Source organism: Bombina bombina, chromosome 3, assembly GCF_027579735.1.
Source record: "Bombina bombina isolate aBomBom1 chromosome 3, aBomBom1.pri, whole genome shotgun sequence".
Classification (NCBI taxonomy): domain Eukaryota; kingdom Metazoa; phylum Chordata; class Amphibia; order Anura; family Bombinatoridae; genus Bombina; species Bombina bombina.
In genome coordinates this window covers 274,776,508-274,837,455 of record NC_069501.1, presented here as the reverse complement: position 1 = coordinate 274,837,455, position 60,948 = coordinate 274,776,508, and the positions used below count along the sequence as shown (strand labels likewise).

Sequence of the window (60,948 nt, the reverse complement as noted above, 5' to 3'; positions counted from 1 at the left end):
CAAGTGAACAGTATTTGTGTCTTATAAAAATATATTCTTTTAAAACATGCATAATAGTGAAACATATTCTAATGGTTTATCCAAACCATAAATATGAAGTGCTAATTTTACATTTTTTGAAAATTACTTTTTATATACATACTTTATATATATATATATATATATATATATATATATATATATATATATATATATATATATATATATATATATATATACATATATATATATATATATATACTTTTTATATGTGCAAAATCCATAATACAAAAACATTTATAAAATAAAATTCAGAGTAAATCAATAAAAGTGCAATATTTAGAAATAACAATAAAGTATATACAACATTTTGTCAAATAATAATAAAAAATGTTTTATATAAAAGCTGCTATTCTAATATCTTTATTTAGACCCCATTGACCGTAAGTCCTTAGGATATGAATCCAACAAAGTTCTCTCTTGTCCAATTCTACTTCTATTTTCCCACCTCTTCAATGTGTGCAGACTAGTTCTATCCTAATCCATATAACATTTTGGACATCAATTTTTTGACATGTGTTACAGTGTAATGGGACTCCATGATCTTCATGTTTTTTTTATCTATTTTGTTGAGATGTTCCAAGATTCTTGTTTTGGCAAACCTAGTTGTTTGACCTTAATATTGGATGTTACAATTACACTGTAATAGATAAATAACATTTTTGGTTTTGCAGCTTATAAAATTCTTTATCTCAAATGTCTTTCCCGTTACTGAAGATGTAAAGGTCTTATGTACCCTTTTGGTATAGTTGCAACCTTTGCAATGACCACAAGTATAAAAACCCTTAAGATTTAAAATTAGCATAGGGATTGGAGAGTTCATACCTCTAATTAGAGATGGTGCTAACTTTTGTTTGAGAATGATTCCTCTCCTGAACGTTATTGATGGTTTATTTGGTATAATTCTATCTAAAACCTCGTCACTTTTTAAAACATGCCAGTGTTTTTGAATATTGTTTTTAATTTGATTATGACCAGAGTTGAAAGTAGTGATAAATCTTGGAAAAGATTGATTTTGTCTAGATTCTCGCTTTTGAATATGTAATAATAGACTTCTATCTTTGGTTTTGATCTCTTTTTTGAGTATAGTTGACTGTTCCTCATAATCTTCTAACCTATATCAATTGTGCCTAATGCATTGAAATTGTCCTTTTGGTACAGCTTTAAAGGGACAGTAAACACCAGAATTTTTGTTGTTTCCCAATTCCCCAATTTTGCATAACCAACACAGTTATAATAATATACTTTTTACCTCTGTGATTACCTTGTATCTATGCCTCTGCAAACTGCCCCCTTATTTCAGTTCTTTTGACAGACATTTTTAGCCAATCAGTGCTTACTCCTAGGAGCTTCACGTGCCTGAGCTCAATGTAATCTATATGAAACACATGAACTAAAGTGGTGAAAAACTGTCAAAATGCTTTCAGATTAGAGGCAGTCTTCAAGGTCTAAGAAAATAGCACATGAACCTCCTAGATTTAGCTTTCAACTAAGAATACCAAGAGGACAAAGCAAAATTGGTAATAAAAGTAAATTGGAAAGTTGTTTAAAATTACATGTCCTATTTAAATCATTAAATATTTTTTTTTTCTTTACTGTCCCTTTAAGCCATGAAGGGTGATGTTGACTATCTTGTCTGATTTAGGTGATAACATCACATTTTAAAAAAAAGGTTTTAGTGTGTATAGTACCATCTGTAACAAAGATTGATAGATCGAGGAAGGTCACTTCAGTTTCATGTATATCAGGTGTTAAAATTATATTAATTTCATTTTTATTTAAATGTAGAATGTAGTGTTGTAGAGTCCAGGCCTCCCTTCAAGGCCTCCCTTCACAGAACATCATCTATGTATCTCCGCCAAGTCACCAGGCTCGTTCTGAGTGGGTCATATGACCATACATGGACCATACATGGAGATGCTCAAAATAATTCATGTAAATATTAGTATAACTCAGAGCGAACCTGATGCCCATGGCGGCTCCACATATTTAACGGTATTTCTCATTGTTAAACCAAAAAAAGTTACGTGTTAAAATAAATTAAATTGATTGGATGATAAATTCAAGTAAAGGGATGGCTAGGTCAGGATCTTGTTCGAGTTTCCACCTGACTGCCAATAGACCCTTTTTATGATCAATGATATAACGTCCATTGTTGCCCAACAAAAATTCTCTTCCCATTTAATGTTGTTAATTGTGTTTATTACATGTGCAGAATCCTTCAAATATGATTTGGGTTTTTGTGCATAAGGCTGTAGGAAGAAATCAATAAAAGCAGACAAATTTGATGTAAGGGAATCAATCCCACAAATAATAGGACACCCTGGGGGCTTAATGGGATTTTTATGTAATTTAGGTAAAAAATAAAAAATAGGAGTTTTGGAATCTGTTTTATAAAGAAATTGATATTCTTGTTGGGAAATAATGTCGCGTTCTAAAGCTTCCAACAGCATCTCATGTGGTTCTTGACAAAAACAGTTTTTTGGATTATTTTTTAAAATTTGATATGTATTTTCATCTGACAATATCCTATTTGCTTCTAGTAAATAATATTCTCTGTCCATGATGTGTTAAACACAGTAGATCACATAACTGTATGACCAGAAGGTGTAACCGTAGAGCTATAAGTGTAGACCAGTAGAGCACATGACTGTGTGACTAGGTGTAGCCATAGATTTGTAAGTGTTGACCAGTAGATTACTTGACTGTGTGACCAGGTGTAACTGTAGATCTGTAAAGGTTGAACCAGTAGCTCACATGACTATGTGACTAGGTGTAACCATAGATTTGTTAGTGCTGACCACTAGATCACATCACTGTGTGACCAGAAGCTGTAACTGTAGATCTGTAAGTGTGGACCAGTAGATCACATGACTGTGTGACCAGAAGGTGTAACCGTAGATCTATAAGTGCTGACCAGTTGATCACATGACTGTGTGACCAGTAGATTACTTGACTGTGTGACCAGGTGTAACTGTAGATCTGTTTTGGAGTAGGGAAAGAATCAGCGCTAATTATAACCTAAAGCCAAATACATGTAGGGATCCTCTCAAAAAATCCCTCGGGTGTACAACTAGAAAGAAGAAAAAGTATTGGCGCTAACAGCTAGATTAAAGATCTATATTAAAAAGGAAAATTCCATAAATATATGAGCAAATGGGGTGTTTAATAAGACTAGAGTTTTTTTATATACTTATGACATATTACTATATAATGATAAACACTCTGGTTCAATTATAAAAGATATTTAATAGTGTATAAATTACAGAGAACAGTTAAAAATACCTCTAAATATGTCTAAAATATCAATCTAAGAACAGGTAAATCACAAGTTAATCACAAAAACTGAGTAGGGAAGGGGTAAGCAGGGCATTGAACCTAACTCTAAGGACGAGCTCAAAAAAGCAGATTACAATAGAGAGGTACAGTGGCCTGCAGAACAAATCCCTAGTCAAATATCTAAATACATAAGCAGAAACAGAATGTATCTGTAGCAAATCTAAGAGGACACGTAAATATAGCACTTAAAATGTAACAACCCTTAAAATCTGGACGTCCAGTATAAATAATGTAAGAAAGTATTGATAAAATAATTCAAAAAGTAAAAAAATGTCCCGTTGGAACAAGCAATCAGAAGTGTGGATCTATTTTGCTTTCATGACACGTTTGGTATTATATACCACCAATGTAGCAAATGAATCTCTTAAATTAATGCTCTCAAATGTAGTTGATCTTGCTCATAGAGTATTGGATCAAACCTCACACATTTGAGAGTGGTACCTTAATTATAGCTGCTAGAAACGAAAAGGCAGCTGGCTGTTGTTTAGAGCTAGTGGGTCCTCACGGTGTCTGTTCTATTTTGAATCTGTGTCAGATTACCGCCTTCTCCAAATCACTCCAAGCGGTGTACTCACAGATACAACTGAGCCTGTGCTGGCGTCTGCGATCTGAAGGCTCCTCCTTTCTCCACACGTAAGGTAGCGTGGAGCTGTGTCAGCCGTTTTCCGATGATTAGCGCACTCTCCGCTTTCAGTGAAAGCTGGACTGATGAGTCAGTTCAATAACAAAGGCTATAAGTTTAACCTTCTTGGCTTACAGCTGATAGTGAATTTTTGTTCCTTGGAGGTTCAATGCACTCCTCTTATTGCATCCAATGGAGTGTGTTAAGAGGTGCCTGAAAGGTGGGTGCAGGTGGGTGCAGGTGAACAAACTTCAACGCGTTTCTCCCCTTCCTGGAGCTTTTTCAAGAAGTGTTCATCTGTCATCTGAATCCCCTTAATATACACCTCATAGGTGTTTCATTGGTCAAAAGGTCTTGGGGGTGTGTAGCTTAATTCATTATAGATCCTTAAGGTGGTATTTGTTAATTCAATGCATTGCTGGTGTATTACACAGATACTTAACATATTTAACAGCATTTACTATTTGTACATGAAATCTCATAAACACTTTGGTTTATTTATAGGTCATAAATGGTTATAATCAGTAATTCTAAAACAGTACTATTAGATTTAAAGACGCAGTTCTTTAGGATTACACAAAAAATATATAGTAACATTTTAGTCATACATAAAGGGGCTTATATCCAATTCTGAATTTAGACCTAGGGGGTGTAGGGTTTTCATATTATATATTAGTTCAGCCTCTTTTTTGAGGAGTTTAGTCTCATAATTCCCCCCTCTCCAATCACGTTTTACTTTCATAATTCCCTAGAACGTAAAATCTTTAAGTCTGTTATTGTGGACATTCCTAAAATGACTATACAAATATGTGTCCATCTTTCCCTTTTCTATTATGCACAGGTGTTCCCTTATTCTTTCCCTTAATGTTCTTGAGGTCTCACCTAGGTACTGTTTTTTACAGCTACACTGTATTAAATAGATGACTCCTTTATCAGTGCAGCAAATTGTATCCATAATGGGAAATACTTTGCCCGTCTGGGTGGAAGAGTATTGTTTTATTTTATTGCTGTAATTGCAAGACCTGCAACAATGAAAGGGAAAAAAACCTTTAAGTGTATTACCTAACAGGTCCTGTTCTTTTAGGGGGGTTTTGTTTTAAACTCACTTGGCGCTAATATTGTTTTCAAATTTCTGGATTTCCTATAGATGAATTTTGGATTAAGGGTGATTTTATCTCCTATAATTGGATCCTCTCTCACATGATGCCAATGTTTCTTGATTATTTTTTCTATGCTTTTGTGTTCTCCATTAAAGTTTGTGATGAATGGGACTGATATTTCATTTATTGACTGTGTTTCAATGGTAGTTTTGTCTTTATATTTGAGTAATGTTGCTCTATCTATGTGTTTAACTTCTTCATAGTTCACCTCTATGAGTTTATCTTCGTAGCCTTTTTCTCCAAATTTTTTGCTTAGAATTTTTGCCTGTTCTTCATAATCTAATAGGTTTGAACAGTTTTTTCTTATTCGTAAGAACTGTGCTCTAGGGATATTAGTTTTCCATTTAGGCAAGTGGCAGCTATCCGCGTGTATAAAAATGTTAGCATCTACCTTTTTGAAAAATGTTTTTGTTGTAAATGTATCTGTTTCTAGTTATATGTCAAGGTCAAGAAATTAGATCTTTTCTTTATTTCAAATGTGAAGTGCAATCCTCTATTATTTGTGTTCATGGCTGTAAAGAATTCGGTTAGTGTAGTGTCATTCCCTTTCCATATGATCAAGATATCATCTATATACCTTTTGTAGGACACCAAGTTTTTCGCCAAGCTATTTGAACCCAGAAAATCGGACTCCCAATCTTCCATAAATAGGTTCGCATAGCTTGACGCAAACCTGGTGCCCATTGCAGTTCCTTTTATTTGTACGTACATTTTTTGATTGAAGGAGAATGTATTATTCACTAAAATGAATCTAATACTCTCTATAATGAATTCTCTTTGTTCTTTATCAATTGTTTCATCTTTAGAGAGAAAATTTGAAACCGCTTTAATGCCTAAATCGTGTGCAATATTGGTGTACAATGATGTTACATCACACGTGGACAGTAGTATAGCTCCCTCTATTTTGAGATTATCTAATAATTGTAGTACTTGAGTTGAATCTTTTAGAAAGGACGGTAATTGTTTGACGTATTTCTGGAGAAATCTGTCTATGTATTGTGATAGATTTGATGTTAATGATTGTATGCCTGAGATTATTGGGCGACCGGCGGGGTTTTTTAGATCTTTATGGATTTTGGGCAGGAAATAGAATATTGGTATTTTAGGAAATTCTGGGTATATATAGTTATATTCTTTCGTGTTTAGAATGCCTTTTTCTTTTGCTATGTCCAAATGCATTTTTAAAAGAATTTGATCTACCCTAGTGGGATCTCTGTAACTGTAGATCTGTGCTGACCAGTAGAACACATGACTGTGTGATTAGGTGTAACCATAGATTTGTTAGTGCTGACCAGTAGATCACATGACTGTGTGACCAGTAGGTGTAACCATAGATCTGTATTTGTTAACCATTAGATCACATAACTGTGTGACCAGAATATGTAACTGTAGATCTGAAAGTGTTTACCAGTGGATCACATGACTATGTGACCAAGTGTAACCGTAGATCTGTAAGTGTGGAACAGTAGAAAACATGACTGTGTGACTAGGTGTAGCTATAGATCTAGAGTAGAAAAAGGAGTCCAAATCCGTATGGTGAATAAAATCAGAAATACTTTATTGTAAACATCCAGGTTAAAAACACGTTAGAAAAGAACTAACAGGTTTTACGCGTTTCGGCCGGAGCCGTATTCATAAACCTGTAAGTAACATCGCTACTCAAGTTTAAAAAGCGTGCTCTAAGAAGTCATTGGCTAGTGTAGACACACCTACCAATGTACTCTGTATTTTGGTACTCTCGAGGAGGTGTTGCCAGTGTTCAAAAGAGGTTTTGATAACTAACAGCTCTTTCTCACCAATAGAATAGTTCAATTCTGGAGGTGTCATCAATTTAGAGTAGTAGGCAATTGGATGCAAAGGATCACTGAGAGATTTTCGTTGGGAAAGTATGGCCCCTATGGCATAATCGGATGCATCTACCTCAAGCACGTATTGTAATTCAGGATTTGGAAATTGGAGTATGGTTGCCACTGTGAATGATGTCTTCTGGAGTCCATCTGAAAGGTGAATTTGATCCAGTGAGGCTACTAAGAGGCTTGGCTATGTGAGAGAATCCCTTTATGAATTTACGGTAAAAGTTGGCGAATCCTAAAAATAACTGTACTTCTTTTTTACTTCTTGGTGTTGGCCATTTTTGGATGGCTTCTATCTTATTGTCTTCCATCTTGATACCGGTAGGGCTTATGTGATAACCCAAGAAAGATATCTCTGTGACATGAAACAAGCACTTTTCAGGTTTCGCATATAAATGATGCATCCCAAGACGACCTAATACACATCAGACATGTTTTCGGTGTTCTCCGAGGTTATTAGAATAAATGAGGATGTCATCTAAATAAACCACCATGCACACGTCCAATAGGTCTCTGAAGATGTCATTAATGAAGTATTGGAACATGGCAGGGGCATTGCAGAGACCGAAAGGTCACCAGGTACTCAAATAAGCCATATCTTGTTTGAAAGGCTGTAAGCCACTCATCAGCCTCTCTAATTCTGACTAAATTGTAGGCTCCTCTTAGGTCTAGTTTAGTATATACTTGTGCTTGACTGAGTCGCTCTACCAGTTCGGGAATGAGAGGGAGAGGGTAGCGTTTTTACGGTCTTTTTGTTCAGTTCCCGATAGTCGATAATGGGTCGAAGTGAGTCATCTTTATTCTTCACAAAAAAATGCCTGCTCCTGCAGGGGAGGTAGATGGCCTGATAAATCCCTTCTTTAGATTATCTTCGATGTAAGTTTTTAGGTGTTCCAATTCTAGCTGTGACAAAGAATAGATGTGCCCATAAGGGACAGTGGAACCGGGTAGTAGCTGGATGGGGCAATCGTAGATGCGGTGGGGGGGGTAGGGCTTCTGCTTCATTTTTATTGAAGACGTCTAAGAAGTCATTGTATTCGGTTGGTAATGTAAATTCAGTGGTTTGGAGAATCTGTTGTTGGGGGTAGCAGGTATGCTGGCAGAATGAGGAATGAAAGTCCAACTGAAGCTTCTCCCAGTCTATGGTGGGTTGGTGTAGCTGAAGCCAGGATAAACCTAGATCGACAGGAAAAAGTGGTGAAGGGATTATATCAAAAGTAGATACTCAACATAACCTGTAGTAGTGGTAACTTTAATAGGGATGGTTTGATGAGTAACTGGGCCAGTCTTGATGGATGAACCATCAATAACACGAATTGAGACAGGTTGTGCTTTTAACATGAAAGGTATTTTATTTTTTCTTGCAGTTATAGCATCAAGGAAATTAGAATAAGTTCCGGAGTCGATGATAGCTTCAGTTTGCAGCACTCGGAGATCCCACTGTAGGGAGAGAGACAAAGTACAGTAAGCTGCATTAGTGATCTTACTAGTAAGACATTCAGATGAAATATGGAACTTACTCTTCTTTTGGCGTAGAAGCAATGGACAGTCTTTCACTGTATGACTGGGTGATGCGCAGTACATGCACAGGTTCTTTAGTTTTCTTCTGATCCTTTCTTTGGGCTGTAGAGGTCCCCTCATGAACCCTACCTCCATATGTACGTGTGTATCCTTAGTTGTGGAACCTGTGCTGTGTGTTGGGTATCTATAAGGTGGTTCTGGTTGTTGACGCTCTGCACGTCTCTCTCTGAGATGCCTGTCAACCTGAATTGATAAGTTGATCAAACTATCTAAAGTCCTTGGGAGGTCAGTTCTAGCCAACTCGTCCTTGAGAGCATCAGACAGGCCAAGCCTGTATTGGTTGGGAAGAGCAATCTCACTCCACTCAGAATCTTTTATATAAAGCTTAAATTCAGCGAGATATTCTTCCACGGGACGTCTGCCTTGTTTAAGAGAATGCATCTTGGCCTCTGCAGTTTCTGAGAGTCCTCATATAAATGTGCTCATTTGCGCGAAGAAATCGGCAACAGAACCGAGTATGGGATCATCGTTCTCTAGGAATATATCCACCCAAGACCTAGGTTCCCCTTTTAGGAAGGATATCACAGTCATAACCTTAATCATCTCATTATGGTATGTTTTGGGTCTCATTAGGAATAGCAGGTTACATGCATTTCTGAATTGCCTAAAAGCAGACCTTTCTCCTGTGAATCTTTCTGGAAGGCAGACTTGGGTTTTTTGGATATTATCCTTAACCATTGCCCTTAAGGAGTCATTCTGTATTTGTAGTTCCAATAGTCCTTGTGTAAGTTGGTCAACATGCTGGGATAAACTGTACACTACATTAGGGATATCTGCTGAATCCATTACTAGGCCAATTAATATGTCAGGCAGCGTATAGTATCAAGATCAGATCGTTGCTGGATCGCAACTGCAGATAGCTAATAGAAGTTTTAAGAACAATATATATTGGATATGTCCTGTTATTTTGCTACAGGAGTGGAGAAATTCATAGACAGTATGATTTTTTTAAGATACAAATAGATAATGTGTTGCAAGTTGCCTTGGTTTTGTTGTCTTAATTGCCTGTAGCAAGTTACGATATTGGTTCTAGCACACACTTTAGTTTGTGGCCTGCAGTGAAACTTGTAGACACTGTGTAACTAGGTAGGAGGTACACGCTGGTTGTGATGTGTCTGAGAAGGCGTTAGCAGCTACAAGGAGAATGTGTCAATCACTGTGACGAGGCTGCGTGGGCGGATTGCCAGGAGTTTTTCTCACTGCGGCGTAAGTGTGAATGTCTTTCAAAGCAGAGGAGGAGGAGCCTGACGGAATAGAGAGAACGGAGATAAATACAAAGTGCTTGCTAGACAGACTTACGAGGTTCAGTCCTTTTGTGCCACTTAGTAAATGGTCTTGAGATATGCCTAGGAGAACTTAGGGAGAGATAAAGAGGCAGATCAGAGTTTCCACGGAGAGAGACGCTGCAGCAACTGCAGGGATGTAACCTCTGATTATCTTTGCCAGCCAACGTAATAAGCTGAAGTTAGACCTTTGAGCACAAAGCAATAAATCCAATGAGCCAGTGGTTAGTTAGAGGATGAAGAAATCTTATGTTCACACAGATTTCTAAGAGCCGTAACTGTAGGGACAGCTTGTTCAGAGAGCAGCTACGCTACACACTAACCATTAATTGTCAGATAGCGTTAGGAACTATGGGTATTTATGAGGTGTGAGTTAAAGGTATATGCACCTGGTGAAAATAACATGACACTGTGTGACCAGGAGGTGTAACAGTAGATCTGTAAGTGCAGACCGGCTGAACACATGACTGTGTGACTAGAAGGTGTAACAGTAGATCTGTAAGTGCAGACCAGTAAATCAAATGACTGTGTAACCAGAAGCTGTAACTGTAGATCTGTAAGTGTTGACCAGTAGATTTCTTGACTGTGTGGCCAGGTGTAACTGTAGATCTGTAAGTGCTGACCAGTAGATCATATGACTGGATTATTGACTAGGTGTAACCATAGATTTGTTATTGCTGACCAGTAGATCACATGACTGTGTGACCAGAAGCTGTAACTGTAGATCTGTAAATGTGGACCAGTCGATCACATGACTGTGTGACCAGAAGGTGTAACCATAGATCTGTAAGTGCTGAACAGTTGATTTACATGACTGTGTGACCAGAAGGTGTAACTGTAGATCTGCAAGTGCGGACCAGTAGATCACATGACTGTGTGACTAGGTGTAATTATAGATTTGTAAGTGCGGACCAGTAGATCACATGACTGTGTGACTAGGTGCAATTATAGATCTGGCCACAGAGTCATGTGATCTACTTGTCAGAACTTACAGATCTATGGTTACACATTCTGGTCCCACAGTCATGTGATCTACTGGTCAATACTTACAGATCTACGGTTACATCTTCTAGTCACACAGTCATCCAATCTATTACAGATCTATGGTTACACCTTCTGGTCACACAGTTATGTGATCTTTCAGTCAGCACTTACATATATATGATTACACCTTCTGTTCAAGCACTGATTTGATCTACTGGTTAGCACTTACAGATCTATAGTTACACCTTATGGTCATCTACTTGTCAGAACTTACACAAGGTGTAACCATAGATCTGAAAGTGCCTTTACCCAGAGGTGAATGGGGACTGTGTTTTTACTCTAAATATATATGTATATGCTTATATACATATATATGTATCTGTTAGTATGTGTATATACACAAACAAATAAACACATAAATATATATGTATATATTTCATATACATATATTTTATTATTGCTGCCCAACGCTGCGCAAATTGCCCCTTGCGCTATGCTAGGCGGTTTGCTGTGTCTGACAGCATAAGAACAAGAATCCCATTGGAGCCTATGGAAGCAAAAGGCTTTCAGGCAATGCAAACACTGATGTGGAGAAACAACTTCAAGAATTACACTCAAAATAAAGTTTATTAAGAGGAGCTACATGGAAGATGATATACACAGTGTGCCAGATTAGCATGGGGGAAGTAATCAGTAAAAACTGGTTCTTATTAAATAAAGATCCAGCATTACCTTTCTTTGAACTAACAACACCTAGTATAGTTAAGGTTAAAGCTTAAACCTCTGGGATTTACTGGTAAACACTGATTATTCTCCTATGCGTAAAATGCGTAAAATACCTAAACAAAAGGTTGGTTACTATTGTTGTGGGCATTGGTGCAATCTGTAATACAGTTATAACTGGTTCACAATTCCATCATCCACATATAAGCCAAGCATGCATTTTAAGGAAAGTTTGGCAAGTTATGAAAGTGTTATTAGGGTGGCAGTAAGAGGAGGACACAGTGAACAAAATATGACCAGGCATTTTGCTGAGATTGGACATAGTGTGAAAGCCATGCTTATAGATAGTACTACCGTAATCCAGGCGGCGGGGGGAGGGGGTTGTTTAACGACTCAAAAAGTAAATTTATGCTTACCTGATAAATTAATTTATTTTATGGTATGAAGAGTCCACGGATTCATCCTTTACTTGTGGGATATTATCCAACTGCTAACAGGAAGTGGCAAAGAGCACCACAGCAGAGCTGTCTATATAACTCCTCCCTTAGTTCCACCAGCCAGTCATTCAACGAAAGGTACAGGAAGAAAAAGGAGAAACTACAAGGTGCAGAGGTGACTGAAGTTTAAAATAAAAAAATATAATCTGTCTTAAAATGACAGGGCGGGCCGTGGACTCGTCGTACCATAGAAGAAATTAATTTATCAGGTAAGCATAAATTTACTTTTTTCTATAAGGTACGACGAGTCCATGGATTCATCCTTTACTTGTGGGATACAATACCAAAGCTACAGGACACGGATGAATGGGAGGGACAAGACAGATGGTTAAACAGAAGGCACCGCTGCTTGAAGAACTTTTCTCCCAAAAATAGCCTCCGAAGAAGCAAAAGTATCAAATTTGGAAAATTTGGAAAAGGTATGAAGTGAAGACCAAGTCGCAGCCTTACAAATCTGTTCAACAGAAGCATAATTTTTAAAAGCCCATGTGGAAGCCAGTAGAGTGAGCTGTAATCCTTTCAGGAGGCTGCTGTCCAGCAGTCTCGTATGCCAAACGGATGATGCTTTTCAGCCAAAAAGAAAGAGAGGTAGCCATAGCTTTTTGACCTCTACGTTTTCCAGAATAAACAACAAACAAAGAAGATGTTTGACAATAATCTTTGGTTGCTTGCAAGTAAAATTTCAAAGCACGAACCACGTCCAAGTTGTGCAACAGACGCTCCTTCTTAGAGGAAGGATTAGGACACAGAGAAGGAACAACAATTTCCTGATTGATATTCCTATTAGTAACAACCTTAGGAAGGAATCCAGGTTTGGTACACAAAACCACCTTATCAGCATGGAAAACAAGGGCCTAGATTTGGAGTTCGGCGTTAGCCGTGAAAACCAGCGTTAGAGGCTCCTAACGCGGGTTTCTTACGCACTCCGGTATTTCGAGTTTATTTACCGCCACTCAAAATACACCTAACGCTCACATTTCTACCGCCACCTCAGACCCAGTAGTAAACATATACCGACAAAAAAAACATCCACGAATCCCAAAAAAAATATTACACAAAGTACACTTACACTCATACAAACACTACACTATATTTATTTTTCATATTTAATATTTTTTCAGCAAAATACAAAGTATTAAAGTTGCGAGATCTCGGGTGTTTGAAAAAAATCCACACAAATCCATTTTCCCATTGACTTACATGGACATACGGGAAAAGACCCTCATATACCTACATCTAACTAATAACATTATCACAAACATACACTCATCGATGCATACAAACAATATACACCACATGACATACACAAAATATTTATTTATTACAAAAAGAACACGATTTAGTTACTTTTTCACACAAGCTCATGACGTCACTCACTTTACGAGGAAAACCAGTCTTAGAAAAAAAAATTAGAAATCTTTAGAGCCTCCATTGACTTCTATTGGGAAGACGTGCTCGTGCACGCGAAACCCTCATTTCCCTAACGCACGCAAATAGCGTAGACTGAAAAACTCCAAATACCAGCGCTAGAAAATACATGATTTCATGCGTTAGACCCAGCTATGATAAATAGATTAAGAAATGACTATTTCCCTATGGTGGACTTATGGTTTTTAATTATTGAATATTCACAACACCATAAAATTGTTTCACACTTTTAGATTACATCAACTACAAATCCACATCACTAGTAACACATTATTATTTCAATAAAATTACATTTAAAATTAAAATAAAATTCACTAAACATTTCTGGATTCACAAACAGTACACAATGGGAAACACCTCTCATTTACCTTTATTATTGCATTTCAGTTATTCAACTCATATGCTTGCAGCAACTGCATATTTACATAGGCTTAACACATAATCACTCATGGATGCACATATATTACTTTTAACATTCACTCATACATGTGCATTCAAATGATGGGGGACAAACACATTACATTCTCTACAGGAATCACAAAACACAACATATGGATTTGACTGTACTTTTAACATCATGATTCCATCACAATAAACCATTAGGAATTACCTACAACAAAAACATCATTACACCAGATTACAGATGTCACTTTATGGGAAGGAACAACAATGCCAGACCGCTATATACAAGTCAGCATATGTGGGACACAATCACAATATATACGTACATGTACATAACACGTATCACCCATGACGCAACCACAAAGCACACATTTATATTTTATTCAGCACACAATAACAATGTAGCACAATACAACAACACAATGAGGATTTAAGAACTACATAGGCAGGTTAAGAATATCATGACGTCATTAGAAGATTCAACCATACACATCACAGATTCACCACTGTACCGCCCCTTTAGGAACTTTAACACTCAATACTACAATACAACATATACGTAAACCACACTTTTGAACAGCATTATTATGGAGATTTCAATGGGACAATTAAGAAATATTGTCAGATCGCAAATCAATTATATATATAATACTACAGATGGCAGCCGGAAGTTATTCAGTGTTAGTGCAATTTTTATGGGACGCATACAATATTGTCAGATCTAAAATCACTTATATATACAATACTACAGATGGCAGACGGGAAGTTCGGAATTATTATTGCGATTTGAAAGGGACGCATACAATATTGACAGCTCGGAAATCACTTATATATACAATACTACAGATGACAGCCGGAAGTTATTCAGCATTAATGCGATTTTAATGGGACGCATACAATATTGACATCTCGGCAATCACTTATATATACAATACTACAGATGACAGCCGGAAGTTATTCAGCATTAGTGCGATTTTAATGGGACGCATACAATATTGACAGCTCGGCAATCACTTATATATATAATACTACAGATGACAGCCGGAAGTTATTCAGTATTATTGAGATTTGAATGGGACGCATACAATATTGACAGCTCGGCAATCACTTATATATATAATACTACAGATGACAGCCGGAAGTTCGGAATTATTATTGCGATTTGAAAGGGACGCATACAATATTGACATCTCGGCAATCACTTATATATACAATACTACAGATGACAGCCGGAAGTTATTCAGTATTAGTGCGATTTGAAAGGGACGCATACAATATTGACTGCTCGGCAATCACTTATATATACACAATACTACAGATGACAGCCGGAAGTTATTCAGCATTAGTGCCATTTGAATGGGACGCATACAATATTGACAGCTCGGCAATCACTTATATATACACAATACTACAGATGACAGCCGGAAGTTATTCAGTATTAGTGCGATTTGAATGGGACGCATACAATATTGACAGCTCGGCAATCACTTATATATACAATACTACAGATGACAGCCGGAAGTTATTCAGTATTAGTGCCATTTGAATGGGACGCATACAATATTGACAGCTCGGCAATCACTTATATATACAATACTACAGATGGCATACGGGAAGTTCTGAATTATTATTGCGATTTTAAAGGGACGCATACAATATTGACAGCTCGGCAATCACTTATATATACAATACTACAGATGGCATACGGGAAGTTCTGAATTATTATTGCAATTTTAAAGGGACGCATACAATATTGACTGCTCGGCAATCACTTATATATACAATACTACAGATGGCAGACGGGAAGTTCTGAATTATTATTGCGATTTTAAAGGGACGCGTACAATATTGACATCTCGCTAATCACGTATATATACAATACTACAGATGGCAGACAGGAAGTTATAAATTATTATTGCGATTTTAAAGGGACGCGTACAATATTTACTGCTCGGCAATCACTTATATATACAATACTACAGATGGCAGATGTTACTTTATCGTTTACAAACAATATTGCAGCAACATTGATCGATCACATTCGATGCACATTATACACAACTATGCACTTTCATTCATGTTAGCCTGGACGTGTGCTTGTTACTATAAGATCGCGTTTAAGAAATATTGATTACGCATATGAACAAACATTACAAACATGCACTGTATGTGTGATATTTGACACTTTCACATTGAGATTCATTGTTGGAAAACAACATTTCAGCAAACAACAAAAAAACGCCCACTGTGAAAGCATTCGCGCCGCTCACATACAAACACGTGAATACAATCAGCAATCATTACAAACTCACTACCATTGGACTAATCGTACTATAAATCCCCCAAACAACATGGCCAATGCATCACTTGTGATCCACATCAGATCAAGTGCTTACCTTGTTACGCTGTTTTGAAAGATGGATGACGATGACATGGTAGACACTGCTGGTGCTGCTATTGGCGAACTAGCTGTTGGTCGAATCAGGCAGCCTCGGCGGCTCAGACCGAGACGAAGGGGTCGTCTGGTTCGAGGTCCTCCTGTCTACAGGGTGAGACCCACCTTGGAAAACATGAGCGACTTTGAGGTTTTTGATAAGTATCGGCTCGATCGCGAACAGCTCATTGGCCTTTACGAGCTTCTTAAACCTCATTTGGAGCCACGTATACAAATAAGGACTGCTGTTCCCCCCATGAGTAAGATGCTAAGCTGTCTATACGTCCTGGCCTCCGGGAGTTTTCAATCCGGAGAACTGTACATGCATGGCCTGGCTCAAGGTACATTCTCTGTGGTGTTTGATAACTTTCTGGACGCCATGGTACAGAATGATGGTGATTGGAGGTGCCTGAAGCGGGAATTCTTTGATATTGCTCAATTGCCCAATGTCTTGGGAGCCATAGATTGTACCCACATTGCGCTGCGTGCTCCAATTGATGACTTGCCCTTCAGAAATCGCAAACATTTTCATAGCCTCAACGTGCAGTATGTTTGTGACGCACGGATGAGGATTATGCATGTGTATGCGAATTTTGGAGGGGCTTGTCATGATGCCCGCATCCTCTCTCTGTCGTCCCTGTGGAGACAGTTTGAGGAAAGACAAATGCCCCCTGGTTATCTCATTGGTGAGTATTTGTGCACAACATGGTTAATTAGTTTGACAATTGCCCCTGTAGTTTGTAAATGTTAGCGTCATGTTCAGCTATAGGATGCAATTTAACCATTTGTTATTTACCGACGCTAATGTTTACTTTTATTTAAATGCAGATATGTAGCATGTCTTACCTTAAGTGCTCAGATAGAGAATGCAATGTAACCATGTAGTTAGCATTTTACACAAGGTTTGTTTTATGAGAAATACGCATATGTAGCATGTCTTAGCTGAAATGGGAAGATATTATCTCATGCAATTTAACCATGTCATTGTCTCTTTCCGCTAATGTCTAGTTTTATTTAAATGCAGATATGTAGCATGTCTTACCTTAAGTGCTCAGATAGAGAATGCAATGTAACCATGTAGTTAGCATTTTACACAAGGTTTGTTTTATGAGAAATACGCATAGGTAGCATGTCTTAGCTGAAATGGGAAGATATTATCTCATGCAATTTAACCCTGTCATTGTCTCTTTCCGCTAATGTCTAGTTTTATTTAAATGCAGATATGTAGCATGTCTTACCTTAAGTGCTCAGATAGAGAATGCAATGTAACCATGTAGTTAGCATTTTACACAAGGTTTGTTTTATGAGAAATACGCATATGTAGCATGTCTTAGCTGAAATGGGAAGATATTATCTCATGCAATTTAACCCTGTCATTGTCTCTTTCCGCTAATGTCTAGTTTTATTTAAATGCAGATATGTAGCATGTCTTACCTTAAGTGCTCAGATAGAGAATGCAATGTAACCATGTAGTTAGAATTTTGCACAAGGTTTGTTTTCTGAGAAATACGCATATGTAGCATGTCTTAGCTGAAATGGGAAGATATTATCTCATGCAATTTAACCCTGTCATTGTCTCTTTCCGCTAATGTCTAGTTTTATTTAAATGCAGATATGTAGCATGTCTTACCTTAAGTGCTCAGATAGAGAATGCAATGTAACCATGTAGTTAGAATTTTACACAAGGTTTGTTTTCTGAGAAATACGCATATGTAGCATGTCTTAGCTGAAATGGGAAGATATTAGCTAATGCAATTTAACCCTGTCATTGTCTCTTTCCGCTAATGTCTAGTTTTATTTAAATGCAGATATGTAGCATGTCTTACCTTAAGTGCTCAGATAGAGAATGCAATGTAACCATGTAGTTAGAATTTTACACAAGGTTTGTTTTCTGAGAAATACGCATATGTAGCATGTCTTAGCTGAAATGGGAAGATATTAGCTAATGCAATTTAACCCTGTCATTGTCTCTTTCCGCTAATGTCTAGTTTTATTTAAATGCAGATATGTAGCATGTCTTACCTTAAGTGCTCAGATAGAGAATGCAATGTAACCATGTAGTTAGCATTTTACACAAGGTTTGTTTTATGAAAAATACGCATATGTAGCATGTCTTAGCTGAAATGGGAAGATACAGAATAATATAGAAAGTTATTTTTTGGATGTTTCTGACAACTTTTAATATGGATTATCGTGTACAAAAAAATATTTATAAAAGAATATACTAGTTTAAGGATTCTGTTTGAATTATGTTCTGTTCAAAATTTATAGGTGATTCTGGGTACATGAGCCGGCCTTGGCTCATTACCCCCTTGCGTAGCCCGACTGATGTGTCTGAGGAGCGCTACAATAGGGCTCATAAGAGAACCAGGGCGGTGGTTGAAAGGATGTTCGGGCTCCTGAAGATGAGATTCAGGTGCCTGGACCGTTCTGGAGGAGCACTCCAGTACAACCCAAAGAAGGTGGCTAAGATCGTTGTAGCCTGTAGCGTCCTGCATAATATTGCACAGCGGGCTGGGATGCTGCAGGCCGTCCCGGTGGACAGAGACCTCCTCAGAGATGAGGAGGATGATCCTGTTCTAGAGGGGGAATTCCAGGACGAGGGACTTGATGTCAGAGCAGACGTCATCAACCGCCACTTTAGACGGTAAAGAATAGAAGTTACACTGGAGTATTTTCAATAGATGTGAACTCTAGGGAAATGACAAGTAGAGAATTGTGCAAACATGTTAGGATTGATCAAATGTTAGAATAATTGTTTAATTTATTCATATAGGTGATGCTCTGGGCATTGGGTCCTATAGCGAGTCTTTGCCACCTGGTTTTTAAAGAGGACATCAGATGGTAAGTAGAAATGTATGGACTGTTGCTGGCATGAATTGTACACAAATACATCATATGGCATACATTTTAAAAAATATAATTTTGTTTACACATTACTTAAAATGTACATAATCAGAAAGGGATACTCTAGAATGACTATGGTTCAATGTCACACAGAGGTTTGTTCTGCTCAATATGACTCATCTTCACACTTGATAGAAAATAACACAGGTTCATACACAGGCTTAGTAAGCTAGTGACATAAATTTATTATGAAATGGGGGGTGGGAGAGGGGTACAGAACTGATTCACACACTTGTATGAATTCTTTTGAAAATATTTCTTACATTAGGGAGATGACTTAATCTAAAGACTGAAAGGGAACAATTTGAAGCCTGACAGTGAAGATTGCCCAGACTGACAGTGGGGAAAAAGCCAAGATTGAAATTGAAGTATACCAATGGGATCATGTCTGGCATTATCTTTCAATTCTGCTGACCTTGAAAACCATACAAAGACATGTTCACATGGTAAGTGCAAACTATTTGATAGAATAAGGCTGTGGAGACATCCTATTGGAGACACTTAGATGATTTTCTATTTTGTAGATGGTATTTCCCAGTCCTCTATTTAATGAACTGATGAATAAGACACCTATTGAAGATCAACTGTTTACCCCTGAATTGACTTTCAAAGACCATGCATTGTCCAGGTTGGTGTACCAATGCATGCTAGTGAAGACTGTTGAATATTAGTAGCTTACATACATTAGTCATATTTAGTTCTTAATTAGATATTTAGGGATCACAATCAGACACTTAGATGATTGTACTTTTTTAGATGGTATTTCCCAGTCCTCTATTTAATGAACTGATGAATAAGACACCTATTGAAGATCAACTGTTTACCCCTGAATTGACTTTCAAAGACCATGCATTATCCAGGTTGGTGCATGCTAGTTAAGAATCACATGAAGAATGTTGATTATTGTTAGCTTACATACATTAGTCATACTTATTTCATCATTAGATATTTAGGGATCACAATCCGAAAAAAGGAATACATATTATAGTTGATATAGAGGTATTTGAATGGACATGAAATATTACATTTATGTTCAGCATACATATATTGTTGAAATGTGATATACATTATTATGTATAATTTGAATTTTGGATATTTAAATAGAATTTTGAATCAACAATATAATGGTGTATGTCTTTCATTTCTTTTAAATCAATTTAATAATTATCTTAAAAAAATGTTGATCAAAGTTAGAGCATAGACACCATATGATTTTAAATGTATTTTATTAATATTTGACAACGTGTGTATTAACTTTATTCCATTTTTATTATTTGTCATTTCAGATTGGCATCTGATGACTTCCAGGAATATTTAATTATTTTCTATTAAATTTATTTTTACATGTTAATACTAAACATTTTATTATTAAATACATTCTTTTGAACAGATTCTACTAAATATCAATATAATCTGTAAATAAATAAAACTTGGATTCCCATGACTGGTAGTTGGCTATTTGACAAGCACATGCATAAGATCAAATAATGCATTAATATTAGAAAATCAAATGCTTCCGAGAATATGAAATTAAAATATATTTTATAACATTAATTGGGGAGTGAGATTCTTCAATGCTTTTCTTTTGAAAATGTAGATATTAAAATTATTTTGGATATGTAGTCAAATGTTTTTTATTTTAACTTTTAAGAAGGTGAAGTGGTTCAATTACATGAAAGTGACAGTGTTGTTGAATGTAAAAATAATTGTATAAGATCTTGTATCTTCCTTAGGTATCTCAAAACATTATTTGAAAAATTCTTTAAATTATTACATTTATAAATGGTAGGTCATTTAACTTGATATTTTTCCAAAGCTAGTTATTGGATGCCAGGTTAATCTATGTAATTTTCTAGTGGAGTCATTTAACTATACTTAGTAATATTATGTATTTATTACAATCTTACCTCTTGGGTTAGACATCAAATATCTATATAGAATGTAAATTCCCCTTTTGTTTATTTTGTCAATGTTAAATCAAAATACAAAATGTTTGGGTCCTTAAAGGGACATTCACAAAGTATATTGTGTATAGATTTTTAAAAATATCATACAAGAATTTAAACATATTTAGAAAGTACTATAGAATTACATTCAGTCTTTAAATATACTTGTTAAAAAAAACAACAATGCACATATCTTAGTCAATTACATAAGGCATCTATATGCAAACAACAATCAGCATCAAAATAGCCTATGTAGAGATGTATTTAATCCAAGAATATATATATATAATTACAATATAATGATTGAATAACAAAACATATTAAGTTGGTCAAATATAAGAATATTATACAAAATGCATACATTACATATAGCTTAATGTCCCTCTAAGCTGAAGGCTCAAAAAGACCTCCTTTAATAAATATATTTCAGTCAGTGTGTAAAACAATCTAGAAGTTAATCTAAATTTGCTTTACTCATATGTTAGACTAATTTAGCAAAAGGAAGGTGCCTAGGTTTATGATATTTTAAGCATTATTGTGAAATGTTTCTTTAAAGGGGCATGAACTCAAAATATACTTAAAGGTAGACAGTTAAAAAAATAATGATTTATACATTCTGAATGAGTATACTATTTTAATCAACTTTAAAACTTGTCTCATATTATGAATGCTCATTGTGATGTTGCTATCATTACTTTAAAAATAAGGCAGTAAATAGCTAATTTATTTGCTTCAGTACTCTGGACAGAATTTGATTGTTTGGAATAATTGATACAACAATCGTCAAGGACAACCCAGGTTTTTATTAAACAATTGTCCGTAATATAAAATATCATTATTGATTTGCAAAGAAACATAACAAGATAACTGTTAACATTTGATAATCGGATTAAATAATAAAGTTTATTAACATTTCATGCTCAATCACCAATGCTAAATGTGTTTGGACAGTGTCCCTTTAAGAGATTTAAAGAGTGTATTTACTTATCTTCCTATCTTGACATACTTTGCTTGAAAAGCATATCGAGATCGGCTCAGTAGATGAAGATTGGTGGATGCACAGAGATGCCTTATGTGATTGTCTCAACCATGTGCATTTAAATTTCTTCTGTTGAGGATATATAAATACTAAGAGAAAATGATTTACATTTTAAAGTCTAAACAATCTTCTATCTCTACAGATCATTTGATACAATTGTTTGTTTTTAATGTCTCTTTAAAACTAAAGACGCCATTGCACAATAACATATATGAGCACTTCAGACAAATACAAGCTCGAGGTTTATTTGCTAATAACAAAGCTGTAGTTTAATATTTATAAACAGATTATCCAAGTTACTGACATTCTAACCTGAATTTTAACATTAAGAAATATTGCGTGGGAAACGCATCTTGAAACACCAGATTAGCATCTTTAAACATTAGAGTCTAATGTCACGCAATAGCACACAATCAATGTGCATTATAAAGACATTTAATAGAGCAATGTCAATACTTCACAATAAATTTATTTAAAGAACAATAAAGACATACAATATTAAATGTGTATTTGTATTAAAGAAACAGACCGTTATTAAAACCGAGAAATGTCGACAACATTTAATAATGTGACAGTATTAGATTTTAAAGAGTATTTAATCATTAATATTTAACGGATCACGGATATTAAATCTGCGTCACACATATCCGCATGACAGGCCCATGAGTTACAAATAAGTCTACATGAAAAATGAAGTAACAGCACCACCAAGCGGTATGTGTAAGGAAGTTACTAAGATATGAAACATTAAGGAACGGCCAATCAGAGTTCATCACACAAACACAACTTGAGTCAGGATGGTCTCACAGACATTATAACAATATTTCAAACTTTTATCCAATCAGATGTACAGATAAATTGTCCCATGGTGCATCTCATGTTTACTTCACCATATAAAAGTCCATTACACGTTGCCATCTTTGTCAGTTCTCTAATGCCTGCAGGCAATATATATTATTATTATACAACCCAGCAGGCATGTCAGTTCCCAGGTTCACCAAGGAGGAGAGCGCTGCACTGGTCCACGCCGTCAAGGACTTTTATCCCCAGCTGTTTGGGAACAAGAGGAGCTCGACAGATGCGCCTGTTAAGAAGGCCCTCTGGGAGTCTATCACCAATGCGGTTAGATTGGTGTGTGACGTCCAGAGGACCCAGGATCAGATCATGAGGAGATTCGGAGATATGAGGTTGCGTTTATCGAAAAAAGTCAACCTCATAAGGGACTGGGTACAAGCCCGTAAAAGAGGGGGCCAAAGAAAGGCCCCGCGGAAACTGTACCTACTCCCTTATGAGGTGACTTTATGCGAGCTACTCAATCTCCGGGTCCCCAAAAGATTTAGATCCTCGCCATCCTCGGCCTCCTCTTCTTCCCTCCCAGCTGCGGGATCTGAAAGTCCTGACACGGGGGACAGGGCAGATGCTTCTCCGTCCGGTGGCCTGGGAGGAGATAGAGAATTTGAACCAGGTAATTATCCAACTTCATATAATATATAATTTTTTTTTTTAATCAAAAAATGTGTATATAGTCAGATACTAAACCTATACAGATCTCACAACATACACTACATATGATGTTTAGATATCTGATTTTAGATTATTGACACATGAAATAGGAATGATGTTTCTTGCGCTCTACAGAATATGCGTCACAGAGCGGAAATGTAATTTCTCATCCACGTTAACATGGGTTTGCGGAAAGTGGCATTGCTTTATACATGTTGGTCAAATGACGGATGCGTAATTCCGCTTGGAATCATTGCGCAATGATCGCGAAAATGGCATTTCTCATCCACGTTAACATGGGTTTGCGGAAAGTGGCATTGCTTTATACATGTTGGTCAAATGACGGATGCGTAATTCCGCTTGGAATCATTGCGCAATGATCGCGAAAATGGCATTTCTCATCCACGTTAACATGGCTTTGCTGTAAGTGGCATTGCTTTATACATGTTGTTCAAAATTAAATGGGAATTCTTAGATTAGTGAAGAATACAGTATTCTTATTTTCAATATTATAGCTAATAAAAAACGAAGAATACAAATAAATTATAACATATGGCCATCAATTGATGATTATGAAATAACAAGCAGATATTATTAAAGATACAGTAAACAACACAACTGATTGAAAATAAGAGTCCAGGATATATTTATATCTTTATAATTAATTTAATTGAGGAAACAATTAACTCATGGGACTACCAAAGGATTAATATTTTTCAATTGATTTGTTAATAATGTAAAGTTTTTAAACATGGCATGATTAGTATTAATGATATGCAATCCTCATTTAATATATTACAGATATGGATGTGGCTGCTGGATCCTCAAGCCAGGGCTTGTCACAGTATGGTATGTCTCTTTTTAATTGACATTTGTCTTGGAAACATGGACTGAACATTACATACTAAATACACATTGTTCAATATTTATATGTAATGTCTCTTTAATAGATGAAAATTAAATAATTCTTCGGATATCCTTAAATAACATATTAGATTTGAATTGCATGCTCAATACCATTCATTACATCAACATATGGAGTAGATAATTCATTAACAACAACATTGTGGAATCAATTTAATTTTAGATTAAAGGGATACTGAGCTACAATTATTAATATTGTCATTCAGATACAGTATGCAATATTAAGAAACATAAAAATATAATACTATCATCATATGTGACATATTCTATTGCTAAATGTATTTTAAAATCAAGAAAGTACGTTTATGTGCATCTAAATTTTGGTTGACCAACCTGGGTTTTTATTGATGATTGGTGGATACCTTCAACAAACAATATTTATTGAATCCAATTTTGCTTATCTGCCTTTAAGATTAAAATCGAGCAACATTCTAATTATAATAGGAGTCAATGTTAAATCATTTTGAACAGTTTGAACATAGAAATCAATTATTTAAATTAATCATGTCAGTGTCCCTTTAAGACAAAATAGATTCATTCATCTTTACATTCTTTTTATTAAAAACTATTGATATATAATTCACATTCTCTGTTGGAGTTACTTTATAGATATCTGCATACTCTAACAGCACCATGATTACATATTTGTACTAATCAATTTTGTTTTGTATTGTGATAAATATGTGTTGTGTCCTAAACAAGATTACTGTACATTGCACAAATGGCTCGATGTGACACATGTGTTTGTTTAGATTTGTCAACAGATGCTCTTCAATATGTGGTTTGTGTGTATTCTTTTAACTTCTTAAGGACATATGACGGAATTATTCCGTCATAAAACAATTGAGCAAAGTGAAAGCTGTGTCCTTAAAGGGTTAAGAACATTGATCAATGGGTATATTTAGATATGCAATAGCAGCATCTGAGATGAATTTGATGTCTAATGTAGTCTGACATTAAACATATGTTCAATACAGAAATTTTAACAGAATCCCCTTGATTCAATCAAGCATTTTCTGGTGTAATGACTGCTCTATTCTTCACATTTTAAAGTTGATTAATGTTAAAATTCGAGACAGATGTGATTTAGTGATATCCCAAATGTGTTTAATAATATATATCTATATCATTCATAGAGAGAGTTGGTGTGGTGAGCCCACAGGAATCCAGCAGTGACATAGAGCCGCCTTTGCGGTCTCCTGGTAAGTCCATTGACTCATTTATATGTAATTGAAGGTGTATTGCTAATCAATATTATGATCATGATTCTGATGAAGCATAACATTATAAAAATTAAAATTATTTCTCTTCTGATTATATATTAATTTTCTTTTAATATTGAACGATTAATAATTTCAACTTTATTAGTCTACACATTTGTTATTCATAAGATGTATAACATATGTTTGTTTCCATGTTATTTTTTGACAACAGTCATCAAGTGATACACACATGAGAAATCTTAAATGTTCTATGTACTATGCTTTTATGATTTTAACATTAATACAAACAATACATTTAAAATCAGAATCATTGACAATAACAAATCTATTGTCATTTGTATGCTCCATCAAAATGATGTAAATCATAACTTTGTGTGTGTATATCTTTAATGCAACATTGATGTGCGTATTTGAGCAACAGTAACATATGTTATAATATCTGATCTTAACGTGTACACAACATGTTATGTTTTACAGAGATTGATGTAACATGTGGGACGGAGGAGGAAGAGGCTGCCTTGGAGTCTGATGGTATGTGAAATATATCTATCATGTTTCCAACATGTTTCTTTTTTGGAAATCATTTTATTGAAGACATTCAAAGTCTACAGCTTTTGCCCTTTAAAAAGGAATATTATTTGTCTGTTCAAATACACTACTGCCCCCTTTCTATATCAGGCAGCATGAAAATCTGCTTGGATTTTTTTTTTTTTAAATTTATAATTCATGCCCTCATTATGTCACATGCATATTCCAGGCCAAAACACAATAATAAGGTTAAAATTGTACAGACAGTCATTGATATTCATCTGAGTGCCTATATACATACCATATCCTCATTTCAGAATTGTTTACAAATTCAAACACACTTCGAAGTATATTGAAAACATAATCAATTTGAAATGCGTTGATTTGATGTCAGGATGTTTGAGATGTTAATATATTTTCTTTACATTTTCAGATGGATCCACCACTTCTGGTCATCTGGTTTCCGCCCCTGCCCAGTCACAGACCCCTCCCCATGCACACACCCCTGACCATGGCCAGACCCCTGCACAGACCCAGACCCCTTCCCATGACCAAACTCCTGACCATGCCCAGACCACTGCCAGCCCTTCCCATAGTTCATATCCTGTCCCTCCCAAAAAACGCCCATACACCCCCCTTCGCCGCTCTCCCCGTATTCTGGCCCGTACAGCTGCCCAGACCCAAACTCCCCACTCCCCAGCTGTACGGCCTACCCCGGAGCGGCAGCTCACCACTCCCCAAGCCATTAACATCCCTCCCCAAGCCACTCCCATCCCTCCCCAAGCCAATCCCATCCCTCCCCCCTGTCTCAACCTTCATTGTCCTGGGTGTCGGATTGTCCTTCCCAGGCACAGCTGTAAGTATCATTCAAAATACACGTTATAAGATACTTAAAGGTACAGTGAAGTTAAATTTTTTAAATTGTGATTCCAATCCAGCATGCAATGTTAATCAAATTTATAATTTAATACTCTTATGAATTATTCGTCATTCTCTTGATATATTTTTGGAAACAAAGTAATTCCTATAATTAGTTTAAACAATAAAATAAATCTGGCCATCATTTCTTTATTGTTGGATGAATGTATCCATTAACCAGCAGGCACAAACAAAGTTGATAAACAAATATTGGCTTCCATAAAAAGCAACATTCTTGCATTCAAAATATAGCTTGAGAATTAAAACATATAATGAATATGTGTAATTTATAAAGATTTGTCATGTCATGCTCTATCTGAATCAGTCCATTAAATATTTAGGTTCAGTGTCCCTTTAATTGGATATCACTACATATACCAATCACCACTACTTGGATCCAACAATTTATGTACAAATGTTGATACATTATCTCTTGTCTAACCCAGTGGGAATGTAATTTCTTCAGGTTGCTATGTTTACACAGCTTGTCCTCAATGCCAAAATGTTTAAGGATAGGTGTGCCTACCACAGTCTAAATTTAATTTTTAAATTGCTGATGTAAGTACAATGTAAATCCTTTAACAAGATTTGATACACTCAAGCTGTATAAGTGGATCATCTAAAACCAATTAAAGGGGACAACATGTTTGAGTAACATGTCCCTTTAATGATTTCTGTCTGTCTGAATAACCTAATTCATGTGTAAAGAATAAATGTAAACTAATTGATGTAAAGAATTATTTGTCTTTATGATGACAATGTATGTAGTAAAAAATTTTAGTCTGTTGTGTAATTATCCTTAATATTTAATTTAATTTTATTTTAGGCTGTGACTCAGCATGGCTCATGCTAGAAGGTATAGCAAGAGTAGAGCAGGCCGTGTTGAGGAACGCAGCTGTCCTGAGAGGGATGAACGACACCATGCAGGCCCAGCTCCGGGTTCAGGACTTGACTCTGCGTGCAATTATGCGATTAAGTTCAAGGCCTGAATCTGGAGCTGGACATGCACAGGACAATGAAGAGGATGACCAGTAAGTGGAGGATCTGGATATGCTCCATGGTGGCAGATAAGAATCCTCCGTCCACATGTTGAATTTGTATTTTTATTGTTGCCATTTGGCCTTTTTAAAAGTTTATTGTTGTGCCTGTTGCACTCTTTTACCTTGTCATATGTCTCCAATGGGGCTATGCTGGCCCTTGGCAACTCTCTTCATGGACTGTGATGCACTGTGTTACCTTGTCATATGTCTCCAATGGGGCTATGCTGGCCCTTGGCAACTCTCTTCACAGACTGTGATGCACTGTGTTACCTTGTCATATGTCTCCAATGGGGCTATGCTGGCCCTTGGCAACTCTCTTCATGGACTGTGATGCACTGTGTTACCTTGTCATATGTCTCCAATGGGGCTATGCTGGCCCTTGGCAACTCTCTTCATGGACTGTGATGCACTGTGTTACCTTGCCATGTGTCTCCAATGGGGCTATGCTGGCCCTTGGCAACTCTCTTCATGGACTGTGATGCACTGTGTTACCTTGTCATGTGTATCCAATGGGGCTATGCTGGCCCTTGGCAACTCTCTTCATGGACTGTGATGCACTGTGTTACCTTGTCATATGTCTCCAATGGGGCTATGCTGGCCCTTGGCAACTCTCTTCATGGACTGTGATGCACTGTGTTACCTTGTCATATGGCTCATATATTCCTTATTTTTACAAGATTATTTATAAACGTTGTTGATGTTTTCTTACATACTAATAAAAGACATGTCATTGCACGAATCTTTGTCCTCATTCTTCAGGTTATTTTTTGAAAGCTCTAGTTTATGTTGTTGATCCTTAAAGGGACCTACCAAAAATATTTTTTAGAATAAAATCATATATGTAAGACAATAGTAAATGACTTTAAGATTAACATCTCCAATGTAATCTTATTATTTGTCTTTATATTTTTTTCTCTTAGCTTTATCATTGCCTGATTATGATTAGCATAGTAATTGTTTTATATATGTATATATAGATTGTTATTTGTGTATATATGTATATTTCAATGTTCAGATCCATGTGTGTATTTAGAAACTCTGCATGAATTGATGCACCTTTACCAAATGATCTGATTATTGATACAATGATATAATCCCTGTAAAGTGTTCATTTTATTGAAATAGTATTGTCTATGTGTATGCTCTTTTTAAGAACAAAATAATGTCCCTTTAAGTGATGTTGATCACAATTGTTAATGAATGTATTTCCATTTCTAAAGCGTTTTTGTCCTTTTTACATGAACAAGGACATATAATTTTATTAATAAACAATCTTATTGTAATGTTGACAGCACCTGTATTTCATTTTCAATTCTATATTATTGTAAAAGTGTAACCAAATAAATCTCTGTGTGTAATGCAAATAATTTAGATGATGAATATTTGTTAACAAATATGTTAACAAAATACATCTCCTAACATATATGGCTATAGGTAGGCTGACAATAATTAAACTTGAATAAATGACACGTTTAATCAATCCATGTATAACTATTGTTATTCAACAACAATCCAAACATATCTTAAAACATCAATGGCATATGTATTTCTCATGTGTATCTTTTAAATGTTAAAGATATACACCATAGCTATAGTTCAAGGGACAGTCAAGTCCGAAAAGATGATTCATGATTTGTTGTCATTCCTAGATAGCAATCTACACACATACTAGTTCCTAAAATATAAATACGTTTCTTAGTGATATGCCAAGATGTCACTGAGTCCTTGTATTGTCTGCGGTTTTTCAGCGATCTCGGATGCGCCATGTTGCTTAAGACGTCACCTGCCAGGCTGTCCAATGATTCCTTGTATTGACTGACGTTCTTCCGTGATCAGGAATATGCCTTTTATTGGATTGCGTTTTGACGCGATCAAGGATGCGCCTTTTTTTTTGGGCGTTCTTACGTGATCAATAATGTGCCTTTCATTGGATGGCGTTCTTACGTGATCAAGGAAGCGCCATGTTAAGACGTCACATGTAAAGGTAAAAAAACGTCTGATTGGATTACGTAGTCCCGCAATATTTGTGCACGTTAAAAACGTTTGTGACTGCAGCCAATTTTAAAAAGCTTGCGAATATGTATTATTTGCATCATGTTACATTGTTGACCCGTAGCTGATAAAGACCACCACATTCTCTTTTGCTGGATGTCTGGTTGAATCAACGAACGAAAGCAAAATGTTTTCATGCATATGATATTTCTAGGCAAGTGCAAATCTCTATAGTCCATGTTTAATATGTTTGTCAACAATGTTCCTTTTTCTGAAAAATTAATGTTGTGTTTAATGTTGAATATATCTAATTAATAAATATGCGCTATTGTGTTTGAATAAAGTAATCAATATGCATTTATCTTTATCATATGCTAAATATATGATGCCGACTTCTTCTAAATGTAATTTCGTTGTATATTTTATTAAAGGTTCATTAGACACTCACATTATAAATCAAAAGCTTTGATTTTGTCTCTAGTTAGATAGTCCATTGTTTAACCAATACGTTTATTTTTTCTTCTGTTCTAAGAAAATGTAAGTAATTTTCTGACTCCTCGCAAAGCCTCTGAGTTTCATGTGAGTACCATCTCCAGCTTTCTCCAGTTTGTGTAAAGGGTCTTTTCATATGTTAATGATGGGGTATTGTGTTGTTTTACGGTTGTAATGGGGGTTCATCTATATTTTCAATATAGCTAACCCTATTTTATTTTCAAGTGTTTGAAGCTTTTTAATATTGATATCAGTATATGTTAATCTTGTTGTTTGTAGTAGTGTCTATTACATACAGTTCTGTTAAAAATATAGGATACTGTCCCTTGAATGCAAATGTTGTTTTTTGTATCATGTATGAGATCCACATAGTTTAATCTTCAAATATATTATTGTTAGCATATTTTCACCCCCCCCCCACTCCTAAAAGGACTTTAAACCATATTCATTGTTAAAAAAAAATGTATTTACAATAAAATATTAACACAATAATGTCTCTTAAAGAAAATAGACTTTATTTAACACGTCAATATAAATGTGATTTCAATATTTATTTTTTAACAAAGTACATGTAGATATACCAACAAGCTTCAAATATGTGTTAGCATATGTAATGTTGTTAAAGAGACAGTTTAGAAAAAAAATAATGTTTTTCATTATTCTAAAAGTCAATTATGTAATATCAAGGATATCAAATGTTTCTCAACAATTGAACATTTGTCTGGGTTTATTTAAATTTGCTATCTAAACCTATGAGGTTGGTGTGCTCATTTCTTCGATCTTGAAGAGTGCTTGTAATCATTATACAATTTGAGCACTAGAGGGCATTTGGATAGCATTTGTATATGTAAAACCTTGTGCTCATACAGCATATTATTGACCATGTATTGATCATTGATATCTAAAATGTTGTTATGTATGAACAACAAATAAGTGGTCATTTTTCATAGTCAGAGATACAAGGGTAAGCACATAAGTCACACGTATTTCTCCATGTTTTGTTGTTTCCAACTTTATAATGCATAATACAGTGTTTTCTTTGTAATCAATAATTTTCTGACTGTCCCTTTAAGCTGTGTTATTGGCATTCAAACAGTAATATGCCATCATGGATAATTGTTATGGTAATTTAGTTAGCGATTCGGGAAACAGTTTGGACATCACATCACAGAAACCAATCAATATCATGAACAAGGATAGGTATGTGATGATGTGGTTTTCACACACTTATAACCCACACTCTGCAAACAATCTGCCTCCATGGACCCGGTCCCATAGAAGTCGATTATATACAGAGTGTGGTCCACAAGTGTATGAAAACCACATCATCACATACCTATCCATTACACATTAAATTAAAAAAACCAGTAAAGATGAAAAAAAATACTTACTTCCTCTTCCTTCCCCTCTTCCCACGGGGCTGAGGCTCTGGGAGAGGCAACTGCCGACTCCGAAGAGTCCTCCTTGGAGCTGTTGTGGGAAGAGTGGAAGGAAGAGTACTGGGACGACCAAGGTGAGGAGTAGATGGCTGAGGAGGAGAAGATGGATGAGGAGGAGAAGATGGCTGAGGAGGAGTAGATGGCTGAGGAGGAGTAGATGGCTGAGGAGGAGTAGATGGCTGAGGAGGAGTAGATGGCTGAGGAGGAGTAGATGGCTGAGGAGGATGAGATGGGCCGGCAGGAGGATGAGATGGGCCGGCAGGAGGAGATGGCCCAGCAGCAAGAGGCCCAGCAACAAGAGGCCCAGCAACAAGAGGCGGACCAGGAGGTAGACCAGCATGCGCCTCCCGGAAAAAAGTGAACATTTCTTGGTGAAGCTGAAATATTCTGGTTTGTCCTTCTTCTATTCGATTCAGTATGTTGATGATTTCATTTTGTCCTTGAATAATTTGATTTTGGCCATCAAGTATTCTGTTGCGTCCTTCTATATTTTCTATCCGGGAGGTACGCATCTGGTCTATGTAGTCCAGTAGAACCCGCACCTCCGCTATTTCCTCTTGTTGTGCTTGTTGTACCCGTGCACGGCGGGGTGCCCGTGCACGGCGGAGTGCGGGTCTTTGAGGGGCCTCGGGTTCCGCGGGATCCTCCTGTGCTTCCGGGGCCTCTTCATCATCTCCCGTGCGCTGTTCGTCACGGGGGGCCTCTTCCCTCCGAAGTGGAAATTCCTCACCACCACTCTCATCCCGGGGAGATGCAGGAGGCTGTGCTGCCTCGTCCCCAGACTCTGTATATTAAAAAAAAAAGAAAAAAAGAAATGTATATATTAGCATATTTGCAAATAAAGGTTTAAATGACTTAGCTTACGATACTATTACAAATGCAGAATCATTAATCCACTTTGAAATCTAACAAACAATCAATACGATTTCCGCTTTTTATAAACCGTGTTTGTGATATCTGTGGTCAATGTGAATGTTTTTGCGTTTGTTTTCAGTCTGTTTAAATGCACACCTAACCTATAGCCTAGATACTGATGTAACCGCAAAGTAATTGAATGCGTGTAAACAACGTTATAGCATTAATCTGATCCTTAACACATGAAACCCAATGTTTTATCTTTCATGATTTAGAAGCATACATTTTGTATCAACTTTTGAATGTACTTTTCTTATCTAATTCGCTTAATTCTCTGGATATTCTTTGCTGAAAAGCATATCTAAATATGCTTATAAGATGCTGATTGTTAGCTGAATATAGCTGCCTCCTGTGATTGTTTCACCGTGTGCATGGCTATTTCTTCATTAAAATATATCTCAAGAATGATTCAAATTAGGTAATTTAAGTACATTTGAATGTTTTGTCAAATTGTATTCGCTACCTCAATCATGAAAGTAAAGGTTTGCGTATAGTGTCCATTGAAATACATTCGTATGTGAAATTATTGTTCAATGAGCTTACCGTCAGATGAGAGTGGCAGGTTCCCGGTATCGATTCCTCCGATACCGACTACTTCCACCTCGGAGATGCTGGGCCGCAACATTTCCTCCCATCGGCAGTACTCGATTTCAATGGCAGGTCCGCCACCGGTTCCTGCGGCATGTCGTGCCTCCAGACCTAACTTTTTTTTCAGTTCCAGTTTACAGTCCCGGTAGCGATGTTTGATCGAATCCATATCTCGGTTCCGGCCACCCACTGCATTGACTGCATTCCTGATCTCATTCCAGAGCCTCCTCTTGTCAGTTGGGGTGGTCTTTTGGTGCTGCAGCATCCTATGCCTGGCCATATAGGCCTCTACGAGGGCCTCCTTCTCCTCCATCGTAAACCTCGCCTCCCTAGTCGCCTTGGCCTTCCCCTGTGACGATGCCCTCTGTTTCCCGGACTGTGAAGCCCTACTCTGACCGCCACTGGGCCCAGCCACTTGTTCATCTTGAACCAAGTGGCTGGGTTCACCCACCGCTTCCACCCCCGCTTCCTGCCCCCCTTCCTGCCCTGTTCCTCTCCCCCTCCCTCTACTCCCCCCTCTACCTGTCCCCTGCCTGGCCTCCATCTCTTCCCTAAACTAAACCCCAAATAATCAAACAAAAAGTGAGTGTGATGAAATTAAAGGGGGGCAAAATAAAGAACTAAAAAGACAAAAAAGGTGCTTAAAGTGTGAGAGGGATGTAAAAAACAAAGAGGGTAAGGAGTATTTAAATAAACGAAAAGAATAAGACTAAAAGGAGGATATGTAAACTAAATGTAACTAGGGGATGGGTATGGGATGGGTATGGGGTATGGGATAAGAGTAAATGGGATGAAAGGGAATGGGACTACAAGGAATGGGGTATGGAGTGTAGTATGAGGGGGTAGGGGGTATGGAGTGTATGTAGTGTTATTGATAAGTGTATGTATGTATTGAATGTGTTTGCGTGTAAATGTGTTAAGTTTACAGAAAAATCACTCGCTCGCTAACTCACACTACTACTAATTCTCACTAACAAACACTCCCACTAACTCTCACTAACTACCAGTAACTTACGCTCCCACTAACAACTCTCACTAATAACTCCCACTAACTCACTCACGCTCCCACTAACAGACTCTCTCCCACTCCCACTAACTCCCACTAACTCACTCACTCTCTCACGCTAACACTAACTCACTCTCAAAAATTCTCAAACTCTCTATTCTTAAACCTCCAATCTCCAAAGACCCAACAGCAACACAGTCAAAGAAGCCATGCTTGTGTGGTGCTTATATACCCTGTGTAAATGTTTAATGATGTCCCAATTTCCGTTGTAAATAGTGTTCAGGTGTGCTTTATTAGCAATTAATATTATTGCAATGTGTATTAAGTGTGTGAATTTGTGCATGCTCATTTAGAGTTGGTATTTGTGGAATGTGTAGAATGCGATGATGTCATAGTGTTCGTTTTATCTTTCATTGTCCAATAGTATTCTTTTTAAATGTGAATTTGCGATGGTGTGTTCTTCGTGAAGTGTTGTATATGTATGTTTGTCCTAATATATAGTGATATTGAATGCGATTTTGTTTCGAGTGTATGTATATCTTTTTTAATCCTTGTTGTTATTTAGCGATTTTCGGTATCTTAAAGTATATGCGTATTCCCCGTATAAAATTGTATTAAAACTTCCCCCGCTTGTGAATGTGTAATGCTTGTGTGCTTTGTTGATTGATTGTTGTTGTGACATTTGCGGCGTGTTATTGTTGTGCATGATGTGGTATGCGTCATATGACCGAGCTGTGCGTATTCTCGCGAGATCGAGTGTTAGGTGAAAAAAGCTATTTTTTGCCTTTCCCATTGATCTCTATGGGAGACTGTCTAACGCGGGCAGTATTACGCGTGTGACATACACGCGTTAGGAGCATCGTTAGATGGTCTTATTTTAACTCTAAATACCGGAGTCAAACAATGCCGTGCGTTAGACATAAACACGCGTGGCGTTAACAACCCATCTACCGCCTAACTCCAAATCTAGGCCAAGATAAGGCTAATCGCATTGCAATGCAGATAGTTCAGAAACTCTTCGAGCCGAAGAGAAAGCAACTAAAAACAGAACTTTCCAAGATAGAAGCTTAATATTTATGGAATGCATAGGTTCAAATGGAACCCCTTGAAGAACATTTAGAACTAAATTCAAACTCCATGGCGGAGCAACAGGTTTAAACACAGGCTTGATTCTACACAAACAGGAGCAAGCTGGAGAAGAATCCTCCATGTAAAGGACGCTTTGACAGAGTGTATGCACTAGTCTTGCCCTAGCGTCATTGATGACTCACAGCCAATAATATTGTTCCTTTGAGAGGCGCGCCCTACCCGGGCTGCTTAAAAGGATTCCAGTGACTCATTTCCACAGATCCTCTTGAAAAAGTCAGGTGACGGACAACACACCCCCTACATCCAGTGATATAAACTGGGACTTGGTGAACTGTGCTTTTTATCTTTATTACACTGTACGTGCAATCTACACGTTTTAATTGTTGGACTCAATAAATGGTATTACACTTAGAGTGGGTTGCGCTCTGTGTTCTATTCTGTCCTTGATTCTAACTAAAGCCTAACAGAACGACTGAACGTCTGGAACATCTGCCAGACGCTTGTGCAGTAGAATTGATAAAGCAGATATCTGTTACCTTTAAGGAACTAGCTGATAGCCCCTTCTCCAATCCTTCTTGGAGAAAGGCCAAAATCCTAGGAATCCTGATCTTACTCCATGAGTAGCCTTTGGATTTGCACCAATAAAAATATTTACACCATATCGTATGATAAATTTTCCTGGTGACAGGCTTTCGAGCCTGAATCAAGGTATCTATGACCGACTCAGAGAACCCCCGCTTGGATAAGATCAAGCGTTCAATCTCCAAGCAGTCAGTCGCAGAGAAACTAGATTTGGATGCTGGAATGGACCTTGAATCAGAAGGTCCTGTCTCAGTGGCAGAGTCCATGGTGGAAGAGATGACATGTTCACCAGGTCTGCATACTAAGTCCTGCGTGGCCACGCAGGTGCTATCAAAATCACTGAAGCTCTCTCCTGCTTGATTCTGGCAATCAAACAAGGAAGGAGAGGAAATGGTGGAAACACAAAAGCCAGGTTGAATGACCAGGGTACTGCTAGAGCATCTATCAGTACTGCCTCAGGATCCCTTGACCTGGACCCGTAACAAGGAAGTTTGGCGTTCTGATGAGACGCCATCAGATCCAATTCTGGTGTGCCCCATTGCTGAATCAATTGTGCAAACACCTCCAGATGGAGTTCCCACTCCCCCGGATGAAAAGTCTGATGACTTAGAAAATCCGCTTCCCAGTTCTCCACTCCTGGGATATAGATTGCTGATAGATGGCAAGAGTGAGTCTCTGCCCATCAAATTATTTTGGTAACCTCTATCATCGCTAGAGAACTCTTTGTTCCCCCCTGATGATTGATATATGCTACAGTTGTGATATTGTCCGACTGGAATCTTATGAATCTGGCCGACACCAGCTGAGGCCACGCCTGAATCGCGTTGAATATCGCTCTCAGTTCTAGAATATATATCGGGAGGAGAGCCTCCTCCTGAGTCCACAAACCCTGTGCTTTCAGGGAATTCCAGACTGCACCCCAGCCCAATAAGCTAGCGTCCGTCGTCACTATGACCCACGCTGGCCTGCGGAAACACATTCCCTTAGACAGATGATCCTGTGACAACCACCAAAGAAGAGAGACTCTGGTCTCTTGGTCCAGATTTATCTGAGAAGATAAATCTGCATAATCCCCATTCCACTGTTTGAGCATGCATAATTGCAGTGGTCTGAGATGTAAGCGAGCAAACGGAACTATGTCCATTGCCGCTACTATTAAGCCGATTACCTCCATACACTGAGCCACTGACCACCGAGAAATGGAATGAAGAGCTCTGCAGATGGATACAATTTTTGATTTCCTGACCTCCGTCAGAAAAATCTTCATGTCCACTGAATCTATCAGAGTTCCCAGGAATGGAACTCTTGTGAGAGGGATAAATTAACTCTTTTTTACGTTCACCTTCCACCCGTGAGATCTTAGAAAATCCAACACGATGTCCGTGTGAGACTTGGCTAGTTGGTAAGTCGACGTCTGGATTAAGATATCATCCAGATAAGGTGCCACAGCTATGCCCCGCGGCCTTAGAACCGCCAGAAGGGACCCTAGCACCTTTGTGAAAATTCTGTGAGCCGTGGCTAACCCGAAGGGAAGAGCCACAAACTGGTAATGCTTGTCCAGAAAGGCGAACCTGAGGAACTGGTTATGATCTTTGTGGATAGGAATGTGTAGATACGCATCCTTTAAGTCCACAGTGGTCATATATTGACCCTCCTGGATCATCAGCGAAATAGTCCGAATGGTCTCCATCTTGAAGGATGGGACTCTGAGGAATTTGTTTAGGATCTTGAGATCCAAAATTGTTCTGAAGGTTCCCTCTTTTTTGGGAACCACAAACAGATTGGAGTAGAACCCTTGCCCCTGTTCTGTTTTCGGAACTGGGCAGATCACTCCCATGGTATATACTCTCATTGAGAAAGATGGAATCTCCCCCTTGGGTGAGAATCTTTGAAATCTAGAAGATACCCCTGGGTTATGATTTCTAAAGAACAGGAGTCCTGAACGTCTCTTGCCCAAGCCTGAGCAAAGAGAGAAAGTCTGCCCCCTACTAGATCCGGTCCCGGATCGGGGGCTACCCCTTCATGCTGTCTTGGTGGCAGCAGCGGGCTTCTTGGAATGTTTACCCTTGTTCCAAGTCTGGTTAGGTCTCCAGACTGACTTGGATTGAGCAAAATTCCCCTCTTGCTTTGCGGCAGGGAAAGAGGGACCACCTTTGAAGTTTCGAAAGGAACGAAAATTATTTTGTTTGGTGCTCATCTTATTCGTCTTATCCTGAGGAAGGGCATGGCCTTTCCCTCCAGTGATGTCTGAAATAATCTCTTTCAGTTCAGGCCCGAATAGGGTCTTACCCTTGAAAGGGATGGCTAAAAGCTTAGCTTTTGATGACACATCAGCAGACCAGGACTTAAGCCATAACGCTAAAATGGCAAAACCTGAACTCTTTGCCGCTAATTTAGCCAGTTCAAAAGCGGCATCTGTAATGAAAGAATTAGCTAGATTGAGAGCCCTAATTCTATCCAGAATATCATCTAATGGGGTCTCAACCTAAAGAGCCTCCCCCAGAGCCTCAAACCAAAAAGCAGCTGCAGTAGTTACAGGAACAATGCACGCTATAGGTTGGAAAAGAAAACCCTGATGAACAAATATTTTCTTTAGGAGACCCTCTAATTTTTTATCCATAGGATCTTTGAAAGCACAACTGTCCTCAATAGGTATAGTTGTTCTCTTAGCCAGGGTAGAAATAGCTCCCTCCACCTTAGGGACCGCCTGCCACGAGTCCCACATGGTGTCTGATATGGGAAACATTTTCTTAAAAGTAGGAGGGGGAGCGAACGGAATACCTGGTCTATCCAACTCCTTAGTAACAATGTCCGAAATCCTCTTAGGGACTGGAAAAACATCAGTGTAGGCAGAAACCTCTAGGAATCTTTCCATTTTACACAATATCTCTGGAACTACAATAGGGTCACAATCATCCAGAGTCGCTAAAACCTCCCTGAGCAATAAGCGGAGGTGTTCTAGTTTAAATTTAAAAGCCGTCATATCTGAGTCTGTCTGAGGGAACATATTTCCTGAATCAGAAATCTCTCCCTCAGCCAGCAAATCCCTCACCCCCAACTCAGAACATTGTGAGGGTACATCGGATATGGCTAATAAAGCGTCAGAGGGCTCAGCGTTTGTTCTCACACCAGACCTACTGCGCTTCCCCTGCAACCCAGGCAGCTTAGATAAAACCTCTGTGAGGGTAGTATTCATAACTGCGGCCATATCTTGCAGGGTGAAAGAATTAGACGCACTAGAAGTACTTGGCGTCGCTTGTGCGGGTGTTAATGGTTTTGACACTTGGGGAGAATTAGATGGCATAACCTGATTCCCTTCTGACTGAGAATCATCCTGCGACATACTTTTAGTAGCTAAAATATGTTCTTTGCAATTTATTGACCTTTCAGTGCATGAGGGACACATTCTAAGTGGAGGTTTCACAATGGCTTCTAAACATATTGAACATTGGCTTTCCTCAATGTCAGACATGTTGAACAGGCTAGTAATGACTACAAACAAGCATGAAAACACTTTAGTGAAAAAAATAACACTCTTAAAAAACGGTACTGCGTCTTTAAGAGATAAAAAGCATACACGTTCTGCAAAACAGCCTTAAAATGCACCAAATTTTTCAAAATTTTGCAAACAGACACAATATATGTAGTTAAGATTGCCCCACAAGGAATTATAACATTTAACCTTTTAATGTGCAAACCGGATTGAAATTAGGCCTAAATCCGGAAAAAACACCCTCAGCACCTTGCCACAGCCCTGCTGTGGCCCTACCTGACCTCAGGGATAGTAAATGTGGGGTTAAAGCTTTGATTTGACCCAAAACATCCACCAGGGCCCTCAGGAGTTAGAGCTTGCTGCTTGCTGAGAGAAAATAACTGCGCATCTGAGGGGCGAAAATAGGCCCCGTCCATCTCACTCGATGTCTCTACAGCCTCAAAGAACCGCACCAGAGCGGTTTTAACTAGCCATGTGGGTTCTGAGACCCAAAAAATAAGCCAAGTGTACCCTCAATAAAGTTGCCCAAAACGTTATTGCCCATAAAACGTTAACAGCACTCCCAGTTCATAAAAACGTTTGCCCACAAACATTTACAACTCAGTGTCAACCATTTTGTAATTAGCCCCTTATGCAAGCTTAGTAATACCCTTCTTATTAGCTATTAGGATTACTGCTTACCCTGACCCTCATGGGTATACTGTCAGCCTTTCTGAAATACACAGTCTCTCCAGAAAAATATGACTGAACATACCTCACTGCTGTATAGCATGAAAACGTTCCTCACACTGAAGTTTCTTGTACCCCTCAGCCTCTGTGGGAACAGCACTGGATCATCATCCTCCAGGCAGAAGTCTTCATCCATCTGCTGCCTGAGAGTAAATAGTACACACCGGTACCATTTAAAATAACAAACTCTTGCTTGAAGAAATTAAAAACTAATATTTTATCACCTCTTTCACTTTACCCTTCCTAGTACTTAGAGTAGGCAAAGAGAATGACTGGGGGTGAAGCTAAGGGAGGAGCTATATAGACAGCTCTGCTGTGGTGCTCTTTGCCACTTCCTGTTAGCAGGAGGATAATATCCCACAAGTAAAGGATGAATCCGTGGACTCGTCGTACCTTATAGAAGAAAGAGAGGCTATGTGGATGTATCTTCTTGATACACTATCCCCTTGTGGATTGAATACTGTATACTCTGTCAGTGCATATATTATTAAACTCACTGTCACAAATGCTCATTGCAGATTACAAGTTCAATAAAACATGCACTGTTGTGAATGAGCACAAGAAGGCATGTATGCTATAAAAACCTTTTCACAAAGATATAATCTTGTAAGTTTCCTTGCAGATTAGCAGTACATGATATTATGTAGCTATCACATCTATATACATATGCCCCATTGACTGTATAAAGCCTCTCCAATAGGGATGAATAGAGATTTATTGAATCACTACCACATATGTTAGCAAACCTCTAGAATGTCTCCATTGGCCTTTTAAGGGGGATTAACATAGGTGCAAGCACATAGACTGTTTGTAAATAGCTATAAAATAGTGTAACAGATGTATGAAAAGCCCCTATGAGGACTTATCAAGTGCCCAGAGCTGTGGAATTAGATAAGTCAAAACTGGGCTCGAAAAGTAGTAGAAAACACATTGCTTAGATGTTTTTGTGTCTATAGCGTAAATAGGGCTTTTTTTGAGCAACTGAAAAACAATTTAAGGTTGAGAAAGAACTGAAATCTCACTATTGTGATTGCTCTGAATAGAAAAGTAGCTTTTTTTGGCATGAAAAAACACTAAAAATGCAGCTCCTGATTGCAATCTAGGCCTAAATATGAGTAATATAAATAATACAAATAGTAAATGATGTTCCTTAGGTGCATTAGACAGTCACAATACACTTTGAAAAGAGAGTTTTATATGATAAATATACAAAATAATACAACTCATCCCATAACACATTACACAAGCATCAAGTTTCACTTATAAAGTATTAAATAAAAAAATTGCAAAATGTTTTTTCTATTTCCGTTAATGCTCAAGATAAACACATATATTGTTCCATTTAAGACAATCCTCTAATGTTTGATATTACTTCTGTATTATTTAACACACAAAATATTCACAGCGCAGCTAATGGATAAAGTTGTGAAAATAGGGCAGATAATAGGAGTGGATATAGAGGGTGATAATACTCAATAGATGGTAGTAAGTAAACATGCTACCCCACCTATAGACAACAATGATGATAAAAAATGAGTAATAATAACAGTTAAATAGGTAAAAGTAGCAGTAGAATACTCTATAAAAGCAAGAACAAATTAAATAAAAAATTACATATATTACACGCTAGTTACAGGTTACCAGCTCCCTTGACGACAGGTTATTTGGATCAGTTACATAAAAGCAGTCCACATTAAGCAGATCAGTCAAACAGTCAATCTATGAAATCCACCAATTCCACTTTCAGTTCTAGTGTATTAATTTGGTCTATACAGTTTTGTTTTGTTTTTCAGCTATTATGTGTATTATCTAATTATGCAATCGTTTTAGAAATATTGCCATGAAATTATGTTTAAAGCAACTCAATTCTGATGTTAAACAGTGTCATGGAACTCTGGTATGAGTAACGACTACCTAATGAATCTACCTAAGAAAGTTCTTTCCACCAAGTTATCTGTAATTGACATTTGTAAACTATTCTGTTGTAAGTCATGTATTACGATATTCTTTATTATTGTTTTTGCATAGCCTCAGGCACATTAACTTTCCATCCAGTGGGAGGAGAAACCAAGCATGCACCAGTTAAAACCTCATAACAAATTAGCACGGCTTACTATCACGCCCTTACTATCACGCACAAAAGGGGATGCAGTATTTGGTAACATTGGATTGGTTAAACCACCATCAATAAGAAATCACTAAACTGGACAATGCTGACAAAGAGTATTACGTCAGATAAACACGCTTTGGATTGGTTAATATGGGTCAATATAAGATTACGTGCATGGATCACCGTAGCAGCTGATTGTAAGCAATTGAAACATTCCTCTTGAGAAAGTTTGCTCAGGAGCAAACGAAATGCGTTGGGGTGGAGCCTGTGGCGGACTGCTGCAGTCCAGATTTAGAAAGAACTATCTTCGGCTGTGGAGAACCCTGGTAACCCGGTGTTGGAACCAGTGGATGTTGTGAACACAGACACAGACTGAGTTATTGCAGATATTATTTTAATCACTTGTGAGTGTTTTTAACCGTTTTTTAGCTCCAATAAAAAGTAATTCTACTTTGATGTGGGGTTGCGCCTTTCTTATCTTGTCTCACTGCATTACTTCTGTATTAGATTACTTTAAGTTCAATATAATTATGTGCAAATATCAAGATATTTCAATCATTTACTGATGTCGGAGTATTACATTAGATTTTATATGAAGGGAAATTAGATGATACATATTCTGAATTCTAAGGCCCCTATTTATCAAAGGTCTTGTGGACCTGATCCGACAGTGCGGATCAGGTCCGCAAGACCTCACTAAATGTGAAGAGCAATAAGCTCTCCGCATTTAACATTGCACCAGCAGCTCACAAGAGCTGCTGGTGCAACGCCGCCCCCTGCTGACTCGCGGCCGCCAGCAGGGAGGTGTCAATTAACCCGATCGTACTCGATCGAGTTGATTTCCGGCGATTCCTGTCCGCCTGCTCAGAGCTGGCGGACAGGGTTATGGAGCAGCGGTCTTTAGACTGCTGCTTCATAACTGGTGTTTCTGGTGAATCTGAAGACTCGCCAGAAACACAGGCCCACACGCTCCGTACAGAGCTTGTTAAATGAGCCCCTTAGTTTTATTACTCCAGTAGTATATATAGTATATCAAAAAACACATTTCAAACTCATGTTCTATAATTCCATTTTTATGTATTTACAATAATGTTTTTCTTACTTTGAAGAGGATACATACGCACATATAGTAATCTGAGAATAGAAGAAAAATCGGTAATAATTTAATTTTTTCTTGAAATAAGCTGTAAAATTAACAGCCATGCTGTACTCTTGTGGAATCTGTTGGCATTCTACAAATAAATGATAAAAATGACTAGAATTGTATGTGTAAATATAATGGATAAAAACTACTGGGAAATATCTTACTAGTTAGAAATACTGCTATCAGATCTTTGTTTTGTACATCTATCAGCAAGTACAGCTTAAAGGGCCACTAAATCCCAAATTTTTCTTTCATGGTTCAGTTAGAGAATACAATTTTAAACAACATTCAAATTTACTTCTATTATCTAAATTGTTTTATTTTTTAGATATCCTTTGTTGAAGAAATAGCAATGCATATGGGTGAGCCAATCAAACGAGGCATCTATGTGCACGCACCAATCAGCAGCTACTGAGCCTATCTAGATATGCTTTTCAGCAAAGAATATCAAGAGAATGAAACAAATTAAATAATAGAAGTAAATTAGAATATTGTTTAAAATTTCACACTCTTTCTAATTAATAAAAGAAAAATTGGGGTTTCATGTCCCTTTAAGGCAGTTATTATGTTTAAAACACCCAATAAATTGACTTTCCCATGCTAGAAGGACATGTAAGTAATTGTATCTAAAAGAGGGCATTTTAAAATGTATCAGAGCTTTTAAAAAAAGCAATTTTTTATCATTATGTTTGTGAAAAGTGTCACCACCAATAATGCAGTGGGAGTTTTGGTTATCAGCCAATGAGCAGTCAGTCCTTAAGGTCTCACAGACATGCACTTCCTGTTAGCTTCAAAATTGACATTCAAAACAGAAATGTATACGTTATTTTACTGTATATGCATGATGAAAATTGTTCAAATGTACTGCCCCTTTAAGCAAATGCAAAATCTTTTTTTCAATTTTATAAAACAATTGAACTGAATTGTATATCAGTGTCATCTACCCAATGTGCATGGGATACACCAGGCTAAAGTATACAAAGAGATCTGTCAGCCCTCATACTCGCAGATGCGGCCATTACTCCATTGTTCGCTTCCCTCCAGGAGGTGCCTCAGGACACCAGACGCTGAGAGCAACATTCGACCTAGTCCTTGGAGCGTTGAAGATAAAATCCTCAGGAGCTCCCTGCAATAGAAATGTGAGAATAGATCTTTTCATATACAGCTAAATACATCATGAAATGGACAATTTATTCTCATATTTTGGGCTTGTTTTCAGCATATAATGATTTCTGAATGTCTGGAGGGATTGTTGATGGGGTTTTTCCAGAAATCACAACCACAAAATGCTTCTGCCCTTGAGCACAAAATTAAAACCTCCCAAAAGCAACACAAAATCCTTATTAGCCTAGTTATCTTAATTTAAATATAAAACGGACACCATGATAGATAAACAATGGCATTGTGGGCTTATCTATTACATCTCATGTTGAATGGATAGTATATAATATTAGTAGAAATATTTTAATGGTGAAAAGGTGACGTGTTCAAGTCAGCTCCAGAGCAGCATTGCACTATGTGGTACGAGCTGGTTACATCTGGTGAGCCAATGACAAGAAACAAATGTGTGCAGCCACCAATCACCAGCTAAATCAAATGCATCACTACTGTGTGCATCATTTGCCTGTGTGTGTAGATAACATTCTAAAGTCAATATTCTAAACATATTGCAGTGTTGCCACAGTCATTGTGAAACATTGATTTTTTACAGCAGATAAGAAACAGAAGACCAGTTGAGTTTGCCATTATTTCTGCTGAAGTGTAACTTTTAGAATAAACTTGCAAGGCTTGTCGCAAATTCACATGTGAAAAACCTGCAATGGCTTAATTATTACTAGCTTTTCAAATCTAATAATAATAATAGTGACTCCCCTATAGATAAATAGATAGATGGATAGATAGATGAAAGATAAATAGATGGATGATAGATGGATAGATGATAGATTGATATATAGATTTATATAGATGATATATTATACATTTTAATTACTGTTTTGATCAGTTTTACTACTTCAAGCTGAATTTATTTAAATGAACTGAATTAGCTTAAAAAAACAAGCAATAAAAAAATACTTGCGCTACCACAGTGGTGTGTGTAGTCTTTTGTGCTGCTCTAGGCACTGGGAAATCTGCTTCCTTACTTCAGATCCCCACCCCCAATAACTGTATCTCATATTTCATTATAATTCACAAATGGAGGTCAGAATCACTAGCAAACCAGAGATAATTTATTTGTAATACAACTAATAAATAAAATATAATAATGGACCGTAACGTCAAAATTAAACTTTCATGATTCTTTAGAAAAAGCAATTTTAAACAACTTACTTCTGTTATCAAATTTGTTTTGTTCTCTTGGTATCCATTGTTGAAAAGTAAAGCTAGGTAGGAGCAGCATTACACTACTGGGAGCTAGATGAACACATACAGTGGCCCATATTTATCAAGCTCCGAATGGAGCTTGAAGGGCCGTGTTTCTGGCGAGACATCTCCGGAAATCAACCCGATCAAGTACGATCAGGTGCATTGACACCTCCCTGCTGGTGGCTGATTGGCCGCGAGGCAGCAGGGGGCGGCGTTGCACCAGTAGATCTTGTGAGCTGCTGGTACAATGTTAAATGCGGAGAGCGTATTGCTCTCCGCATTTAGCGAGGTCTTGCGGACCTGATCCGCACTGTCGGATCAGGTCCGCAAGACCTTTAATAAATAGGGGCCAGTAAGTTAATGACAAGAGGCATATATGTGCAGCCACCAATCACCAGATAGCTCCTAGTAGTGCATTGCTGATCCTGAGCCTACCTAGGTATGCTTTTAAACAATGGATAAAAGAGTACAAAGTAAATTTGATAACATAATTGTTTAAAATTGCACGCTTAAAGGGACATGAAACCCCAAAAAATGATTTCATGTTTCATATAAAAAATACAATTGTAAAAAGTTTCCAATTTACTTCTATTATCAAATTTGCTTCATTCTCTTGTTATTCTTTGTTGACGAGATATCTAGATAGGTAGCATGCACATGTATGGAGTGCTACATGACAAGAAATAGTGCTGCCATCTAGTGCTCTTGCTAATGTATAACAATGTTTCAAAACTGCTGCCATATAGTGCTGCAGGCACGTGCACAGTCTTGAATTTACCTTTCTGCCTTTTAACAAAGGATAACAAAAAAACAAAGAAAATTTGCTAAAAGAAGTAAATTGGAAAATTGTATACTCTGAATCATGAAAGAAAAATGTAGGGTTTTATGTCCCTTTAAGAGCGCCTTCTGCTGCAGGCTAGCATGAGCGAGTCTGCAGCCGATAGTCATCCGACTGCTGCTACGAGATGTCCGACCTTGTCCTTCCGGCCATTCTTTAATGGACACCTTTGTCTGAATCAATGTTTAATGTTGTCTTTACTGTCCCTTTAATGATTCACAGTTTACATCACTCATTTATTCTGACCTGATTACTTTCTTTGGGCCGAGACACTGGAAATCACAGCTCATAGAATAAAGGCCATAGAATGTAGCCTTTATGTTCAGACTCCCAAACAGATCTCGTGGATTGAGCTTGTATATATCAAACGTGATCCTTGCAATGTCACGGCTGTTTTTAGGCTTTTCCTGCTGCAGGGAGTAAGACAAGGTGCCCTGGAATACACAGACACAAAAGCATATGAACATGTAAGTCACACAGAGCAGGCTAAGACTTTTGTCTAGCAGTTTATTAAAGTGATGGTAAACTCTCCCCCTTTTAAAATAAGATCCTAAATGTTAGTGATATTTTAGATGGAGTTTCATTCATCAGTTGTAATAAAGATGCGCTATGACTTACCTTTTAATATAGATATAAAATTCAAATATCCTGCGTCTGCCGCCCACTTCAAAAGTACATTTTTCTGTGAATTATCGGTTTGAATTGTTGTCCAATCAGCGCTTTGATTGGAGAACAATTCAAACCTTTAGCTCCCAGAAAAATTGACTTTTGAAGTGGGCGGCGGAGCATGGTGAATTAGAATTTCATATCTATATTAAAAAGTAAGTTATAGGGGTCGATTTATGAAGCAGCAAATGCTGCTTCTGACCCACTCCACTTCAGTTGCGCCTGAAGCGGAAGTTAAGAAGCAGCGGTCCTAAAACCGCTGCTCCTTAACTCGTCCGCCACCTCTGAGGTGGCAGACAGCATTCAGCCCGATCGAATACGATCGGGATGATTGATACCTCCTGCTAGCGGCCGATTGGCCGCAAATCTGCAGGGGGCGGTATTGCACCAGCAGTTCACAAGAACTGCTGTTGCAATGATAAATTCCGACAGCGTATGCTCTTGGCATTTATCAATGTGCGGCGGACATGATTCGCTATACCGGATCATGTCTGTCCGCACCATAATAAATTTACCCCATAGAATAGAGCATCTTCATTACAACTGATGATTAAACTCCAGCTAAAATATCAACATTCCGGATCTGATTTTAAAAAGGGGAGAGTTTACCAGCACTTTAAGTTTATTAGCGAAAATGTCCTTTCCTTTTAAATAAAATATTAGAGATCTGGTCTAGAGGGTATATTTTGAAATCTGTAGAAAAGCAGGAACAGTTAAAGAAATAGGTAAGAAACATCAGCTGGAATTAGTTTTGAAAGGACATTAACTAAAAAGGTTTTTTTAATATCTTTTTGGGATATATTTACAATTATGCACTGCATAAAATTTTGATTAGTACAATATTTTACTGACCAGTTTGTTAATGCTAGACTGAAATAATGAGGAAGATAGAGTTTATGTGAAATACAGCATATCTAGCTCATTTGTAGAATTTTTTATGATATTTTGTAAACTAAAACATTTTAGTGTGCTATAAATATGTATTACATTTAATATTATTACTGAAAGAAAAAAAATTAAAACCACTATTATCTTTCACGTAGATTACGAGTTTTGCGTTGCGACTTTTAACGCTAAAAAATGGCAATTTCAATGTAAAAGCAGGAACGCATGATTGGGATTCATCTTGGTATAGCTATACTGCAAGCATTTTAACCTGTAGCGCAACGTCAATCCTGCACTAAAAAAAAAATAACGTTTTTGCGTGGGATTTCCATAGCGCCAGTATTACAGGTTGTGCGGTCCAGCTAAAATGCTTGCGTTACAGCCTATACCAACATGATCCATACTGCCATCTGAGAGCAGTAGTTATGGATTTTGTGTAATAAAAATGTTTCACAAAACTCATAACTAATGTGTTACAAAGTACACTAACTAACACCCATAAACTACCTATTAACCCTTAAACAGCAATCCTCCCGCATCGCAAACACTATATTAAACTTATTAACCCCTAATCAGTGACGTGCGGTGAGGTCAGAGGCTGGTGAGGCACTGGTAATGATACACCTGAGAAACATACACATATATATACATATACACACATAGACACACTAACTCTCTCTCACACACACACTCTCTCTCACTCTCTCTCTCATGATACGCCTGAGAAACACGTATATGAACCCAACAGAGGCAGCTTAAAATTACAGTTAAATTTGCAGGTTGCAGGTCTAATTTACTGCTATTATTGCATTTAATTAATTATCTTGGTATCCTTTGTTGAAGGATATGCAGCAATGCACTACTGGGTGCTAACTGAACACATTCAATGAACCAATGACAAGAGGCATATATGTGCAGCCACCGATCAGCAGCTAGCTCCAAGTAGTATATTGCTACTCATGAGCCTACCTAGGTATGCTTTTCAAATTATACCAAAATAAAAAAAACAAATTAGATAACAGAAGTGAAATGAACAGTTGTTTACTATTGTATGTTTTATCTGAAACATGAAATAAATATTTTGTGTTTAGTGCTCCTTTAACATTTTTAAACAAATTATCTTCTTTTTTACTGCAGCTATTCTCCAATAGTCAAACTCCACCCACTGTTTGCCTTATTTGGAGAAGGAGAAGCCAATCTGGGCTTTATTCCTCAGAGAACAAGGCCACCCACTGTTATAAAATTAGTATAAAGAGTTTTTCAGCTGTTATCCACTAAAGCCAATTAGGGATGATTTGTAGCAGGTTTAGCCTTGAGAAGCCAGCAAGGTGCATTCCATGTTCTGATAATTAGAAATTGCTCAACATCCAGTACTAAATTACATGAGAAAGGGGGCGAAATATGTTTAAGATATTTTGGATTATGTCATGTTTAACCTCATTCCTTTATAGAAACAAGGTTTATGGGTGTTAGTCAATTTTGTTAATATTCCATATGAAGAGTATGCACTTTAAAAACCAATAAAGCCAACTTTTAGGGCTAAATTACATGAGAAAGGGGCAAAATAAATAATGAAAATATATTACAACGTTGTTTTATTAATCATAACTGGAAAGCAATGCTTTTGTGTAGCTTTATCAATCTGTTTGGTCTGTCATGGGATTTCTAAACCTACAAATTTGGGAATGTGGGCAATATAGCAGTACTGTACAATACACATTACCAAATTTGTAGATTCAGAAATCTGACAGACTAAACAGATTGTTTACTGACATTCTTAAATCATCCTAATGTGACATTATATGAGAGGCTTGACAAAGAGGTTTAAAATATTCTACTTTTAGCCTTAGATAAAGCATGAAAATATGCAGTCACCTAACACAAATATGTATGTATATGTATAAGTATGAGGGAAAATTAAATTGAAAACACACCATTATTTTAGGTACAACAGAAGGCTGCAACTCACTGAGCCACAATATAGTACTTCCCTACCAGTCATGGGGTTAAATACAAAGAAAATGCATGGCCTGAATACACAATATAAAACAGACTGTATAATAAAATGAACATGCATACTTCTTTTTACCTGCATGTATTGCTGAGAGTGAGAGAGGAGGCGAGAAAGAGAGGGACAGAGAGACAGAAAAAAAAGAGAGAGACAGAAAAAAAAAGAGAGAGAGGGAGAGAGAGAGAGGGACAGAGAGACAGAAAAAAAAGAGAGAGAGGGACAGAGATACAGAAAAAAAGGGAGAGAGGGACAGAGAGAAAAAAGAGAGGGACATAGAGACAAAAAAAAGAAAGAGAGGGGGACAGAGAGAGAGAGAGAGAGAGAGGGGGATGAGAGAGACAAAAGAGAGGTGGAGAAAGAGAGAGAGAAAGAGAGAGAGAAAGAGAGAGAGAAAGAGAGGGATAGAGATACAGAAAAAAAGAGAGAGAGGGACAGAGAAAAAAAAGAGAGGGACATAGAGACAAAAAAAAGAAAGAGAGGGGGGCAGAGAGAGAGGGGGAGGAGAGAGACAAAAGAGGTGGAGAGAGAGAGAGAGAGAGAGAAAGACAGATAGAGAGAGAGAGAGAGAGAGAGAGAGAGAGAGAGAGGGAGGAAGAGAGAGAAAGAGGAAGAGAGGGATAGAGAGAGAGGGGGGGAGGGAGAGAGGGGGGGAGGGAGAGAGGGGGAGAGAAAGAGGGGGAGAGAAAGAGGGGGAGAGAGGGGGAGAGAAAGAGAGGGAGAGAGGGGGAGAGAAAGAGAGGGAGAGAGAAAGAGAGGAATAGAGGGAGAGAGAAAGAGAGGAATAGAGGGAGAGAGAAAGAGAGGAATAGAGGGAGAGAGAAAGAGAGGAATAGAGGGAGAGAGAAAGAGAGGAATAGAGGGAGAGAGAAAGAGAGGAATAGAGGGGGAGTAAGGGAAAGAGGGGGGGAAAGAGGGGGATAGGGATAATTAGAGAGAGGTAGCAATACAGTATTAAACTACTGCTGTAGTAAGCTTCTCTACTAAGCATATCAAACTACATGCTAAAGTGTACGTTACAGGATCATGTTAGGTTCATATATATCTGATCAATCAGAAATATCCACTGACTCACTACTTAGATTTAGCATATGCCTGTTATACTCAGTTAACCCTTTATGGACTTATGAATACCTCAACATTTAAATACATTAAACTAAGGAAGTTAAAAAAAAAAAAACGTTTGTGTACAAAAGTGCAGCAATCCTGCCTGCAGAAGCTGTATAGAACCTCTTGTATGCTATATACACAGTATTTGTGGATGTGAGGTAGATGGCAGGGATGAGTTTCTATGCAAGTTTAATTATGATGTACAAAATTGAGCTGCCAATAAATATTTCCAAGGATGAACAATTTAGCATTTATTAAACATGCACATGTGGAAAAAACAATACTCACATCTTTAACATTAAAAAACCCATTTGTTTAAAATGACAGGGACCCTTCAGTAAAATCTCCTACTCTGCAGTGATACACTCTGACATGCTGTTGAGATATCTCAGCAGCATTCCAGTGGGATTGTTTCAAGGAGGGACTAACAACTCAGGGGCTCTGACAGGGAGAGAGTGATAAACGGCAAGCAGCAGCAGTTTGCAAACACACACACCATGCTAAGGAATGGCAAGAATTTCAATAGGGATCGTTCCAAGTAGAAAGGAAGTAATTAGTGCAGGGGCTTTGCAGAGTTCTGATGCCTGCCGTTACTCACTGACTCCCTGGCAGACACCACATAATGAGAAACTGGCAGCTGCATTCCAATAGGGATCGTTCCAAAGTAGGAATAATAGTGCAGGGAGTAAGTGAGAAGCAGCAGGCAGCAGCAGTCTGCAGACACACACCACGCTAAGTAATATTGCAACATGATGAGTCACATACCCCAGCTGAGGCTCTCTGTTTAACATCCTGGAGACCCCAGGATGTTAAACAGAGAGCCTCAGTCTGACACACACCACCATTGCTGACTAATATTGAAACACGATAAGTCACATACCCCAGGATGTTAAACAGAGAGCCTTAGTACAGCCACAACCACCTTCCTCTGCTGCATGCATTATGTATGTTAGACTTCAGAATCTTCCCGCGCCTGAAAAACACGCCTCCTCCAGCTGACAGGCTCCTCAAGAAGAGTGATGTCACTGACTAAAACCTGATTGGCTCCAGAGTCCAGAAGCTGCAATGGACAGCAGCCTCTATTAGAAGTGTATGCAGCACCACTAGGTGGGGCTAGCTCTCGGCTCAAAAAATTAATTAGCAAGATATCCATGCTGCGTAATGGGAGGGCAGCTGAACAGCTCACAGCCTCTCTATTGCGCAACATGGATATGGATGGATTGCAAGCACTGTGCCGGCAACCTTGTATCATGGAGGCGGAGTTGGCAGGGGGGGGAGGGGGGGTGCTTACCTTAGGGTATGTAAAAAAAAATGTGAACTTTAAAAATATATATATTTTTTTTTTATTAAATAAAATAAAGTGTAATACACACATAGGACAGGGGAGGCGCTGCCTCCCCTGCCTCCTATGACTGCACGTCACTGCCCCTAATCTGACGCCCACCCACATTGCGAGTATTAAATAAACTTATTAACCCCTAATCTGCTGCCCACCGACATCGCCAACACTATTTAAATATATTAACCCCTAAACCGCCGCTCCCCTACATTGCCGCCACTATAATAAAGTTATTAACCCATATTCCGCTGCTCCCCGAGATCGCCGCCACTATAATAAAGTTATTAACACCTATTCCACCGCTCCCCGAGATTGCCGCCACTAAATAAAGTTATTAATTCCTAAACCTCTGGCCCCCCACATCTCCACCACTAAATAATCCTATTAACCCCTAAACGGCTGGCCTCCCACATTGCAAAATACTAAATTAAATTATTAACCCCTAAACCTAACACCCCCCTAACTTTAAATTAAAATTACAATATAACTATCTTTAAACAAATATAAACTTACCTGTGAAATAAAAATAAACCTAACATTAAACTATAAATTAACCTAACATAACTAATCAAATATAATAAAAAAAACTACCAATTAAAATATCAAATTTGAAAAAATCTAACACTATGAAAAAAATTAAAAAATCTAATTTACAACTAAAATAAAACAAATCCTACAAAAAATTGGAAAAATCTAAGTTTACCAAAAATAATAAACAATAAAATCACGAAAAATCACGAAACCGCCCCCCACTAAGATTACAAAAAACAAACCAAATTATCAAAAATAAAAACAATTACACCTAATCTAATAGCCCTATAAAAATAAAAAAGCCCCTCCCAAAATAAAAACACCCCCTAGCCTACAATAAACTACCAATAGCTCTTAAAAGGGCCTTTTGTAGGGCATTGCCCTAAAGCAGGGGTCGCCAACCTTTCGGACCTCAGGGACCACTAAACTCACATTTATTTTTAAAGGTACAAACCTCTATAATGTGTGTGTGTGTATGTATGTATATGTGTGTGTGTATATATGTATATATATATATATATATATATATATATATATATATATATATATATATACATACACACACACATATATATACATACACACATACTGTACGTAACTAGTATAACCATAGCTAAGTTTACATTATGTATATATTTACACCTTTTTAAGAATTATTTTTTGGAATTAACTAATTAAATGACAGAACTGAGAGAATACTTCCAAATGACAGATGAAGGTGAGTGCCAACTTTTGAGCTGGAAACAGAGAGGCAGAAAGTGGGGGAAAAAGAATGTTTAAAATGACCTCAAGACTTCCAAGTTACCTCCCCAGTTTGGAATTATTCAAAATTACGTATGATCATAGTCATAAATTAAATTTATATCAGAAAGCTCTCAAAATGGATGTGAGCTAACCACGACTGATATTTCTGGCAATTACTATAATACTGGTGGGATATGGCTGATCTGCTGGGTGGCAATTACTGGAATTCAGGTGGAATAAAATTATTAGAATGAAAAATAATTAATATTTAATAAAAAAAAAGAAAATGGATTGGAGGAAGACAAACAGTGATGTAAGTCAATCTGATTATGCATCTATCACTTTAAAATCCAGGCAATTGTCTATTTTAAATCTGATCAAGAGGGTATAAATTACCCGCAAAAACAAAATGGAGTCATCTCGATAAAGGCTCAATGGAGAGCCGAAACGCATAGAAGTGACTCCCTGAAGGATTCCAAACTCCCTGAAGGATTGCAAACGGATTACAAATATCTATCAATCTGGATAGATTCAGCATTTGAAACGACGGACAGAGCATTCAAATTCCCTTTGCTCGATAAATCCGGCTACCTGATAGGTTACCGAGGAGCATGTGAGTAAACCAATGGCTGTAACAATCTACTGATCCGAGAACAGCCAGAGAGAATCCTGGATAGGTATCTCATTATTCAGAGGTCTGGTAAGGCTTTTGTTTACATTCCTATGCCAGGAACCAGGATAAAAACATTTCTATATGACATTTTTTGCTTGGTGGATAATATGTATCACTAGTGTGCGCACACCACACATCAATGTAACCAACAGCTTAACAAACACCTTACCCACAGAATCTTTGAGTACTCTGGATGTGTTGAACTTAACTGGTTATTGCATATATTGATTTGACATAATCTGGATATAACATATATTGTTTGACATATATAATCTGGATATAACATATATTGTTTGACATATATAATCTGGATATAACATATATTGTGTGACATATATAATCTGGATATAACAAATATTGTTTGACATATATTGTCTGCTCCTTATAGCTAAATCAGCATTTTAAATATATATAGGTACCGCAAATATAACATGATCGTCCCTCTACTATTGTAGCGAACATATTAATTAATACATATTTATGTATCTTCTTTTAAATAGATTGTATTGTGGCCACACTTTTTAGATTGTATATATTTTAATTCAATTTTATAAATCTGAATTGTACTTCTATAAAAAGATAATACGTTTTATTACAATAAATTCATTATATTAAATATACATTATTTAATTCATTTTTTCCCTGCTTATATTTTTTATTAGCGCCACCCTCATTACCTCAGGTATTTTTTTCTTATTAACTTTTAACCGTTTTGTGGGAGAATAACGGGATACAGAGAGTTGGCTTTGGGAATACTTTTTGCTCTAGGGTCGCTCTATTTTTAGGGCATTTGTATGGGCATTGCCCTTAAAAGGGTATTTAGCTCTTTTGCATTGTCCTTAAAAGGGCATTCAGCTCTTTTTCCAAGCCCAAACCCTAATCTTAAAAAAAAAAAAAAAAAACACAAAAACAAAACAAAAAAAAACCCTAACACTAACCCCAGAAGATCTAATCACAGTTTCTGAAGTCTGGACATCCAAGCGGCTAGAAGTCTTCATCCAAGCGGCGAGGTCTTCATCCATCCCGGGGGCGTATTCTATCTTCATCCCTGCGGTGCAGAGCGGAGCCATCATGGAAGCCAATGCCATCCTGCGTGGAGCGTCCTCTTCATACGGTCGCCACCATACACTGAAGTTGAATGCAAGGAAGCCGTTTCAAAATTGCGTCCCTTGCATTCCTATTGGTTGATTTGATTCTTCAAATTCAAATCAGCCATTAGGATGAGAGCTTCTGAAATCCTATTGGCTGTTCAAAACAGCCAATAGGATGAGAGCTACTGAAATCCTATTGGCTGATTTTAACAACCAATAGGTTTTCAGTAGCTCTCATCCTATTGGCTGTTTTGAACAGCCAATAGGATTTCAGAAGCTCTCATCCTATTGGCTGATTTGAATTTTAAGAATGTGAAACATTTATAGTTTAATGTTAGGTTTATATTTATTTCACAGGTAAGTTTTTATTTATTTAAATAGTTATATTGTAATTTTAATTTAAAGTTAGGGGGGTGTTAGGTTTAGGGGTTAATAGGTTTATTTAGTGGCAGAGATGTGGGAGGCCGGAGGTTTGGGGCTTAATAATTTTATTTAGTGGCAGCAATGTCGAAGAGAGGCTGAATAGGGGTTAATAGCTTTTATTAGTGGCGGCGATGTTGGGGGCGGCAGATTAGGGGTTAAAAACTTTATTATAGTGTCGGCGATGTTGGGAGCAGCAGAATAGGGGTTAATAACTTTTATTAGTGTTGGCGATGTCGGGGATGGCTTTATTATAGTGGTGGCAGATTTGGGGTGTGTAGACTTGGGGTTTATGTTAGGGTGTTAGGTTTAAATGTAACTTTCTTTTCCCCATAGCCATCAATGGGGTTGCGTTACAGAGATTTTTCATTCCGCACTTCAGGTGATAGTTTTTTTTCTAACACTCTCTCCCCATTGATGTCTATCACCATATCGCAAGCACAAGGAGGCTTTTCAGAAACTCGTAATAACAGTGCTATTGAGGGTGAAATAACGCAAGTTTTGTTGTGATCGTTTCGCACCGTGATTAGCGCAAAACTCGTAATCTAGGTGAATATCCTTATTTGTAGTGTGCCAATAAATTCTGCAGCGCTATACAGGGTTACAAAAACATCACACAGAAGGATTAAGTTTACAATATAAGTGGTTACTGGCGGCAAAAAGTGGGGGACTAGCTTGTGTTAAGTGCTAATTGTAGGTCTTTTGAAGATGATTAGTTTTTAATTCAGAAAAAATATGTGACATTTTTTGAAATTACGTAGTAGAGGTAAGGCTTTGATGAAGGATTTAAAACTTTGATTACTAAAGAAAAATGTGTTACACTGAGGAAAAAAGTTCAACAGGCTCAAGGGAAGTCCTCAGAACAGGAGTAGATTGAACATGGAGAGAAGGAAGCAGTCAGGGGATTATATATAGAGATGAGATTTAAGATATAGCGGAGTGCGATGTTGTGGGGCAGATTTGTAGGTGATGGTTAGAACGTTGAGTTTGATCCTGGAGGATAAGTGTAAGACAGTGCAGTGACTGTAATAGAGAAGTAACAGAGGAGGCTGATAAAGTATTTAAGTCTGTCAGAAGCATTTAGGACAGACTAAGGGACTCTGTTGTAATGTAAAGACAATGGTGTTGCAGTAGTCAAGATGTGATATACTGAGTGAATATAGCATTTTTGAGTGATGAATGAATAAATGTTAGAAATATTGTTTAGGTGTAAGTAGCAGGATTTAGTGTCAAGTAATACTGCAAAGCAGCAGAATTGGAAAGGTGATACCATAGTGGAAAGAAATAGGGTGGGAAAAGATAAATATATTTACTTTTTGACAACATGGAGGTGGTAGTGGAACTTAAAGGAACAGTATAGACTAATTTACATATAACTGCATGTAATAGACACTACTATAAAGAATAAGATGCACAGATACTGATATATAAATCCAGTATAAAACTGTTTAAAAACTTACTTAGAAGCTTTCAGTTTAGCTCTGTTGAAAAGGTAGTTGGAAAACCCACTGCAAGTGGGAAATAAGACACCCCCCCCTCCCTCTTCTTTTGCATATGAAAAGACCCTTTACACAAACAGGAGCAAGCTGGAGAAGGTAGCTGACGGTATTCTCAAAAAACTTTGGGGCTTGGTTAGGAGTCTTAAAATAAGAGCAATTTATTTAAAAATAAGCAAAACTATACATTTTGAGAAAAAAAAACTTTATGGGCTATATAAATGGATCATCTACAAAACATTTATGCAAAGAAAAAATTAATGTATAATGTCCCTTTAAATGATATTTTGATTTACAAATGGAGAAGTTGAGAAGAAAAGAAAACAGGACCTGTTACTGAACCATAGTGAGAGGGTTTGCTGAGGAGGTAACAGAGAAGCAGATGCCGAAGGGGTATTTAGAGAAGTAAGACTCAATTTATAATAGGGCAGTACAATGCTGATTAAGGGAGTGGAGAGTGTTCATTAGGATGAGCTGGCCACAAATATCAAAAGTAGCAGAGAGGTTGAATATAAAAATTAGTGAGTATTACCTATGACCTGGATAACTTATGTTAAAGTATAAAAGGTTAGGAGGGTCTTTAAAAAGCCACCAGCTGTGGAAAAATGTACGTCGGGAGGCACGTCACCAGGGGGGTGGAGCTTTGAGTCGAGTTGCATGTAACACCTCCAATAGTGTCTGCAGATACATTGTAGCTGATTGTCAGCAAACTTTGTGCTTTAGGACTGGGCGCTTGTGAAAATGTAAATGTTACCTTGATTCATACACTCCGAGTGACTTTTATTACCTTAATTGTTCTTAACGGTTTTAATTGTTTTTACACTTTATTATATGTAAAATAAATACTTTTAAGAAGAAATATCCACCCGGTTGACTTGTATACAGAGCATATATTAGCTCCAACAAGTGTGCGTGTCCATCTGAAGGGGAAAACCCTCCAATTATAAAACAGAATCACACTATGTTGCAATTTTTCTCTTTTCTTTGAGGAAAACAACCCTGGGAGAACCAGAAGTTAACTAAACTTATTTACTAATTGTATTGCAGCATCCTTCCATTCTTTTTCCAAGCTGATCAATTAGTTAACCTGTGGGTTTATCTGTGCACCTTATACCAATTAAGAATATTAGACAAATAAAGTATATTGGAAAGTTGTTTAAAATCGTATGTTCTATTTGAATCGGGAAAGAAAAGAATTTGGGTCAGACAGTGGTACCTTTGCTGGATTCCATTTTTGTCCCTTCTCCAACACCATGATGACTGATCCATCCTCTAACATGTCAAAAAAGTCATCTGTGTCTAGCAGTGTCCCATCTTCCTCCAGAACCAAAGACACAATGCCAGTCAGAAAGAGTGTGTCCATAGCCTGGAAAGAATTAATAACAAACGGTAACATACTTACACATGTATATAATAGGTAATTAAAGGATGGTTGCTGTGCTACTCTAGATAACCCTATCCTGTCCATGTGCTGTAGATCTATCAATGACTTGTGCTAGCTACAGCAGAAGAGATTTGTCAATTAAACAAATCAGAATTTCATAATTAAAAGTTTGCAGCATAGCAAATATCCCCATTGAAGTCTAGCATTGCAATGTCACAAGGGGCGCTATTCCAGATAATGAACTAGATTATATTGGAGCGCTAATTTATTGTGTGCCCGCAAACAGGCAAGTTTGACCGTTTACGGGCACCCGATAAATAACCAGCTATTACAAGTGGCTGCTTATTGCTACTGTGAGCTCTTATGAGCACAATGCTTCCGGGCAATGCGAATGCGAGGTCACGTTCGCATTGCCCCTCACTTGTAATACCAGCGCAGAATAGGGTGCGCTGGTATTACTCAATTGAGTGCAAATATCGGATTAGTGTAATCGATATTTGGCGCGCAACTTGTAATCTAGCCCAATATGAAATCCCTTGCAAAGTGCATCACCTGTTCTTATGTGTGGTTTTCAAATTTAAATCAATTTGAAAGTGTTTGAAAATCGTTAACGGGGCCACAGAACTCCACTATACCTTACGTGGGTATAATTTGACAACCTTATATGTATCAGTCATTCAATCTGAAAAAAAAAAAACTTTTGATGGCAGTTTGTCACTTTTTCAACTTCTACACCTGTCAAAAACACATTTTTCTTGTTTTGAGTGATATCTTGGAGTTTAGACGTCTTTCTGTCAGTGTTAAAGTTATTGCTCATGCTCAGTTCATACTTTAGTAAACAAGATATTTTTAAATAAAAAGTTAGTGGTGGAATTTGCAAAAAAAAAAATAAATAAAAAATAAATTAAAGTACGATAATCTAAATGTTAGTTTATGGTGATTATAGTGTTCAGATGTTCACAAACGTTAATTATAAAAGTAATCAAAATGATAAGAAATAATTGTGCATCTAATTAATTAATATTATTGGCTAAAAGAAAAAAACTGCATTCAAACATATTAGTGAGCGATCGTCAATACTGAATTAATTATCTGTAATGTATTACTTTTGCTTTGCTTCCATGAAAGTCTCTTACTTGCAAAAACTAGACACATCTGTAATATGACTCTTTCTTATAGCTTTGTATTTGTTTCTTGTGTGTTTAACAGATTGTGCTGCTTTATAATTTTATTTCCAAACTATTCTTCTCATAGAGGTGTAGATCACGATCTATCTTTAAATAAAGTTTTGGATGTTAACGGATTTAGATCAGCACTTTTCAATGTCAACACAATCAGAAGTAGCCATTTTCATTGTTTCTCAGGAGCCCTCTTTTTATTATCAGTTAGGTAAAAAAAAATGCCCAATACTCAATATGTGGCAGTTCTGTTTTTTTTCTGATCACAA

The 60,948-nt window shown here is 37.3% G+C and overlaps 2 protein-coding genes across 2 annotated transcripts in view; both read right to left on the bottom strand.

Annotated features, from left to right (window-relative positions):
- Nucleotides 1-9,002: 9,002 nt before the first annotated feature.
- LOC128652310 (protein LDOC1-like) lies at nt 9,003-9,380 on the bottom strand. The gene has a single exon (XM_053705248.1). It carries the CDS (start codon nt 9,378-9,380, stop codon nt 9,003-9,005), a length of 378 nt encoding a protein of 125 aa, XP_053561223.1.
- A 34,485-nt stretch (nt 9,381-43,865) lies between these two features.
- Nucleotides 43,866-60,948, bottom strand: part of CIDEB (cell death inducing DFFA like effector b) — a 19,394-nt gene continuing 2,311 nt past the window's right edge. Inside the window, exons 3-5 of the mRNA XM_053704608.1 lie at nt 59,334-59,483; nt 47,401-47,588; nt 43,866-45,078 (exon numbers count right to left, since the gene is read on the bottom strand). Of these exons, the coding sequence (XP_053560583.1) occupies nt 44,943-45,078; nt 47,401-47,588; nt 59,334-59,483 (474 nt within the window). The 3' untranslated portion in view covers nt 43,866-44,942. The remainder of the gene's footprint in view (nt 45,079-47,400; nt 47,589-59,333; nt 59,484-60,948) is intronic.

What these genes read in the sequence shown, in the direction of transcription:
- LOC128652310 (XM_053705248.1), bottom strand. Translation starts at nt 9,380, where the DNA reads ATGGATTCAGCAGATATCCCTAATGTAGTGTACAGTTTATCCCAGCAT.